This window comes from Homarus americanus, unplaced genomic scaffold (assembly GCF_018991925.1).
Source record: "Homarus americanus isolate GMGI-L3 unplaced genomic scaffold, GMGI_Hamer_2.0 scaffold52512, whole genome shotgun sequence".
NCBI classification, from domain to species: Eukaryota; Metazoa; Arthropoda; class Malacostraca; order Decapoda; family Nephropidae; genus Homarus; species Homarus americanus.
In genome coordinates, this window is record NW_024735442.1 from 6299018 (window position 1) to 6371106 (window position 72089).

General features: G+C 41.1%; 1 long non-coding RNA gene across 1 annotated transcript; it reads right to left on the minus strand.

The window, feature by feature from the left end:
* Window positions 1-36362: 36362 nt before the first annotated feature.
* On the minus strand, window positions 36363-38150 carry LOC121871014. Its single transcript, XR_006089812.1, has 2 exons — window positions 38086-38150; window positions 36363-36997 (listed from the first exon to the last, which is right to left on the minus strand). It is a non-coding gene; the product is annotated as an uncharacterized LOC121871014 (long non-coding RNA).
* Window positions 38151-72089: the final 33939 nt, after the last annotated feature.

Below are 72089 nucleotides of genomic sequence, written 5' to 3' on the forward strand. Positions count from 1 at the left end.
ACACGATGAACGCAATCAGAATGACTTTTTGCTGCATTTCTCAGACCTCAGAAGTATATCCGACAGAGGTTACAGTTACACAGTCGGGATTTCAGAAATAGGTTATCGGTCTTAGATACTGTGCACATCGGTGTATGGAAATTATTGCAACGGGTTTACATTAATTTATTAAAGCAAAAGTTTATAATCTAATCAGTGTGTGAGCTTGCAATGCATCAATTATATTGGTCACAAGTATGTGGAAAGGCAGTCAGGTTCTGTGTAGTCAGCAGATGGGTTTACTTCAGGGATTTTTAGCGATTAACATGTCCCTCTTCCATGATTAATAAAGGTATTAAATACAAATATGACAATTATTTCAATACAATCATCAGATTTGCTGATGTCTATAGACCAAGGAAATATAAGTTCAGTGGTAAACTGACATGTCGTAATTTAAAGAAAGCAGGGCAGCACAATAACCACACCCTAATTTAACGAGTCGCATGACCCAGTGTCAAGTCCGAGAAGACCGGACAACTTGCCAACTGCACTGGCTAACATTATCACGGAACACGATCGCAAATAGAATAATATCCAGGTTCCCAATTAATGCTGGGTAGACAGAGGCAAGTGGCGTAAAGAAACTTGCCCATAGTTTCACCCTGGACAGAGATCAAACACGGAACCACAAACGCACACACACACACACACACACACACACACACACACACACACAACATCCTTGACCACCGGAGGGTCAAGACCTACTAGGCGCTGCTGTGCAGCGGGCCCCCTTGGCCAATGTTCGGCCCATTCCCCAAGTCCCTCTCCCCGACCCATCCTCACCACCGGGATATCAACATAATCAAAAGTGACAATTTCGTTTCGGAAAGAAGTGGGATCAGTGTTTGACGGTGACGAACAGTGTTTAAGCCAATGAATTCAGCACTAGACAGTACCAGCGAGAGCTGCGACCCACCAGTGAGATAAGCACCCCTGGGAATCATCTTCTGACCAGACGGTGTTAATCCGTCCACCCTGGGAACAACAGTGGGTAGGCTTTACACCTGACTACGAGATAACACAACACCACCGAGCAGAGAGAGTGCAGTACTGTGATACCACCCCACACCACCCGGTGTCCCCATGACCACGTGAGGTCCTTCATATCAACACCCGAGGACGAGTCACTATACCACGTGAACACCACACCACCCGGTGTCTCCATCACCTACGGGTGAGTTACGGCACCACGTGAACACCACTCTACCCGGTCTCTCCACGACCCCATGAGGTCATTCATATCAACACCCGAGGACGAGTCACTGAACCACGAGGACCTCACACAGCATGGCAAGAGACCAGCCCAGGCCATCAACTGCAAACTATAATAATTTGTATGTTCAATTCATGTTCCTTCTTCTTTCAGTAATGAAAGCTTTTGTTAAACGACCCACCCACCCATGTCCTTTTAAGTAATAAGTCATTATTGTCTATAATGTATATTTCAGCCTTCGGGCTGCAGAACTTTTTCAGTAAACCGTTACTTATTATTATTATTATTATTATTACACACACACACACACACACACACACACACACACACACACACACACACACATACACACACACACAGGAAGACTACAGTTAATAAATTATGTGATTTTACATAACGATCTAAGATATATTTCTTTATAACATCATTGTAAACTAAAACTAGACATATTTTTTGCAGTTATCTGTAGCATACGGTACTGTAACTACTTTCCACCTGAACATCGTTTCTTGTAGTTCATTCCCCTCCCCTACTCTGCCTTTAGGTGCCGCGAGAAAAGCGTGCTAGCCCCAATGATATGAGTTGCAAATGGGGGGGGGGGATATAGACTTTTTCTATACACATACACACACAGTAAAGATAGCGAGGTAGTGAAGCAAACGTCAGAGTGAAGGTATAATAGCGGCGTTTCTCCTTTTCTTTTCTTTTTAATTTATACCATGGTAGTTAACTTTTAAACTCTTCAACCTGGTTTTCTCTTAATTTCTTACTTCATTTATTTTCTCCATTAGTTTTGTCTAGTCATTTAATTTCATATAGTTACTCCATAACCTCAGACCTTTGGTAGCGTGGCTCGAGGGTTATGACACATGGGTACATTGTAATTCTGGTATCAAGCAATGGGAAAGAATGATGGCAAAATACTGCAGGTAAATGACACTCCTAACATACAAATAAAATGGTTTACTAAATATTATAAAATGGTTTATTAAAATGAAGTTATATTTAATGAATAATCTCAGTAACACTCAACTACAGGGGTCAGCTCTCTGGCTTTACTCATTTTGTACTGCTAAACTTAGGTACATTCTCCACTTACACCATGAATGGGTGTACATGTATAAGAAAACACACAATACTCTTACATAGCACCTTTGAGCACTATTAGATCAAGTGGCAATGATGCCAGTTACAGCACCAACACTAATACTTTAACATCACCAGCATTAGTAGCTTCTCTTCACCACTGTGGTACCTTTGCCCACAAGCAAAGTGATGGTCAACCTACTCTTGCTGACTCCAAACACTCAGACAATTCAGGTGAATACATACAGGTGTACTAGGAGGAATAACACAGCCACCATATAGCCCTATTGGGTAGTGGTCCCATCCATAACAATGATGGGGGCTGGCAGTGTTTGCTCAGCCTGTAATGTCAACAAGCTGGACAGTGAATGCGTCAAGTGAACTGCTGGCCAGTTGACTGGGCCCAAGAGGAGGTGGTTAGTTCCTGACGCTAGTGTTCACAAATTTACCCGAGTTCACTGGCCTTCGTCCATCTCCCAAACTAGTGTGGAGGTCGTCCCAATCTACAGGGCTCTTGGCCGAGAGGAACCTGTCGGTGGAGGAGTGTCAGACGCTGGACAGAGTTTGTTGACGTGAACGTCAACGTTTCAAAAGGACGCTAAGGGCATAAGAAAAGTTCACTTAAAACACATCTGTTATGTTACTGTATCACTTGCATGTTCAAACTATTAACTAAGTCAAAATCACTTAATGTGGCGAGGTATAACATGGAGCTGGACATTACCTGTGGGTGGAGGAGTTTCGGACGCTGGACTGGCGCCAAGGAGCGTCAGTACCCCACACTCCTCCTTAGCTCAGCTTCGAGTTCCACTCACCCAACTATTTCAATGTACTATGTTACTGTACAGTTTGACGTGTGAAACTGAGACTACAAACTCATTTCAATTTCCTAAGATTCGCTTTTCAAACAACGCTCTGACTGAGCTGTCGAAGACAAGACCTAATTGATTTAATGGTCAACAATTACTGGCATCTCTAGGGCCGACGTCAATGATACCTCACTCTCACTGCCGATTCTACCCTGACTTATATTGACATTTACGCTAACAGTAAATACAATTGAAGCCTTCAACATCAGTCACAATGGATCTTGAATGCTTCATCTGCATCAGACATCTCTAAGCTGACGCAAAGCAAGGGTGCTCTCTTACCAATTCAAATGCATGAACACCCTGTGCGGAATTTAGGAATACCCGAGGTCTTCCGGTAATGCGACATAGAAAACGGAGGACTCAGATCTCCTGAAATGGTTAGAGAACGAATGTTTCAACTGGAAGACTCAGAAGGTTTACAGGTTTTGTGGGCGTGGAGCGTAATATGAATTATTAGGTTTTAACAGACTAGCCATGTCATTAAGACCATGACACAGCTCCCTCCTTCCCCAAGATTCATTTTATGCGGTAACGTTCAGAAAACATGTATAGTAGTTTCATAAATTCTTTAAATAACTGATACTTTAGGTTATTGGTTTCACGATATGGTGCACACACTCTAAATCATTAATACAAAATAAAATTTCCCATACACAAATGATTCACATATAAAAATAAACTAGAATATCATTCACTACAGGTGGTCTAAATTTAGGTCATTAAGAAATGGTAATCCGTTATCATACAAATAGAATTTGACACACCTTCATAAAAGTACTAGGATTCATACACCATGACATAATTGAGCAAAACATAATAATAATAAATTGGGTTACAGGCAAATGAACAATTTGACATAAATAAAATGCAGTTCCTACCTTGACACAATAATTCTTCATAGACTACACACGCTGTGATACGTTACAGATACAACATACCATACAATAAATCATGTTACATATTACAGAGTACACCCTAATATTGGTAGATAAAATGCACAACCAAATACATTCAAATACAGAACTCAAATTTCAATGTTCACACGCACCAGGAAAGTTTTTCTTAGGCGATTGATCAAATGCTTACAGGACACCCTGAGATTTAACATAGATTTCTCAAGCTAGGATATAGATGACCGGACCCCATCGAGTCGGAGGAGTGATTTGTTTGACTTTATTCCGAAGAGTCATGTCACACTCACGAGACGCAGCAACATTGAGGGAGCCCGAACGAGCGGGGATAATCCCAAGAATCCTATGCAAAACGTAACGGTCCTTATGGAACTCAACCAAACCAAGGACTGTCTGTTACTTATGGCTTTAGCCATGAAGCGGTATCAGTGCCATGCTTCCATGCCCGGTACTACTTACAAGCCACGAACACTACACTTATACACCAACAACAAGCCTATGTAGGACTTACAAACCAGAACTTGAGAACTCACAATTGGTATCTTTACTCACTCCAGTAACAGATACCCATCAGATGATTGCATATTATGCCAATCCATCGTCCAATCGCTATGTCTTTACTGCAACTTGACAATCCCTCTACAAAATACTTTCCAAAAAATAAAAAATGAAATTCTCAATTCTCTTACTTTTTTTTTTAAATCACTTTTTCATATTACCAAAAGTCACATACACAACAAGATCATGCACTTCACCATGGCACATCAATAACCAAGAAGGTTCAGTTTAAAAGCCCACTGCTTTTTAAAGATCCATTCTAACAACTGGTATTCTCTTCCTTACGGGAAATCTGGGAGCAGGAGCAGCTACTGTACTCTCATCATCCCTTATAGCATCTCTCTCATCAGGTTTTGATTCTGAGGAAGAATCATTAGGGGGAACCTGGATGTCGTTTACATGGACAAACATATCTCTATTGATACATCTTTTCGGCAGCTCGTCGGATTACCTCGGGCTCATCTGAAAGGTTGGTTAATTCATATGCTGCACCATTGCATATAATATCAGTTACTGTATATGGGTCCTTCCATTTAGCATTTAATTTCTTACTGGTACCTGGGATAGGAACTTCATTTCTCACCCAAACAGTTTCCCCTAGTTGTACTGTTTGATTGACTCTATCCCGGTTTGCTATGTTCCGGAATTCTCTGGACATTCTTTCAGAAGTTTCTGTAATTTACCTGTGAGCTTCTCTCAACCCTTTGGTACTTTCATTTTCTATTATTGGCAACTCAATGCCCATGTAATGACCACGGTCATTCACGTCAGTTAACGTAAAATCAGATTATTCATATTACGCTCAATAGCCCACAAAACATGTAGCTATGGCTTCTTTATTGAGTCTCCCATCTGAGGCATCCGATTTCTCATCGCTTCGAGATGCCTGAGTTCTCCGTTATCCCTTTTCTCTGCCTTCCTGAAATCAACCTCTCTATAAAGTGAATTTGAATATGAGAGAGAACACCCTTGTTTTGAGTCAACTTAGATATGTTTGATTACAATTAAAGCATTCAAGATCCTTTGTGAGTGATGTTGAAAGCTTCAACTATCTTTGTTGTTAGTAACACTTGTCAAGTAAATGAGAGCTGAGTCTACCAACCAGGTGTACGACCACTGAATGCTAGTTAAAGTGCCATGTTGTTCATTCCGAACTAACAGTATGTGTTTGATAATAATTTAATTTGGGATATTGCCAAGTGTGGCATATAACCATCTGTATTGACGATGAAATAATAATTAATGATTGTTTAATGATGTAATAAGTAATTGAAGTTGTTTAATGATGTAATAAGTATTTGAAAATCTATTTTATGAATGGTAAAGTAAGACCTAAGTGGTCCAGTCTGGTCTGAGTGTACTTGATTAACATCGTGTTCACTCCTTATGTTAATAAATATTGAATTAGTAAACTACGAGTATCACCGCTTATTTCTTCTACCCATTGGTTCTCAGAAAATAACTTTGTAACTCACGTGCCTAGAAACTCGCTAACATGCTACCTAACAATGCACTAAAACATGTTATATTCTAATAGAAGTCTGGGTGGTGACAGACTACCACTGAAAGTATAATCAGTGTTGTAATAAGAAAGACACGGTTCCCCAGACTAATCCATGGATTATAATATAATTAAAACAGAGTATACTTCAGAAAGGTAAGGACATTAAAATTCAGAAAATATAATATTATATATGAAAACAAATGAGGTAAAGACAAGAATATTGACTTGGAAAGTAGAAACATAGAAATATAAGAGATATATTTATACTGTGGAAATATAGATACAGCATAGAAAATTATTAAATATATACACTAGAAAACATTAATATAAACGATAGACATAAGCAAGAAAATAAGTATATAAGAATTTGAAATATAAATATATATATAAATAAAAGTATAAGAAAGAAAAATATAGAGAATATACATATATGGAAAAATAGAAGAGAATAAATACAAGAAATATTTGAAATAAGAATATAAGTAGATGAGAATTTGAAGTAAGGACAGTCAAGCCATTACACCCACTTGTCTCTGTGCATGTCTGGAAAAGAACTCAAAATGAGGTTGTACCCCGGTGGTGGTATGCACAGCGGTGTTTAAAGCTTACTGAGTAGGACCCAAGAATCGCGGCCAACGTCGAGGATTATGTTCGCACATGATTGATAAAATGTTCCTAAAGGTTCGATGCATTCTCTCAGTGATGCTGCTACCTCTTGGGTGGTAAGGCAAGTCGAAGATGTTGTTTTTAACAGCGAAATTAAGAACAAAGTAAAAAGTATAGTTAGAAATCAATAATAACTATTTCCTCTTACCCGACAGCGCAGCAAAGGCATCATTTACGGACAACACAAATTTATAAGTTTCCCATAACATAAAAAAAAAAGGACGTTTTCTCAAAATAGTTTTCCTTTTCATATGTAGGGAAACAGTCTCAAATGTAACTGACTATACTCTATGCAGGGGTTTTCAAACTATGGGTCCCGACCCTTCAGTGGGTCGCGAAATAAATAAATTGGGCCGCAAAATAAAAATGGGTCGCGAAAATAAATAAGAAAATAAAAATAAATGCACCATAATTTAGGCTTGGTTATTGTAATGTACACTCCACAGTCTAGGAAGCGACTGCAAGGAGAGCATTTCCTGATTCTTTCTTTACCTCTCATGTCATCCGTTTTGCGCAGAAAAACTCGTAATCGTAGTTTTTTCCCCCGTAATCTAACCTAAGCTCATTTCATATCATTACACTTAGGTTTAATGGGTCGCAATTCAAATTGTTGTTCTGGCTGTGGGTCGCAGTAAAAAACGTTTGAAAAACACTGCTCTATGTTATTGTAGTAAAGGAGTATTAACTCTACTTTTTCATCACATTCGACTTTATATAAAATTTACCCTGATACTTAACTTCATTACGCAAAATAATCTTTATAATAATCATTATTATTAATTATATACAGAATATTCAACTCTCACCTGGTTCTTATCTGTAGCTGAACATCAATTTCCCCTAAAGGACTGTGTTTTTGCAAAAGTCGTTTACTGCTTGAGTATAATTTATACAAGTTGGATAATCACGTATATTTTATTTTATTAATTTTTTTCTACGGGCATTAACCCACCCAGGCGCAGGTAATTTTATAATGATGGGGGATAATAATAATAATAATAATAATAATAATAATAATAATAATAATAATAATAATAATAATAATAATAATATATGTATGTTGTGTTGTCAAAGTAAGAGAAACAATTGAGACCCTGCGATTGTGTGTAAATGAGGCAGAAAGTTAGGTCAGCAACTTGGGACTTGGTCACAATTTTTGTGGTACCATATGGCAGCAGTGTCTACCATTGGACAACACATTATGCTTCCATTATCTTCCCAGGCGGTAGTACCTCCCTGTTGATAGCTGCCTACTACCTACTACCTGAAGTAATAGTCAAATGAGAAGTATTAGTTATTTGACAAGACTGATTTGCATTCTCCAGCCGCATGATGTAACAAAAACAGGTATAATTTAAATAATGTTATTGCAGAGAAGTAGGGTTAAAGTAGATCAAGTCAAGAGACAGTTTTCGGGAATTCCACAACCCCAACTAACCCACAGTCACTAAGTTTCATTCCTGTGCCACAGCCTATGAACCACAACACACCCACATGTAGTCATAATGTAGTTCTGGGATTTTCACCCACACTACGTAACCGTAGGAGCACGGACCGCGTATGCCGACCTCAGTTCAACACTAATAAGATGTCGACACTGGAAGATCTGCAGGGCCTAGAGGCAGACAAAACCCTAGAATTATTTTTAGGAAAATTTAGATATGGGTAACTGGATAGAAAGTGCATTAGATTACAGAGTAGATGAAAAAAAGTGTAAATGATGGTTCGAACACTGTCACAGACGGGTTGTGATGAATGGGACAGATTTAAACAGATTGTGTCAGACTTGTAGATCAATTTCTAGAAATACCAGTGTGTTCACCACATCACCTGGCCATACCAGAAAAAGTGAAAAGAGACCTAACAAGTTCCCATTAATTCTTTAACATGAGGAAAAAAGACCTCAGTTCATTGTGTAATTTGTAGAGGCGGTGAGAATTCCCAGTTTAGAAAATGAGTCATGTTAAGGCTGTATTAATTTCTAGGCCTACCAAACTGTGATGAAGTGAAATGTGGAGAGACTAGACTTGGGTTTGCCAGCTAACATTCCATTAGTCAATGAAAATCCAGTGAGAGGACCTCATTATAGATACCCAGAGAATGCCAAAGATATTATTAAGGAAATGATGGGAAACATAGGGGATAGCGAGATAATGGAACCATTAATAGCCGTCTGGCTATCATCCATAGTTTCAGTAACTAAGTCCAATGCCCCAAAAGGTATGCGCCTTGATTTCCGAGCCGTCAACAAACACTTAAAGGTAGATATACAGCCATTGCCAAGGTTGGATGAATTAGTAAAGATGGCTGCCGGAAATAAATATTATGCCACCTTAGATTTGAAAGATGCTTACTATCAAGTAATTCTTGACCATAACAGTAGAGACATTACTACTTTTAGTGATGGATAAATATTTTGGAGGCAAAAACGCCTACCTTTTGGATTGTCAGCCAACCCAGCCATATTTACACTGGAAGAGACAGAGAGAGAGAGAGAGAGAGAGAGGGTGTGTGTGTCTGGTGGAAAGCGTCTGTATTGCTCTTGGCATAAATTTCATGGTGCTCCTGAAAAGTAATGAATGATCGGCATGTGTTGTAGATATTTTCATTTTATCTACGAAATTTATAGGGTATTTTAAGAAAATTTATGTACACTGCCTTACAGATTTTCGTTGTATATCGCGTAAATGCTTGTATTACAACAGCAAAATTTTCCTGACATGTGGGAGATATCGCACCTCAACAAGTGAGGACAATGTTACTGTTATAGTACAAACATTCACGCGATCTCCACGAAAATTTATAAAGCAAAATACATAATATTTTTTCTGAGAGACCAAACATTATATTCAGTTCTTTCCTGTTTTTGTATGGGGTGAGTTTAGCGGGCATAGAAGCCTCTGAGGCGGGAAGGGCGTAATATTGCATAAGAAATAACAAGAAAAGGCTAACTCAACTATTAGAAATACCCATATATACTTACTCATATTTTCAAGTTTCAAATTCAGTTATGCTTTTATTTCTACACAAAATTCTGCATGTAATTTTCTCCTTAAACTCAAAATGAGGTTGTACCCCGGTGGTGGTATGCACAGCGGTGTTTAAAGCTTACTGAGTAGGACCCAAGAATCGTTGCCAACGTCGAGGATTATGTTCGCACATGATTGATAAAATGTTCCTAAAGGTTCGATGCATTCTCTCAGTGATGCTGCTACCTCTTGGGTGGTAAGGCAAGTCGAAGATGTTGTTTTTAACAGCGAAATTAAGAACAAAGTAAAAAGTATAGTTAGAAATCAATAATAACTCTTTCCTCTTACCCGACAGCGCAGCAAAGGCATCATTTACGGACAACGCAAATTTATAAGTTTCCCATAACATAAAAAAAAGGACGTTTTCTCAAAATAGTTTTCCTTTTCATATGTAGGGAAACAGTCTCAAATGTAACTGACTATACTCTATGCAGGGGTTTTCAAACTATGGGTCCCGACCCTTCAGTGGGTCGCGAAATAAATAAATTGGGCCGCAAAATAAAATGGGTCGCGAAAATAAATAAGAAAAAAAAATGGGTCGCGAAAATAAATAAGAAAATAAAAATAAATGCACCATAATTTAGGCTTGGTTATTGTAATGTACACTCCACAGTCTAGGAAGCGACTGCAAGGAGAGCATTTCCTGATTCTTTCTTTACCTCTCATGTCATCCGTTTTGCGCAGAAAAACTCATAATCGTAGTTTTTTCTCCCGTAATCTAACCTAAGCTCATTTCATATCATTACACTTAGGTTTAATGGGTCGCAATTCAAATTGTTGTTCTGGCTGTGGGTCGCAGTAAAAACGTTTGAAAAACACTGCTCTATGTTATTGTAGTAAAGGAGTATTAACTCTACTTTTTCATCACATTCGACTTTATATAAAATTTACCCTGATACTTAACTTCATTACGCAAAATAATCTTTATAATAATCATTATTAGTAATTATATACAGAATATTCAACTCTCACCTGGTTCTTATCTGTAGCTGAACATCAATTTCCCCTAAAGGACTGTGTTTTTGCAAAAGTCGTTTACTGCTTGAGTATAATTTATACAAGTTGGATAATCACGTATATTTTATTTTATTAATTTTTTTCTACGGGCATTAACCCACCCAGGCGCAGGTAATTTTATAATGATGGGGGATAATAATAATAATAATAATAATAATAATAATAATAATAATAATAATAATAATAATAATAATAATAATATATGTATGTTGTGTTGTCAAAGTAAGAGAAACAATTGAGACCCTGCGATTGTGTGTAAATGAGGCAGAAAGTTAGGTCAGCAACTTGGGACTTGGTCACAATTTTTGTGGTACCATATGGCAGCAGTGTCTACCATTGGACAACACATTATGCTTCCATTATCTTCCCAGGCGGTAGTACCTCCCTGTTGATAGCTGCCTACTACCTACTACCTGAAGTAATAGTCAAATGAGAAGTATTAGTTATTTGACAAGACTGATTTGCATTCTCCAGCCGCATGATGTAACAAAAACAGGTATAATTTAAATAATGTTATTGCAGAGAAGTAGGGTTAAAGTAGATCAAGTCAAGAGACAGTTTTCGGGAATTCCACAACCCCAACTAACCCACAGTCACTAAGTTTCATTCCTGTGCCACAGCCTATGAACCACAACACACCCACATGTAGTCATAATGTAGTTCTGGGATTTTCACCCACACTACGTAACCGTAGGAGCACGGACCGCGTATGCCGACCTCAGTTCAACACTAATAAGATGTCGACACTGGAAGATCTGCAGGGCCTAGAGGCAGACAAAACCCTAGAATTATTTTTAGGAAAATTTAGATATGGGTAACTGGATAGAAAGTGCATTAGATTACAGAGTAGATGAAAAAAAGTGTAAATGATGGTTCGAACACTGTCACAGACGGGTTGTGATGAATGGGACAGATTTAAACAGATTGTGTCAGACTTGTAGATCAATTTCTAGAAATACCAGTGTGTTCACCACATCACCTGGCCATACCAGAAAAAGTGAAAAGAGACCTAACAAGTTCCCATTAATTCTTTATCATGAGGAAAAAAGACCTCAGTTCATTGTGTAATTTGTAGAGGCGGTGAGAATTCCCAGTTTAGAAAATGAGTCATGTTAAGGCTGTATTAATTTCTAGGCCTACCAAACTGTGATGAAGTGAAATGTGGAGAGACTAGACTAGGGTTTGCCAGCTAACATTCCATTAGTCAATGAAAATCCAGTGAGAGGACCTCATTATAGATACCCAGAGAATGCCAAAGATATTATTAAGGAAATGATGGGAAACATAGGGGATAGCGAGATAATGGAACCATTAATAGCCGTCTGGCTATCATCCATAGTTTCAGTAACTAAGTCCAATGCCCCAAAAGGTATGCGCCTTGATTTCCGAGCCGTCAACAAACACTTAAAGGTAGATATACAGCCATTGCCAAGGTTGGATGAATTAGTAAAGATGGCTGCCGGAAATAAATATTATGCCACCTTAGATTTGAAAGATGCTTACTATCAAGTAATTCTTGACCATAACAGTAGAGACATTACTACTTTTAGTGATGGATAAATATTTTGGAGGCAAAAACGCCTACCTTTTGGATTGTCAGCCAACCCAGCCATATTTACACTGGAAGAGACAGAGAGAGAGAGAGAGAGAGAGAGGGTGTGTGTGTATGGTGGAAAGCGTCTGTATTGCTCTTGGCATAAATTTCATGGTGCTCCTGAAAAGTAATGAATGATCGGCATGTGTTGTAGATATTTTCATTTTATCTACGAAATTTATAGGGTATTTTAAGAAAATTTATGTACACTGCCTTACAGATTTTCGTTGTATATCGCGTAAATGCTTGTATTACAACAGCAAAATTTTCCTGACATGTGGGAGATATCGCACCTCAACAAGTGAGGACAATGTTACTGTTATAGTACAAACATTCACGCGATCTCCACGAAAATTTATAAAGCAAAATACATGATATTTTTTCTGAGAGACCAAACATTATATTCAGTTCTCTCCTGTTTTTGTATGGGGTGAGTTTAGCGGGCATAGAAGCCTCTGAGGCGGGAAGGGCGTAATATTGCATAAGAAATAACAAGAAAAGGCTAACTCAACTATTAGAAATACCCATATATACTTACTCATATTTTCAAGTTTCAAATTCAGTTATGCTTTTATTTCTACACAAAATTCTGCATGTAATTTTCTCCTTAAACTATTTTGCTTATCATACTTCTCGTCCTCTGTCAGACTGTTTGTTTGTAACTTGTACAATAGGTGAGTTATGGAGCATTGAAGTTGCGATTCAAAAAATATTTGATTTCAGGTATACATAAAAGCATAAGTGTAACTTACATTATAGGTGAGTTCTGAAGCGTTGAAGTTGCGCTTATTATGATTGCTTTTGGCACCATTATTAAGATATATGGAGAGTTATAGTGGGGGAATTGCAAAGTGAGGGAAGTTGGTAGCGTGGCCCAATAGTTATTTAACTGTTTATGTGTTCTTAGGAGGAAATTTCTAAACAACAGCTATCTATTAGTTAAGTGAATGGCATGGACACATTTATAGATCATTATATTGACGTTACCAGATAATGACTCCCGGACTCAAACATGAAATCGATACACTTCCTACCAAGGTAAATAAATTCATCCTATGGATCACCCTGACAATGACTCACGTGTAGCCTGTGGGTGGCTCAGTGCTGGGGACTAACTGTCGGTCTGGTACGGTTGGGGAGACGGGTCCTCCTCTCGACCCTGGACTCGGCCAGAGTGTGGTTCCGACGGGTGTTGGACTCTGTTTTCCGTGGGAGGCTCTGCCAGCTGGGCACTCAGTGCTGAGGAGGGAGGTCCTCCTCCCGACCTCGGGACTTGAGACTGAGTGTAACTCAGTCTGGCTCTAGGTTGTCTGTCTCTTGGAGGGAGCTATGGGCCCCCTTTTATTGGAAGTTTCAGGTCGCAGTTGCCGTGCGCTTATCGTCGTAGGTGTGTCTCGTCAGGTGTTGGTGTAATGGCTGGGATATGTCTCTCAGTGGACATAGGCCTCAGCAGCGCTTCCCTTAAAGTTACTGATATGTATGTTATTCTATGGCTTGGAAGATTTGGTCTGATAAAACTACTATGCGCTTCAAAACAAAATAAAATATTTGATTTAGTATAAAAGCGTTGAAGTGGGGTTTCCTCTGGTGTGAATTAATATTTCCTCTTAGTGTGGTTGTCCTTGGCGCACTTTTCAATGCAGCGGCTAACATTATAAACAGGGCACTAGTAGGAGGTGTAGTGGCGTTTTTGAGGTAGTAGTAATAAAATGGCGGCGAAGGTGTGGCTATTGGGGGAGGCTGGAGGCCACGGTAAAAAAAAAAAAAGTAGTGTTGTATTCTGGTAGACATGGTAAATTTCCCTGGGCTTACATTTTTTCTGTCATTGGTAGCATGAACAAGAGGGGCCTACCGACCAGTCTGCTAGGTTAGTAAGTGGAACTTGGCGTTCACTTGCGCCAGCTAGTGTGGAGATGTACTGTAGAAAGTGTTTCATTTTGGCTCGTGGGGCGCCGGTGGTAGAAGAGGTACCGCTCTTGCCTCGCAAGTGAGATGTTACGGATTCGATTCCCGAGCTGGTGGAAAAGTTGTTTGGACATACTTCCTAGCCCCAATTGGTCCCTGTTCACTTGTCAGTAAAGTAGGTACCTGTTGTAAATCGAAAGTTGCGAATTCGTATTCAGGGAAAGTTGTTGCAGCTTCCAATAACTTGATGACGAAAACAATTTTTATTTATTTATTCATTTTTTTTTTTTTTTTTTATTGGGCACACCCCTACATCCTGTGTAAGGTGAAGTGCAGAAGCGTTTACAGCGCCTAGCAGGGAACGATTGACTCTTCAGGCTTCTACACCCTTGACTCTTCAGGCTTCTACGCCCTTAACTCATGAGACATAAAGGCAAGCATTAACTTAGCATGCTTCCCTGTTGGGCGCTGTAAACGCTTCTGCGCTTCACCTTACACAGGTTGTAGGGGGGTGACCAATAATAAAAAAAAAAAAAGCTCATACCGTACCACAAGAGTCTGTAACGTGGTCGAGCAGGTACAGAAGAGGGAGGGAGAGATATATCATTAGTCTGTGAACAAGATGAACAAGATGTGACCACTGTCCAGGTATGGCGACATGAGTTTCTTGACCACAGCACTGGAGACGCCAAGCTGGAACAATAGGCAGCCACAGAATAAAATTTGGTTCTCGTCGATGAAAAGTTTGTGGAAGGTGTACAAAGACGAGGCTGACTTTCCATAGTTTATAAGTACTTGGTATACCGTTGTCGGCGAAGTGGAGGAACTCAGGAAGCGTAGCAACATGTAGAAACGGTAGTGGGTCATGTGCTCGCCGCACATAGATATGATAAGCACATCGTCGGCAGACCAATAAGCCTCGAGTTATGTTTGTCGACAAACGGCCACTGAGTCATCAGTCCAAGAAGCATGTACATTTTAGTGCTATATGTATCTTTTCAACGGGACGTGTAGGAGGAAAACGATAATAAGGTAGGGTCAGCGTCGACAGCAACAGTATAGCACATATTGTATATTCGTTGACGGGGCGAGATGGTTCATCAAGAAGATGTTAAAAAAAAGTCGATCGAGGCACTGCTGTCTTGAATCCCTGAATTCATTCCACCAAAGTTCAAGGCTCAGGTAGTAAACAAAGAATAACTCTACTCTCACGTGGGAGCCATGTAGGTCGCTGCATGGGTGGGCGCGTGGCTACCTCAGCACCGCCAGCAGATTTATTATCCTCGTTCTTCAAATTCTACCCAGAGTCACTAGCGTCACTAGTCCAATTTTTAGGAAAGTCATTTACATCACTGTTACAGTACATCCTCGTCTCCCGAATCAAATATTATTTCACCAATATCCTTAGCCAGGAAAAGGATATGAAAATTAGGGAACTCTCACACTGACAAGTTTTATCCATACGAGGACTGAAACTCCATTTTACCTTTATGAGACTTAGGAACTTAGAGTTTTCCACTCGTTCACGGAGAGACGAGAGGTAATGAACCAAGAGGGGCCAGAGAGATACATACCCATGCATTTTGGAGATTGGGAGAAGTTAGAGTACCCCGACATGGATGCCCCGAAGGCTAAGAAGTCAGGTATAGTTTGAAGACTGTCTTCGAGACCAGGTTTCAGGTGAAGGAGCGTACCAGGAGTGTTCTGGCGTGATTAGTACACTCTACCTGGAGTGATCTGACGTGATTAAAGCACCCTACCTTGAGTGTTCTGACGCGATTAAAACACTCTACCTGGAGTGATCTGGCGTGATTAAAACACTCTACCTGGAGTGATCTGGCGTGATTAAAACACTCTACCTTGGGTGTTCTGACGTGATTAAAACACTCTACCTGGAGTTTCCTGACGTGATCAAATCACTCTACCTAAAGTGTTCTGATGTGAGTAAAACACTATCTGGAGTGTTCTGACATGATTAAGTTACATGGGCATGGTTAAGTACAAGAACTGTGTACAAGGAAACACCTGAAGTGTTAAGATATGGCTATTGTTTAGACAAAAATTCTTGGACACATGCCTTTTCTGAACTGTAATGGAATGTAAACAGCCTAGACACGTTCTTTGTAGATATAAAATAGTTATGATGGAAGATCATATTCTAGACATGTGGTTGGACATGTGCCTTAAGCATATAGAGTTCCTGGAATGGAAAGATGGTAGCGTGGGCATGGGTTAGACACGCTCTTGAGGATATAGGAGTACCTGAAATGGAAGATGATAACTCGGAAATGGGTTATACGTACACATACCTGGGGGAGAAAGAGTGCCTAGACTGGTCAGACTGGGTGCTGGACTGGCGGGAGACGGCCGCCCTGGACACTGAACCTTCTCTCTCACTGGATGTCTCTCGTCCCTCGCTGTGGGGGATAGACGGGGTATGTTAATTTCTTTTTTAGCGCACTGTCTTTCACTGTCTACATATACTATCTTGTGTACTGTCTCTAAATATCTCTACATTATAATGCTCTGAATTCTTTCACTATCTCTTTACTACGTACTATCTTTCACTGTTTTTGCATTATCTCCTTGTGTACTACTGCATTATCATGTTTCCTATCTCTCACTGCCTCTACGTTTTACTTCAACCGTGTGATGGACTAGGGAATGTGCACATGACCTTGTACTCTGTGAGGGATAATACAATTAACAAGAACCTACTATTTAAGGTAGAATGAAGAAAAGAAATTGCTTAGTTGTATGATAAGAGATTTATATTGACCCTACCTTTAAGCACCTATAAGTTGATGGAATGATATGAGAGGGAAGAGGGTTCGATAACTGGCTAGTACAAAGACTAAAGGTGGTTGACAATAAAGTTCGACTGTGTGGAACTTGTCTACAGTAGTGGCATTATAGAGAATGACACGTTATTGTAACTGGCACTGGGAAGAGAAGGCTCATAGACTAGATTTCATGATCACGCTAAGCAAAGAAAATTTTAATTAGGTATACCATATATATCTAGGGGTTTATAAAGAAGGCAATTAAAAGGAAACAATTCAAAATAAAAAATAAAAACAAGTGCAGGAGACTGGAGGAGGAGGAAAGAGAACGAAGAGCGAGGGAGATAAGTGAGGAGGCATACGAGGAGGATGGACGGAGAAAAAGAGAAAGAAGGATACAGAAGAAGAAAGATTAATAGAGGTAAAAGGGAATAAGAAAGAGGAATAATAAGGGAGAAAAGGAGCGAACTTTGTGAGCCAGTCTTTACCATCCCTTACAGTCTTCCTCATACACATTTGATCTCCCCCGCTCAAAGATCTGCCGCTATTGTCTTCCATCTGAATGCTAATTGCTTATTAGTGAGGCAGTGTCAACACGTGCTACCTTATTAGGCACACTATGACTCGAGGTGAGGGGGTGCTGGAACCCCCTGTTTTGCAACCAGTTGACTAAATGGAACCAGGGGAAGGAGAAAAGGTAAATTATACAACAGAACCCACTTCACTTGAGGGACTGAAAAAAAACAAACATTATGGGGTAACTGTTATGTGACACCGAATATATATTGGATTTAGAGGTAAGTACTTTATGTGTTCAGAAGTAATTTCCCTGCTTGTTCAGTAGGTAGGGCTATAATTTATATTACTGTAACAAGTCAAAACTCGTATACAAGATATAGTTAGAATATTTATAGTTGTAGGAATGAACATAAGAACATAAGAACGTAAGAATGGAGGAAACTGCAGCGGGCCTATTGGCCCATACTAGGCAGTCCCATTTACACCCAACCCCTATTGGTCATATATCCATCCAACCTATGTTTGAAGCTATCCAGCGTATTCGAGTTAATGATGATGTTTGATAACTTGTTCCACTCGTCCACTACTCTATTTCTAAACCAATGTTAACATATTTCGCGCCTAAATCTGTCTAATTTAAAACCATTGTTACGAGTTCGCTCCTGGTTGGATAGTTTGAGTACCTTTGCAATGTCCCCTTGTTTAGCCCTGACTTTCATTTATACACCTCTATCATATCGCCCCTCACTCTACGTCTCTCGAGGGAGTGCAAATTAAGATGCTATAACCTGTCGCTGTAGTCAAGGTTCCTAATGCCATGGATAGTCTTATCATTCTCCTCTTAATTCTTTCCAAGGATTCTATATCCATTCTGTAATACAGTGACCATAATGAACTGCGTAATCCAAGTGAGGTCTCACAAGCGCAAGATATAGTTTTAGGATGACCTCGCTAGTCTTGAAACTAGCACTCCTTTGTATGAACCCAAGTACTTTATTAGCCTTGTTTTGAGCAAATACACTCCGAAATCTTTCTCCCAGTCGGATTTCTCAATAACGTCGTTGTTCATCTGGTATCTGGTTTCCCTGTCTACATCTCCTTTACTGAGTACTTTATATTTGTCCACATTGAATTTCATCTGCCATTTTTCAGACAATTTAAAAAATTTGTTTAGATCTTCCTGTAGTTTTGCAGAGTCCTCGTCAGATTTAATTATACGCCCTATTTTAGTGTCATCAGCAAATTTACGTGTTGCTGTCTACGCCGATATCTATGTCATTTATGTATAAAATAAATGAAAATGGTCTAAGTACTGAGCCTTGGGGACATTGCTCCAATCGGATTTGGGCCGTATTCCTAGTCATTACGAAGCACGATGCCAATTGATTGTGTTCGTGCTGGTATATCACTAGTCATCCCGTTAAACGAGGTATCGGAAGGGAACAGTGTGCATACCCCTGAAATTTTGGAAACAACATCGGGTGCCAATCCCCACCCGATAGCTGCCTTACGACGAATAATAATCATCATTATGGACCGGATTGATAGTCATTACGAAGCACAATGCCAATTGATAGTGCTTGTGCTGGTCTATTAATAATCATCCCGATAAACGAGGTATCGGAAGGGAACCGTACGCATATCCCTGAAATGTTGGAAACAACATCGGGTGGCTACCCCCACCCGATAGCTGCCTTTCGACAAATAATAATCATCATTATATTTTATGAAAGTTCTTCCAGTACTTTATATTACAGATGTCTACGTCGAATTATATTATTTTTTTGATAAGAACAATTAAAAGAAGTGTTAATACGGATAAATGAACTTTCACAACACTGTTATGAACTTGAAACATTATTGGAATGTTGACATCACAGCTCCGACTTCGATGACGACTGCTGTCTGTGCTGTGAGCCTCATCTTCAATTAACAATTACTTCTGTTATCATTTAAGGTATGTTTCTTATCTTTATTCATTCATACAATATTTTTGTCGTAGTAGTAATAAAATTTCAACCATCTGAAACACGAAATACACTTATTTTTTCCAGAATGGGGCAAGCCAAGTGAGCTCACTCTATCTTGAGTTAGCAAGGAAAATATCACAGTTTTTGGCCCAGTAATATAGTTTAGTATAAACGTTAATATTTATTTTCAACAAGATATTAGCTATGGGGTACGATCTACAGTGTCTTGTGTGTCAGGCAGAAATATGCCGACATAAGTAAGTAGAAGATTTCATTTTCATTATTCTTTAACTTAAATATTTACTGTCACTAATAAAATAAAGAATAAGTACAGCTTACTATCAATACAAATAATTGGCTCTAAAATTCTGCAATACTCGGCTACATCACAGTTTTAATAATACACTCAACACTGCACTCTTTGGTTAAAAAAAAATCTATTTACTTTTAATTTTTACAAATGATATTTTCATTCATCTAAATATAACTAAATTTTTTAGCTAGATTCTAAACAATATCAGAAAACCACACAGCACATTAGGCAGTTTGGGAGTGACAATTAACTAAACTTGGTTGTCACAAAAACAGCCCATTGGATGCACAATTGATCAACTTGACGTAGTTTGGCTCTTAAGAAGTTTCTCTGCAATTTGAAGTGTGTGTACAATGCAAGGCAGGGGCCCCCACTGCACTGACATGAGAGATCAGTTTTAACTTTGCCATCTGTATGATGGTATTCAATCGGCAACACTTACAGATTTCTATAAAAAACATTGGTTAATTGAAAAAATTGTGGATCAGTCATATTTAATATTTTGTTAGGTTAGGTTATGTTAAGTTAGGTGAAGTTTAAATTCGATTAGATTAAGTTAAAGTGAGGTTACGTTAAGTTAGGTTATTATTTTTTTTTTAAGTTAAAGATAGGTTAGATCCATATTTTGTGCCAGTTATTCACTGGTAATGTGGGGCAATTTTCAAGGGGGCAGTTGTCCTAGAAACAAATTTTATTAAAAAATTTAAATTAAGAAATTATAAATAAAATGATAATGTTCTGATTTTACAGCATGCAGACCTACAGACAACACCTTGATGACCTTTAAGAAATAAGGATGTTTAGTCAAGTTGATGATATGAGGAAGCGACGATTTAATATAAGACGAGATCCTTTTCAGTATTATAATGAAAAGGAATCTATTCAGTGCTACAGAGCATCTAAGGACAGCACCAGGGAGCTGCTTACAAAAATCAGTCATCATCTCCCGCATATTCACAACGTCAAGACTTTGTGACAGTCTGCAGGCTGGTGGTTATCGAGGCTTTCTCCTTGGTTATAGTGAATATGCGTTGCGTCCATACTTACTCACTCCAATCCATAATCCAGCTAATGAAAGGCAGAGGAAATATAACAGATCTCATATTAAAACAAGAACTACAATTGAAAGGACATTTGGAGTGTGGAAGAGGAGATTTGCTGTCTTGCAACATGTAAGAGCAAAGCTGTCTACTACCAAAAATATTATAATTGCATGTGCAGTTGAACATAATATTACTTTGATTTCTGGACTTCCACTGGACATAGAAGACATACATTAAGAAGTAATACGGCTTTAGTTAGTTAGGTAACTACAATGTTCCATACATTACTTTAAGTGGCGACCGATTCATGTCATTAAATTTTAATAAAACAGTGGTTCTATATTATTTCTTTAATAAAGCCTTTTCATTCATTCTTAAATTATGTTGCCTTAAATTGTCTAATTTTTACTTCATTGAGGTCTTTAATAAGGAAGCTTACCTCAATATGTATGATAATTCACCTGTGAGGTAATATGAAGAAAACCAAAGGAAAGAAATATAGATTTATTTTTTCTAAATGTGCAAAAATTAAGAAAATAAAAATTATTTTTTCTATACAGGACTCTGCATTTCATTAATATCACAGCTTATATTATAGATATACATAAAAAAAAATCTGAACTGTCATACTTTGTACAATATTTGCACAAAATAGAAATGCGGAGACAAATTTTCTCTTAAATTAAATTAAATATGAATGCATAAAAATTAATAAACTAAAAATCTCCTATATCCATTACTTTGCATATGACAACTTGTATTATAAATCTACCCCCCCCCCACCAAAAAAGAACTTTGGTCTATAGCACAGTAAAAAGAATTGCAATTATTTGAAAATCACAGCATACTTGTATATCATAAAAAAAAAAAATCTTAGCTGCCATACTGAAGACAGCAATTGTAAACAATGGCAAAATAAAGAAATGTAGATTTATTTCCTTTAAATAAAATTATTTTAAGGTGTAAGACATAAGAAAATAAATTTATAACCATCATTCATAAGTTTTAGCCATGGCATCATATGCAGTTGATGCTTTCCTTAAACATGTATCTAACAATTCAAAAGATTTATTAATTTTTTCAAGCGTCTTTTCAATCACTCTAATTACAGTTTCACTTTATCTTTCTTTGAGTGTATGTGCTGATATTATGGCCTTCACTTTCAGTTCCTCCTCATGCTCTCTTTTCATTGTGTACAATTTATATTTGTGGAACTCCCCTTGTCTTTTCTCACAGTGACTGGTGAGGCAGGAACAGAGGGTGAAATTAGAAGTCGAAAAACAGAAGTAGATGGTGCAGAAGACACAGTTGATAGCCCTGGTGTTGGAACAGGCAAAAGAAGAGGATCATGGGAGTGAGGAAGTTCAGGTACACTTGCAGAAGTCTTCCGCATGACACGAGCACTGGGTGGCGATTTCTTCTGAAGCTAATGATAGTTTTTCTGGAGGACCACCACCCGCTCCCCTATATCTCTGGTTTTAGTTCTGAAAGAAACAGAAGAATATAAATGCTTTATACAGTACTAGGCTACAGTCATATCTACATTAAAATTTACTATGATATGCTGGTAAAAAGGACTCGTGCTTCTGATAAGTTTTTGGAGGTGACCCTTCAGAAACTGAGCATAGACCTGTTTGAAGCTATCTTGCCAGAATAATTTGGCTTGCTAAGTGTGTATTGCCAGGCAACTAATGGAAAGTACACTAACTCTGCAGAATAATATCTGTTTCATATAGATTTATATGCTGTATAGCTTGGTTCTAGGATAATTGCCCCCAATGCCAGTGAATAACTGGCACAAAACATGGAAATAACCTAACTTTAACTTAAAATAACCTATCCTTACCTAACTTAACCTATTTTAACCTAACCAATTTTTAACTTAACCTAACTTTATTTTAACCTAACCTAACTGTAACTCACATGACTCCTCACATGACCCGTCACTTAAATACTGTAATCCTACTCAATTTAGTAACCTAATGGCAAAAATCCTTATTTTTAAATACTAAACTTAGAAATAAGCATATACTTACTCCTTTTTATGTTGGAGCTCCTCTTGAGGTGCTTGGCTGTAAGAGGGAGTTGATCTTGGTTGCTGGTGTTTAATGAGGCAGTAATTTCATCCTAGGCCTTTCTTTTGCTGTCATTTATTGTGTTTCAGTACTAGTAGACCTGTCCTCGACGACTGGCCTTTGCTCGAGAAGGCGCAAAAGTGCTATGTGCAGGGTTACTGACAGGGCTGCAGAACGTTCTCTCCTCTCCATGTTTGATAACACCAGCGCAAACATTGGTGCCAAGTACACAGATGAAAAAATTGTCTGTAATTTGTTTAGAACTGATACTAAAGTTCAATTTGAAAAAAAAGAAGATATTTTTCAATATATTATTGTGCCGATATAAAATAACAACTAAATATCTCTCTAAACCGTCTTTCTAATTATGTGAAATAATGCATTTGGCAAGCGCGTGGGAAACGTTTGTGCTGCCATACGAAACGAAGTGTTGTGTTTACACACGCTATATTCCTAGTTAAAGGCTCATGTAAGTGACTAGCAATATGGTACTGAGCGTCGGGTGGTTGCATCCCGACACACGATGCATCGTGATGATGATGGTGATCGTCATTATCGTCGTAATGACTAGGAATACGGCCCTAAATTTTATGAAAGTTATTCCAGTACTTTATTACAGATGTCTACGTCGAATGATATTAATTATTTTGATAAGAACAATTAAAAGAAGTGTTAATACGGATAAATCAACTTTCACAATACTGTTATGAACTTAAAACATTATTGGAATGTTGACATCACAGCTCCGACTTCGATGAAGGCAGCTAACTGTGCTGTGAGTCTCATCTTCAATTAACACTTACTTCTGTTATAATTTAAGGTATGTTTCTTATCTTTATTGATTCATACAATATTTTTGTCGTCGTAGTAATAAAATTTCAACCATCTTAGCCACGAAATTCACTTATTTTTTCCGGAATGAGGCAAGCCAAGTGAGCTCACTATCTTGAGTTAGCAAGGAAAATATCATAGTTTTTGGCCCAGTAATATGGTTTATTAAGGTTAATATTTATTTTCAACAAGATATAAGCTATGGTTTACGATGTACACTGTCTTGTGTGTGTTAGGCAGAAATATGCTGACATAAGTAAGCAGAAGATTTCATTTTCCATATTCTTTAACTGAAATATTTACTGTCAATAATAAAATAAAGAAAAAGTACAGCTTACTATCAATACAAATAATTTGCTCTAAAATTCTGCAATGCTAGGCTACATCACAGTTTTAATGATACACGCAAAACTGATGTCTTTAGTTAAAAAAAATCAATTTACTTTTAAGTTTTACAAACGATATTTTCATTCATCTAAGTATAACTACATTTTTTAGCTATATTCTAAACAATATCAGAAAAGCACACAGCACAGTAGACAGTAAGGGAGTGACAATTAACCAAACTTGCTTGTCACAAAAATAACACATGGGATGAACATTTGTCAACTTGACTTAGTTTGGCTCTTAAGAAGTTTCTATGTACAATAACTTGAAGTGTGTACAATGCAAGGCAGGGGCCCCCACTGCACTGGCATGAGAGATTAGTTTAACTTTGCCATCTGTATGATGGTATTCCATCAGTAACACTTACAGATTTCTATAAAAACATTGGTTAATTGAAAAAATTGTGGATCAGTCATATTTAATATTTTGTTAGGTTAAGTTAGGTTATGTTAAGTTAGGTTAAGTTAGGTTATGTTAAGTTAGGTTAAGTTAGGTTATGTTAAGTTAGTTAAGTTAAAATTGGGTAAGGTTAAGTTAGGTTAAAGTTAGGTTAGGTAAGGTTTTTTTTTAAGTTAAAGTTAGGTTAGATCCATGTTTTGTGCCAGTTATTTACAGGTAAGGTGGGGCAATTTTCAAGGGGGCAGTTGTCCAATGGGGGCATTTGTCGGGGAGCAATTGTCAAGGGGGCAGTTGTCCTAGAAACAAATTTTAATACAAAATTTCAATTAAGAAAAAATAAATAAAATGATAATGTTATGATTTTGCAGCATGTAGACCTATAGACAACACCTTGATGACATCGAAGAAATAAGGATGTTAAGTCAGGTTGATGATATGAGGAAGCGACGATTTAATGTAAGACGAGATCCTTTTCAGTATTATAATGAAAAGGAATTTATTCAGTGCTACAGAGCATCTAAGGACAGCACCAGAGAGCTGCTTACAAAAATCAGACATCATCTCCCGCATATTCACAACGTCAAGACTTTGTGAAAGTCTGCAGGCCGGTGTATATCGAGGCTTTATCCTTGGTGATAGTGGATATGCATTGCATCCATACTTACTCACTCCAATCCATAATCCAGCTAATGAAAAGCAGAGGAAATATAACAGATCTCATATTAAAACAAGAACTACAATTGAAAGGACATTTGGAGTGTGGAAGAGGAGATTTGCTATCTTGCAACATTTAAGAGCAAAGCTGTTTACTATACTGAAATTGCATGTGCAGTTCTCCATAATATTGCTTTGATTTCTGGACTTCCACTGGACATGGAAGACATGCATTTCGAAGAACCTGAAGAAATGGTCAGATATGGAAATCATGAAGGTCAAGTTTGGATGGAGCATTAAGTGGAGCATTTTTTTTAGTTAATACAGTACAGTAAGGTTTATTTCATTACTTTGTTAATTGTTACGACCCTTGGGCCTCTTAAGGGTGTAACAATATCACAAATTCACAAATTACACTTTGTACTATAGGTCCAGGAATAGATCCCACCAAATTATCACCTCATTACTATGGGGTATATTGAAATACATGCAGTAGTTTTAATAACAATATATTAACAAATAATCAATAAAATAAATATATCAGTATGTACAAAAATAAACAAATACAAGTTAAATCTGATCAAATAAATGACTCAACCGAGTGACAAAATAATGAACACAAAAGTAAAGACTTATTTCGTCTAGAAACTACAATGAACAACGTGGTCTATCCACCACACGAAACCTCATAAATAAGTAAGTTATTTTCCGTGGAACTCCAAAATATGATTAACAATAATCTTTCACAAATAATACTTTACTTGGTGTTATAAAAGTCGAGCAAGGTTTACACGTTATACCACTAGAAACATACTGTACAATAAGAAAGGAGATACTCTGTACTTAACTAAACACTGCCGGGCCCATACTAAAGTAAACAAAGCGACCGGACGCGGCAGAAATGACGTCACAAACAAAAGACGTTCACGTTGCGGATCCACAACCAACGATGGAACGCTCACTGGTAACATCTCCCCCCTGAATTTAAATGTTTAAGAAGCTCTGAATAAAAGTTTTACTCAACACGAGATAGAGTGTCGGCAATAATATTATCACAGCCCTTTATGTGTTTGATTTCTATATTATAGGGTTGAAGAGCTAATGACCACCGTAACAGCCTTTGATTCTTATTTCTCATATTATGAACAAACTGAAGTGTTTTATGATCTGTATAAACTATCACTGGGTAAGGTGATCCACTTACATACACCTCAAACTTTTCCAAAGCTAACAAAATGGCCAATGCGTCTTTTTCTATTGTGGCATATCCACGTTGATGCTTTTTCAGTTTGGCCGAGAAATAACAGTTCGGGTGCAATATTCCATCTTTTCCTTTTTGCATTAACACAGCACCAACTCCTGTGTCACACGCATCCGATTGTATCATAAATTGTTTAAAATCTGGGAGTTGTAGTACAGGTGCCGTTGCCAACAACCTACAAACCATTTCGAATGCTGTCTGGCATTCATCAGTCCACACAAACTTTCTTTTTGGACTGACCAAATCTGTCATGGGAGTGACCACCATGCCAAAATTTTGACAAAACCTCCTGTAGAATCCAACCATCCCAAGAAATCTTCTGAGAGCCTTTCGATTGTGAGGTGCGGGTAGACTGAGAATATCGACAACCTTGGCATCAATTGGAGCAATTTTCCTTTGTCCAATGACATGACCAAGGAAGATTAAGGTGGCATGTCCGAATTCACTCTTGGGTAGGTTTACGGTGAAGTTGAACTCTGCCAGACGATTGAAGAGTTCACGGAGTCGGCCAATGTGTTGTACCCATGTGTCACCGATGACGACCAGATCATCTAGATAGGCGTACACTCCAGGCAGGCCTGACGTCACTATATACATTGCTCGCTGAAATGTTGCTGGTGCTCCTTTGAGGCCGAAGGGCATAACTTTGTATTGCCACAGCCCCTCCGCAGTAACAAAAGCTGAAATCTGCTTTGCTTTTTCCGAGAGTTTGATTTGGTAGTAGCCTTTGAGAAGATCCAGGTTGGTGACAAATGATGCTTGACCCACACTATCGATGATATCGTCGATGCACGGCAATGGATATGCATCAGCACGTGTCACCAGGTTGACCTTCCTGTAGTCAGTACACATGCGGACACTTCCGTCGGGTTTAGGCACCAGCACACAGGGTGACGCCCATGCACTACTGCTCCTCTCCACTAGGTCATGTTCCAGTAGATACTCCACCTCCTGCTTCAGCTTCTCCTGCTTATCAGGGCTCATTCGGTAGGGTGCTTGCTTGATGGGAGATGTGCCAGGCAGCAGTACCAGGTCGTGCTCCAGCAGAGAACACTGGCGTGGCACATCGTCGAAGAGTGGTTTGAACTCCTGCAGCAGTTGCACCACATCCTGAGATTGCTGTTGTGAAAGATGAGATACTTTAGAGGTAGGGGTCACACAATATACTGGAATTACAGATTTTTATGGGGACATCCACTTGGAAATCAGTGTCTGGGATCACCTCCTCACCTGTTACCGAACAAACCACTTCACTCCTACCAAAATACGGTTTCAACCTGTTGATATAAATCAACCTCTCCAATTTTCTCTTGTTTGGAGTCGCTATGACATAGTTGGTCATTTAATTTCTTAACTATAGTGAATGGACCCTCATATTTAGCTTGAAGGGGATTTCTATACAGGGGTATAAGTGCTAAAACCCTATCTCCAGGCTTAAATTCTCTAGCTTGACAATGCTCATCATATTGCTTTTTCATTTTCTCCTGTACTTCTGACAGATTTTCACGAGCAATCTCACCTACTCTCTTCAGTTTCTCTTTAAACTTCTCTACATACACTGACAAAGGGACTTTTATCTGATTACTTATCCAACTTTCCTTCAACACAGTCATAGGACCTCTTACAACAGGACCAAAAATCATTTCAAAGGGACTGAATCCTAGGGAGTCTTGGGGACTCTCTCTTATGGCAAACAACATAAGTGGTACTCCTTCATCCCAATCCTTATCAGACTCCATACAGTATTTCATAAGCATTGATTTAAAAGTCTGGTGGAACCTCTCTAGGGCACCTTGGGTTTGAGGGTGGTACGCAGAAGCTAAGTATTGTTTAATACCCAATTCATTCATCACCTGCTGGAAAAGGAAAGAAGTGAAGTTAGTACCCTGATCCGACTGTACAATTCTAGGAATGCCACATTTAGTGAAGAAGTTAGTCAGAGCCTTTACCACACTCTTTGCTTTGATGTTTCGCAATGGTATAGCCTCTGGGTACCTGGTGGTAGTACACATGATTGTTAACAAATATTGGTGGCCACATCGAGTTTTTGGGAGAGGACCTACACAATCAATTAAAACCCTGCTAAATGGCTCATCTACCACAGGAATGGGTTTTAGGGGAGCAGGCTTTATGACCTGATTCGGTTTACCAGCCATCTGACATTCATGGCAAGTTCTACAGAATCTGGCAACATCACCTTTCATTCCAGGTTAGTAAAAATGCGACAACATTTTTTGTATGTTTTCCTAACTCCTAAATGTCCTCCCAAAAAGTCGTGTGCTAATTTCAAGATTTCTCCCCTGTGACAACTGGGAATCACAACCTGATGCACAACATTCCACTCATCAGCAGGATCAGATACAGATCTGAACTTCCTCATAAGTAACCCTGAATCCATGTAGTAACAAACAGGCAAGCGAACGGCTTCTTCAATATCCACAGCCTTCCTACATAGTTCAGCTAATTCGGAGTCACTCTGCTGATCATCTATTAGTTTTTCCCTAGTGACAGGTACTTTCTGAATGGTAATGTTGTCACCAGAAGAGAGATCAGCTTCAGATTTTGGGGAATGAATGTTAACTGAATCTTTAGCTTCACTCACATCTCTCCCACCAATGTCACTATCAAATGAATCCTCCTGACTGTCAAACAGATTGTCAATACCTAAATCATTTTCATCATTGCCAGGTGCACTGCTATCAGCAATACAGAGCTTAGGGTCAACTGAAGGAACGGACTGTACTTTATTCCGAAGAGTCTGGCTCCTTGTAACTGCACATAAAGGAAATAAATCAGGGTATTTTTCTTCAATTAATCCAGTATTATTCTCCTCTGTAGGAGTCGAAGATACCACAGGATTTGGCACCACGCTGGCTCCTGCAATATCATTACCCAGCAAAAAAGTAGCCCCTGTCACAGGAAGAGAATCTTGAACACCAATAGTCACCCAACCAGTCACAAGTGGAGTTCTTAAAAACACCCTACACAAAGGAACAGTGATCACTCCACCGACACCCTTAAGCACCAAATGCTCTCCAGTATAGGAATCTTCCACGCAGGGAACAGATCCTTTCAACAGAATACTGTGAGAAGCACCACTGTCACGCCGCAAAATCTTCGCAGGATACTGATCACCTGATTCCTCAACTGCAACTGTACCATCAAACATGAAGGGTTCAAAAGAATCCTCCTTTGGGCGATTTCTCACTAAAGTTTTGTCAAACTTCTCCAGAGGTTCGAATGAGAGCACTGGCTCTTCCTTCTTTGCTTCCAATTTTAGGCAATTCGCAATCACATGACGTGGTTTCTTACAGTAAAAACAGACAAATGCTTTAGTCTTGGGATAGGTCTTGGAAAGCTCACCTGAGTTTCCACAAAAATTTACTTTACTAGAAGAAGCAGTACTACTATCCTGCCTACCACCCTTTTCCTTGGCTACAAAACCCTTTCCACCTGAATGATTTTGAGATTTAACAGGATGCATTTTGTGAGTAAGGGCATAGCTATCAGCTAATGCAGCAGCTTTATGAACATTACTAATATCTCTCTCTCCTAAGTACAATTGTATATCTCTTGGAGTGGCTCTTTTGAACTGTTCTAAAATCATCAATTCAACAAGTTCCTCAGAAGTTTCTACCTTGCTAGACTTTATCCACCTTCCACACATTTTACTCAATGAATAAACAAATTCTATATACGACTGTGCATCAGTCTTTCTCTTAGTCCTAAATTTTACTCTATATGTTTCAGGAATGAGTTCATATGCCTTAAGAATTTCTTCTTTCACTAACTTATAACTACGACAAACTTCACTTGACAAAGACAGAAATGCTGAACGAGCTGACCCAGTGAACACACTTTGAATCATAGCAATCCACGACTCTTCAGGCCACTGAAAAGACTTTGCAATCTTCTCAAACTGCATGAAAAACTCTTCTGGATCCTCCTCGTCAAAAGCAGGCATAAGTCTCAAATGTTTTGTCACATCAAACAATTTTGTCTCAGATTCTAAAGACAATGCCTGTAAGTCTTGTCTTCTACTGCTAATCTGTGCTAATGCTAATTCATGCTGCCTTTCACGCTCTCTTTCCCTTTCTTCTCTTTCCTTCAAAGTCAACTCATATTCCATTTCTAACTTTCTGATCTCTACAGCTTCCCTGGGGTCAAATGAACGCAAAGTCAGTGCCCCCTTCGGTAGCACCTCTTCATTTACAAGTTCAGTTAGAACTGCACTTTGAATTTCAGACTTTCTTTGACTACGTCGATACTCAATTTCATATGTATCAGCAAGTTTCATCCAATCATCCTTTCTTAACACACAGTCTTTCAACATTTCTACGGATGGATTTTCAACAAACTCCTCCACATCAAACGTAGCCATGATTAAACAATAAAGATTCCCTATATTTAAATATTCCCAATAGATAATGAGTGAAAAGGGATCAATCCTGGCAAGGTCGCCAATTTTGTTACGACCCTTGGGCCTCTTAAGGGTGTAACAATATCACAAATTCACAAATTACACTTTGTACTATAGGTCCAGGAATAGATCCCACCAAATTATCACCTCATTACTATGGGGTATATTGAAATACATGCAGTAGTTTTAATAACAATATATTTATAAATAATCAATAAAATAAATATATCAGTATGTACAAAAATAAACAAATACAAGTTAAATCTGATCAAATAAATGACTCAACCGAGTGACAAATAATGAACACAAAAGTAAAGACTTATTTAGTCCAGAAACTACGATGAACGTTGTCCCAGTTGGGCCTTTAAAGTCAGGGAGGGGAGAATTGATAAATGGCAGTGAAGAAATAAGCAAAGCATTGAACAGCAGCTACTTATCAGTTTTCACAGAAGAAATTTGCGATGAAATTCCGGAGGTGGAACTGATATTTAAGGGAAAGGAAGAAGAGAAATAAAAGAATATCACTATCAGAAAAGAGGATGTTCTTAAGAAGATAAATAAACTAAAAAATACAAAATCCCCAGGGCCGGATGAAATTTTTCCTCGAGTCTTAAAAGAGTGTAGGGAACAGACTAGCGGACCCCTCGTAAACTTATTTACAAAATCATTAGACACTGGAGTTGTGCCAGAGTTGTGGAAACAGGCAAATGTAGTACCCATATTCAAAAAGGGAGACAGAGCATCAGCGTCAAATTACCGGCCGATCAGTTTGACGTCAGTAGTGGGAAAATTTCTTGAATAAATTATAGCAGATAGCATCCGATCGCATCTAGAGAAAAGCAAATTAATCTACGACTCTCAACATGGGTTTACAAAGGGAAAATCTTGTCTAACAAATCTGCTAACGTTTTTTAGGAAAGTCTTCGAGGTAGTAGATAATGACGAAAATTACGATGTTATTTACTTAGACTTTAGCAAAGCATTTGACAGAGTACCGCATCAGAGGCTTCTGAGAAAAATTAAGGCTCATGGTATCGAGGGAAAGTTTTAAATTGGATAAAATCATGGCTCACCGATAGAACGAGAGGGTCAGCGTAGATGGTGTTAAATCTGAGTGGGGCCGTGTAACCAGGGTTCCCCAGGGTCAGTACTAGGCCCATTCTTGTTCATAATCTACATAAACGATTTAGATACTGGGATCAGCAGTGACATAAGCAAGTTTGCGGATGACACCAAAATAGGGCGGCAATTAATTCAGGGCAGGATGCAAATGCATTACAGGAGGATCTAAATAAACTGCAGGGGTGGTCTGAAAAATGGCAAATGAAATTCAACACCAGCAAGTGCAGCGTACTTAATATTGGAAGAACAAATACTTATAATGTATACAGCCTTAACAACATCAACCTAGAGAAGTCGACTTGTGAAAGAGACCTAGGGGTACTTGTAAGCCCGGACCTACGGCCTAGAAAACAGTGCGTTAATGTTCGAAATAAGGCAAACAGAGTATTGGGTTTTATATCTAGAAGTAACAAGAGTGCAGAGGTCTTATTGCAACTATATCTTGCGCTAGTCAGGCCGCACCTCGATTATGCGGTTCAGTTCTGGTGCCCCTATTATAGAATGGATATAAATTCACTGGAGTCGGTGCAGCGAAGAATGACAAAAATGATTCCGGGACTTAGAAACCTTCCATATCAGGATAGGTTAAAGAAACTTAACTTGCATTCCCTAGAAAGACGAAGAGTGCGGGGAGATATGATAGAAGTATTTAAGTGGGTGAAAGGAATCAATAAAGGGGATATAGATAAAGTTCTTATAATATCCGAGCAGGATAGGACTCGGAGCAACGGATTCAAGTTGGATAAGTTTAGGTTCAGGAGGGAGATAGGAAGAAACTGGTTCACAAATAGGGTGGTGGACGAGTGGAACAAGCTTCGCAACTTTGTAGTAAGTGCGGGAACTCTGGAAAGTTCAAAAGGAGGCTAGATAGATTCATGGATGATAGAGAGTGGTAGTAACTCTCGACAGGAGCTGCCATGCACAGGCCAACCGGTCTATTGCAGACTCCTTATTTTCTTATGTTCTTATGTTCTTATGGACAACGTGGTCTATCCACCACACGAAACCTCATAAATAAGTAAGTTATTTTCCGTGGAACTCCAAAATATGATTAACAATAATCTTTCACAAATAATACTTTACTTGGTGTTGTAGTGGATTTTTCCCCCACAAACACTGTTTGTCGCTGAGTAGGCGACCCCACCAATTCCCCAGTGTATGCCTCGTGGTCTAGGTCAACCAGCGCCGCCATACATCACGGAGCGGGGGTCAATTACTAAGCCACGCCAATCCCCGCTATTTAAGACCTGACCTCGTGGTGATCTCTCTCTTTCTACCTACACCAACCAGCCAGCAACACCCCCTCTTCCTCCGCCGCTGCCTGGCTGCCCTCGCTCCTCCTCCGCCTGCCTGGCGGTCCTCTCTCCCGCCGGCGAGCATGGCGACCCACAAGCTGTCCTTCTCTGAGCGTCCTCACCAACCAGCTCTCTCTACATCACGCTTGTAACCATGCTGCCTTCCCAGCACCAAGCTGCATTGTACATCCAATACAACATGTATATAGAGAGCACATTGTGAGTTTCCTTTCTCCAACCCATCCTGAGTGAACACCAAACAACCTCATACCCCACAGTGTTATAAAAGTCGAGCAAGGTTTACACGTTATACCACTAGAAACATAATGTACAATAAGAAAGGAGATACTCTGTACTTAACTAAACACTGCCGGGCCCATACTAAAGTAAACAAAGCGAGCGGACGCGGCAGAAATGACGTCACAAACAAAAGACGTTCACGTTGCGAATCCACAACCAACGATGGAACGCTCATTCGTAACATAATCATTAAGGGCCGTATTCCTAGTCATTACGACGATAATGACGATCACCATCATCATCACGATGCATCGTGTGTTGGGATGCAACCACCCGACGCTCAGTACCATATTGCTAGTCACTTACATGAGCCTTTAACTAGGAATATAGCGTGTGTAAACACAACACTTCGTTTCGTATGGCAGCACAAACGTTTCCCACGCGCGGCTGCCAAATGCATTATTTCACATAATTAGAAAGACGGTTTAGAGAGATATTTAGTCGTTATTTTATACCGGCACAATAATATATTGAAAAATATCTTCTTTTTTTTCAAATTGAACTTTAGTATCTGTTCTTAACAAATTACAGACAATTTTTTCATCTGTGTACTTGGCACCAATGTTTGCGCAGGTGTTATCAAACATGGAGAGGAGAGAACGTTCTGCAGCCCTGTCAGTAACCCTGCACATAGCACTTTTGCGCCTTATCGAGCAAAGGCCAGTCGTCGAGGACAGGTCTACTAGTACTGTAACACAATAAATGACAGCAAAAGAAAGGCCTAGGATGAAATTACTGCCACATTAAACGCCAGCAACCAAGATCAACTCCCTCTTACAGCCAAGCACCTCAAGAGGAGCTCCAACATAAAAAGGAGTAGGTATATGCTTATTTCTAAGTTTAGTATTTAAAAATAAGGATTTTTGCCATTAGGTTACTAAATTGAGTAAGATTACAGTATTTAAGTGATGGGTCATGTGAGGAGTCATGTGAGTTAAAGTTAGGTTAGGTTAAAATAAAGTTAGGTTAAATTAAAAATTGGTTAGGTTAAAATAGGTTAAGTTAGGTAAGGATAGGTTATTTTAAGTTAAAGTTAGGCTATTTCCATGTTTTGTGCCAGTTATTCACTGGCATTGGGGTGCAATTATCCTAGAACCAAGCTATACAGCATATAAATCTATATGAAACAGATATTATTCTGCAGAGTTAGTGTACTTTCCATTAGTTGCCTGGCAATACACACTTAGCAAGCCAAATTATTCTGGCAAGATAGCTTCAAACAGGTCTATTCTCAGTTTCTGAAGGGTCACCTCCAAATACTTATCAGAAGCACGAGTCCTTTTTACCAGCATATCATAGTAAATTTTAATGTAGATATGACTGTAGCCTAGTACTGTATAAAGCATTTATATTCTTCTGTTTCTTTCAGAACTAAAACCAGAGATATTGGAGAGCGGGTGGTGGTCCTCCAGAAAAACTATCATTAGCTTCAGAAGAAATCGCCACCCAGTGCTCGTGTCATGAGGAAGACTTCTGCAAGTGTACCTGAACTTCCTCACTCCTATGATCCTCTTGTTTTGCCTGTTCCAACACCAGGGCTATCAACTGTGTCTTCTGCACCATCTACTTCTGTTTTTCGACTTCTAATTTCACCCTCTGTTCCTGCCTCACCAGTCATTGTGAGAAAAGACAAGGGGAGTTCCACAAATATAAATTGTACACAATGAAAAGAGAGCATGAGGAGGAACTGAAAGTGAAGGCCATAATATCAGCACATACACTCAAAGAAAGATAAAGTGAAACTGTAATTAGAGTGATTGAAAAGACGCTTGAAAAAATTAATAAATCTTTTGAATTGTTAGATACATGTTTAAGGAAAGCATCAACTGCATATGATGCCATGGCTAAAACTTATGAATGATGGTTGAGTAATAACATACAGTCATATGCAATGTTTATGATTTTACTATATACAGGGGTACTGTGATATATCGTAAAGTGGCATCTAGATTATAAATTTATTTTCTTATGTCTTACACCTTAAAATAATTTTATTTAAAGGAAATAAATCTACATTTCTTTATTTTGCCATTGTTTACAATTGCTGTCTTAAGTATGGCAGCTAAGATTTTTTTTTTTATGATATACAGGTATGCTGTGATTTTCAATAATTGCAATTCTTTTTACTGTGCTATAGATTAAAGTTCTTTTTTTTGGGGGGTAGATTTATAATACAAGTTGTTATATGCAAAGTAATGGATATAGGAGATTTTTAGTTTATTAATTTTTATGCATTCATATATAATTTAATTTAAGAGAAAATTTGTCTCCGCATTTCTATTTTGTGCAAATATTGTACAAAGTATGGCAGTTCAGATTTTTTTTTTATGTATATCTATAATATAAGCTGTGATATTAATGAAATGCAGAGTCCTGTATAGAAAAAATAATTTTTATTTTCTTAATATTTGCACATTTAGAAAAAATAAATCTATATTTCTTTCCTTTGGTTTTCTTCATATTACCTCACAGGTGAATTATCATACATATTGAGGTAAGCTTCCTTATTAAAGACCTCAATGAAGTAAAAATTAGACAATTTAAGGCAACATAATTTAAGAATGAATGAAAAGGCTTTAATAAAGAAATATATAGAACCACTGTTTTATTAAAATTTAATGACATGAATCGTTCACCACTTAAAGTAATGTATGGAACATAGTAGTTACCTAACTAACTAAAGCCGTATTACTTCTTAATGCATGTCTTCTATGTCCAGTGGAAGTCCAGAAATCAAAGTAATATTATGTTGAACTGCACATGCAATTATAATATTTTTGGTAGTAGACAGCTTTGCTCTTACATGTTGCAAGACAGCAAATCTCCTCTTCCACACTCCAAATGTCCTTTCAATTGTAGTTCTTGTTTTAATATGAGATCTGTTATATTTCCTCTGCCTTTCATTAGCTGGATTATGGATTGGAGTGAGTAAGTATGGATGCAACGCATATTCACTATAACCAAGGAGAAAGCCTACATAATCACCGGCCTGCAGACTGTCACAAAGTCTTGACGTTGTGAATATGCGGGAGATGATGTCTGATTTTTGTAAGCAGCTCCCTGGTGCTGTCCTTAGATGCTCTGTAGCACTGAATAAATTCCTTTTCATTATAATACTGAAAAGGATCTCGTCTTATATTAAATCGTCGCTTCCTCATATCATCAACTTGACTAAACATCCTTATTTCTTCGATGTCATCAAGGTGTTGTCTGTAGGTCTGCATGCTTTAAAATCAGAACATTATCATTTTATTTATAATTTCTTAATTTAAATTTTTTAATAAAATTTGTTTCTAGGACAACTGCCCCCTTGAAAATTGCCCCACATTACCAGTGAATAACTGGCACAAAATATGGATCTAACCTATCTTTAACTTAAAAAAAAAATAACCTAACTTAACTTAACCTAACTTAACGTAACCTCACTTTAACTTAATCTAATCGAATTTAAACTTCACCTAACTTAACATAACCTAACCTAACAAAATATTAAATATGACTGATCCACAATTTTTTCAATTAACCAATGTTTTTTATAGAAATCTGTAAGTGTTGCCGATTGAATACCATCATACAGATGGCAAAGTTAAAACTGATCTCTCATGTCAGTGCAGTGGGGGCCCCTGCCTTGCATTGTACACACACTTCAAATTGCATAGAAACTTCTTAAGAGCCAAACTACGTCAAGTTGATCAATTGTGCATCCAATGGGCTTTTTTTGTGACAACCAAGTTTAGTTAATTGTCACTCCCAAACTGCCTACTGTGCTGTGTGGTTTTCTGATATTGTTTAGAATCTAGCTAAAAAATTTAGTTATATTTAGATGAATGAAAATATCATTTGTAAAAATTAAAAGTAAATAGATTTTTTTTTAACCAAAGAGTGCAGTGTTGAGTGTATTATTAAAACTGTGATGTAGCCGAGTATTGCAGAATTTTAGAACAAATTATTTGTATTGATAGTAAGCTGTACTTATTCTTTATTTTATTAGTGACAGTAAATATTTAAGTTAAAGAATAAAGAAAATGAAATCTTCTACTTACTTATGTCGGCATATTTCTGCCTGACACACAAGACACTGTAGATCGTACCCCATAGCTAATATCTTGTTGAAAATAAATATTAACGTTTATACTAAACTATATTACTGGGCCAAAAACTGTGATATTTTCCTTGCTAACTCAAGATAGAGTGAGCTCACTTGGCTTGCCCCATTCTGGAAAAAATAAGTGTATTTCGTGTTTCAGATGGTTGAAATTTTATTACTACTACGACAAAAATATTGTATGAATGAATAAAGATAAGAAACATACCTTAAATGATAACAGAAGTAATTGTTAATTGAAGATGAGGCTCACAGCACAGACAGCAGTCGTCATCGAAGTCGGAGCTGTGATGTCAACATTCCAATAATGTTTCAAGTTATAACAGTGTTGTGAAAGTTCATTTATCCGTATTAACATTTCGTTTAATTGTTCTTATCAAAAAAAAATAATATAATTCGACGTAGACATCTGTAATATAAAGTACTGGAAGAACTTTCATAAAATATAATGATGATTATTATTTGTCGTAAGGCAGCTATAGGGTGGGGGTAGCCACCCGATGTTGTTTCCAACATTTCAGGGATATGCGTACGGTTCCCTTCCGATACCTCGTTTATCGGGATGACTATTAATAGACCAGCACGAACACTATCAATTGGCATTGTGCTTCGTAATGACTATCAATCCGGCCCTATGTTCCATACCTTACTTTAAGTGGTGAACGGTTCATGTCATTAAATTTTAATAAAACAGTGGTTCTATATTATTTCTTTTTAAAGCCTTTTCATTCATTCATTAATATCACAGCTTATATTATAAATAATAAAAAATCATCTTAAATGCCATACTTTGGACAATATTTGCACAAAATAGAAATGCGGACTTATTTTCTCTAAATTAAATTATATATGAATGCCTAAAAATTTATAAACTAAAAATCTCCTTTACCCATTACTTTGCACATAACAACCTGTATTATAAATCTACCCCCCAAAAAATGAACTTTAATCGTTGGCACAGTAAAAAGAATTGCAATTATTGAAAATCACAGCATATCTGTATATTAAAAAAAAAAATCTTAGCTGCCATCCTTAAGACAGCTATTGTAACCAATGAAACTCTTTGGCAAAATAAAGAAATGTAGATTTATTTCCTTTAAATCAAATTATTTGCAGGTGTAAGACATAAGAAAATAAATTTGTAATCTAGATGCCACTTTATGAAATATCACAGTACCCCTGTATAAAGTAAAATCATAAACATTGCATATGACTATGTTATTACTCAACCATCATTCATAAGTTTTAGCCATGGCATCATATGCAGCCGATGCTTTCCTTAAACATGTATCTAACAATTCAAAAGATTTATTAACTTTTTCAAGTGTCTTTAACTCTAATTACAGTTTCACTTTATTTTTCTTTGAGTGTATGTGCTGATATTATGGCCTTCACTTTCAGTTCCTCCTCATGCTCCCTTTTCATTCTGTACAATTTATATTTGTGGAACTCCCCTTGTCTTTTCTCACAATGACTGGTGAGGCAGGAACAGAGGGTGAAATTAGAAGTCGAAAAACAGAATTAGATTGTGCAGACGACACAGTTGATGGCCCTGGGGTTGGAACAGGCAAAACAAGTGGATCATGGGAGTGAGAAGTTCAGGTACATTTGCAGAAGTCTTCCGCATGACACGAGCACTGGGTGGCGATTTCTTCTGAAGCTAATGATAGTTTTTCTGGAGGACCACCACCCGCTCTCCTATATCTCTGGTTTTAGTTCTGAAAGAAACAGAAGAATATAAATGCTTTATACAGTGCTAGGCTAGTCATATCTGCATTAAAATTTATTATATGCTGGTAATGAGGGCTCGTGCTTCTGACAAGTTTTTGGAGGTGACCCTTCAGAAACTGAGCATAGACCTGTTTGAAGCTATCTTGCCAGAATAATTTGGCTTGCCAAGTGTGTATTGCCAGGCAACTAATGGAAAGTACACCAAATCTGCAGAATAATATCTGTTTCATATAGTTATATGCTGTATAGCTTGGTTCTAGGATAATTGCCCCCCAATGCCAGTGAATAACTGGCACAAAACATGGAAATAACCTAACTTTAGCTTAAAACAACCTATCCTTACCTATCTTAACTTAGCTTAATCTAACCTATTTTTTAACTTAACCTAACTTATTTTAACCTAACCTATTTTTAACTTAACCTAACTTTATTTTAACCTAACCTAACTTTAACTAAATCTAAGTTAATCGAACCTAATTGTAACCTCACCTAACCTAACTTTAACTTAACCTAACTGTGGTGTGGTGGATGTAATCCTAGACAAGGTTCTTGAAACTCCAGGGCACGAGCAGTAGGTATATTCAATAAGTGGTACAAGGCTGGGCGTGATAGCCAACCGATACAGGAGCGGCTACTAGGGACCCCGGACCGTAGGTAGGCCGAGGCCGATCTGAGGGAAATTAGCTAGCTAGGCAAGGAGAGTTGCTAGACATTACTAGGACAATAAATGAGGTCTTCTAATTACTCGACTAGCGCGGTACAGACATAGCACATCGGGACATAGTAAATGGACATAGGCATTAGACATAAGCATAGACATCAGACATGCTATAATAATATGTAGTAATACAGACATGTGAATAAATGGTACAATGAATGGTAACAAGAGTCCTGGCGTCAGGCGTTCACATATCTTGGTATGTACATATCTATACACCTCCCTCCCCCTTTACGCTCGTAGTGCAATCTCGAGCGGCTACGGACTCTTTTTCCATGAGTCGGGGGGAGCGGCGAGGGACAATGGGAGGATCAACTGACGACCTTCGTTCCTGGTCTGGGCAAGGGGACACAGGGGACGGGGAGGAAGGTTCGTCACTAGAGGATGGCACTGGGCGGAGGTGGCGTCTGTTTCGCCACCACACACGACCACTGGGGAGGCGGACTTGGTACGAACGAGACTCGCCACGGCCCATGACGACCCCGACCTTGTCCCAGCGGTGTGACGTCGGGTCCTGGATTCGTACTTGCTGGCCGACGGCCAACCTGGGAAGGGGGCGGGCTTGGGCGTCATAGTGGCTTGTCACTTGGGCCATCCGGGCAGCCTCACGGCGGTCACACTCGTCCGCCTTGATCTGCCATTCATCTAAGAAGGACTGGGGGTGGGCAGGCACACAAGTACGAAGGGGGCGGCCATACAACACCTGGGCAGGAGAGCGTCCGGCAGGGGTAGGGGTGTTACGGAGTTCCAGTAGGCCCCTGTCGAACTCCTCGCAGTCCAGGTTCCCCGTCGGTGCTGTCTTGAGGATGAGGTATTTTACGGACTTTACCGCTGCCTCGGCGTGGCCATTCGCCTGCGGGTAATGAGGGGAGGTGACGATGTGGTGGACGCCCCAGCGTTCGGCGAAGCTCTTGAACTCGTGGCTATTGAACGGGGGCCCACCGTCGGTTCGGAGGCGGAGAGGCACTCCGACTTCCCGGAAGAAGCAACAAAACATCCGGATGACCCTGGAAGAGGTGGTGTCCCGACCACAGGGAACTACCACGGGCCATCCAGAGAGCCTGTCGGCGACCACCAGGAAAGACTTTCCGGCCACATTAAAGAAGTCGGCGGACACGGACTCAAAGGGCCGCTTTGGGAGGTCATTGCACAGGTACGGCTCTTGTTGCTGGCTGGGTTGGAGTTGCTGGCAAGGCTCACAGGCCTCAACCGTGCTCTTAATATCGGCGTCAATACCAGGCCAGAAGACGGTCTGACGGGCTCTGCGCCTGGTGGCTTCAACGCCGCGGTGGCTGTCATGGAGGCGGGATAAGGTGCGCCGGCGGAGGGCAGCGGGAACGACGATCCTGGGGCCGTACAACACCAGCTCTCCGTCCGCATAGAGGCTATCCCTTAGCTTCCAGAAGGGGAGGGCGGAGGCGTGAATGTCGTAGCGGTTGGTGGGGAATCCAGCGGAGACGTAGTCGAGGAGTTGGACGTATGCCGGGTCTTGAGCGGCGGCGATGCGAAGCTCCTGGAGAGTCCTATCGTCTTCGATGGAGGGCGTCGTCGTCGTCTTGTCAGCAAGAGAAGTGGCTGTGTGTGTCACTAAAGACCGAACGTGAGCAGCGGCCATGGTACAGTCGACTTCATCTTCGGGTGTGGGGCGACTAACAGGGGCTCGGGAGAGGGCGTCTGGTATGCACAGAAGCTTCCCGGCGCGCCACACAGCTGTAAAGACGTAAGGGGCGGTCTTCTCTTTGAGACGTTGGAGGCGAGGATTTTCGATGGCGTCCAACGTGTAGTGATTAAGAATGGGTATGAGCGGGCGATGGTCCGTCATGAGGGTGAAATGCCCAAGGCCGAACAGGTAAAGGCGGCACTTGGCCATAGCCCAGGCGACTGCCAGCATCTCTAGTTCAATGGTGGCGTATCTGGTCTCCGTGTCCGTCAAAAACCTGGAGCCACACTGAACTAAGCACAGTCTACCCTGGCCGTGGTCTTGAAGGAGGGCATATCCGAGGCCGTATAGACGGGAGGCGTCGGTCTGGAGGACCACTGGTAAGGACGGGTCGAAGGGTGCCAGGACTGGTGGTGACAGCAACGCCTTCTTAACATTCCTGAACGCTAGGTCGTGGTCAGGAGTCCAGAGGAAGGAGCGCTTGGGGCTCATGAGGGGGCGTAGAGGTTGGGCTGATGTGGCGATTTTAGGGGAGAAGTCGGCCAGCTGATTTACCAGGCCCATAAATGAGCGAAGGTCGGTCAGGTTCGCTGGAGTAGGGAAGTCCCTGATGGCCTTGACCTTCTCCTCATCAGCTGAGATCCCCTCTGGCGAGATGTTGTAGCCGCAGTAGTTAACTTGGGGGGCGGCGACCACAAATTTATCTTTGTTCAGGGTGATACCATGGGCACGACATCTTGTGAGCATCAGATGGACTCGGTTCAAGTGGGCCGGGAGATCATCGTCGAAGAGCAGGATGTCATCTACCACCTTCACGCAGTTGGTGACACCCTGCAGAGCCATATCCCCACGGAGGCAGTACGCATCCCCCGTTGCTGCGAAGCCCATGGGTCCGCGGCAGTGTTGGAAGCGGCCGTAGGGCGTGATGAATGTAGTGAGGTGGCGATCTTCTTCCGCCAGGTCGACTTGCCAGTACCCATGTAGTGCATCCGCCGTGGTAAAGAACTTTGCAGACGGGGTGACGCTGCGGACTGCTTGGATGGGCGTAGGCGATGGATGGGCGGGACGGGAGACCTGCGAGTTGAGATGGGTGAGGTCCACTGTGATGCGAACACCTACAGGCTTGGGTGCCAAGACCATAGGGTGGCACCACTCGGAGGGCTCCTCACCGGCGTGTCTGATGATCCCCTGCTGCACCAGAGAATCGAGCTCCGCCTTCACCTTGTCCCGTATGGCAAAGGGGATAGGCCTGGGTGTGTGGATGGCGAAAGGCGTCGCGCCAGGCTTGAGGTGGATTCTCATCGGGGGGCCTGTCATCTTCTTGAGCGGCGTCTTCTGGAGGTCGGGCTTGGAGACAAGGACGTCGCTGAACTGACGAAAAAAGAACTCCCGGGCGGCAGCAGGTGTGGTCATGGCTGAAACAGGTATCTCTGCACACCTGTTGAGGTGTGTCACAGCGAGGATGGGCTTTGGGAACTCGGATGAGACGATGGCCAAGTCCTGACAATGGCCACATGACAAGAGAGGGGTTTGGATGCCCTCATGGACGTGGACTGTGGCAAGGCAAGACTTGGGACCGAGCTGTAGTGTTGCCTTGAAGCAACCCAAAGGTGGAGACATCGGGGACCCGTCCGCTGTGAGCACGTCGTTCATGGCTGTGGGTGACAGGCTACTCCTGGGAATGTTGAGGGCGTCCAGGTGTGTTGGTCCAATCACCGTGATGTCCGCGCCCGTGTCAGGTATCATCAGGAGGTTGGAAGAGTTGGTACCGTAGGACAGACGAACATTGACGGGCTTGGGGGACCTGTCACTCGAGGTATCATCCACGCGTCGGCATCCTTTGTCGTTCTTGGGAGACGGTGGTGTGGACGTTCTGTCGGGCTGTGAAGAGACGTTTTGACCTGGAGATGGAGGCTTCTTGGTGGACCTGCAACACTTGGCGAAGTGTCCTTGCTTGTTGCAAGCGTTGCATGAGGCCTTGTTGGCAGGACATCGAGGTGTGCGGGGCCAATGGCCTTGAAACCCGCAGTTTCGACATGTACTATCAGCCGCAGGGCACTTTCCTGGACCATGCTGGTGCTGACAGTTTCTGCAGGATTCGGGAGAAGAAACTGGTGACTGTGACGGGGGCTGTGGAGAGGACGTCGTCTGCATCTGGCGTTGATTCCTCTTGTAGGTGGAGACGGCGTGGACTTGAGATGGCGATGAGTGTATAGCTGAGGCAGCCTCTCTTGTGGCCTCATACGACCTGCAACAGGTGACGAAGTCGGTGAGGGAAGAGGCGGCGTCGAGGGTGAGGAGTTTCTGAAGCAGGTCCTCGTCACGTACACCCATCAGCAAGATCATCTTGAGCTGGATCTCAGCACAGGTTACAGGATCGCCTGTACATAGGTCCACCTCGGTTGCTAGGTCCTTAAGTCGTGCATAGAAGTCTGAGAATGATTCCCCAGAAGCTTGTTTGCAGGATAGCAGTTCCCTACGACGCAAAGCTTCATTGCGGAGGCCACGGAAATGACTCTGCAAGGCGTTTAAAACCTCTGTCACTGACCTGGGGGAGTCAGGGGGGATGGCTAGCGTGTGCTCTAGGAGGCGTTGAACATCGAGGGAAATGCACGATCTTAATTGGATGAGTTGTTTATGAGGGGGCATTCGGTAGAGGTCAGACATAACAGCAAAGTCTTCGAAACGACGTCGCCATTGACGGTATACTTGATATGTTGCATCAGATTGAAGAGGTGGGGGACTGGGAACTGAAGACTTGCTGTGCAGGGGTGTACTCGAGACGGCAGGCGGTGGAGGAGGCACGGAGAGGTCGACGAGAGTTGAGACTGGAACGGGTGGTTGAGAAGACACTGAGGCATACCTAGGGGAGATAGGTGACGTGTGAGGAGGCGTTGTCTGAAGGATAGATGAAGAGGCTGAAGCTGGCGAATTGGTTGTGGCAGCTGGTGAAGTCGTCCTCGTTGCCAGCAATTCCAATAGGTCCAGGAATTTGCGGTTATCAGCTTGGTGTTGTTGTTGAAGTTGAAGGCGGTAAGCTGATTCCTCTGACTGTCTTGACAATTCCTCTTGACGTCGTTTTTCCTCCTCTAATTGACGTCTTTGGGCTTCCTTCTCTTGAGAAACTTGTAGGAAGTGGATTAACTGACGTATATCCTGGCTCCCATCCTTTGAATTTGGCGCGCCCGGCGTGTGAGGCGTGAGGGGGGGTGGGAGGGTCTGTGAGGCGTCGTCTTCCTCATAATCCTCATATAAATTTCCCAGCAAATCGTCGTGGTCAGACATCTCGTGCTTGGTATTGTTGCGATGGGAAAGACAAGGAGAATAAGGTGAAGTGCTATATTTTCGCCAATGGATTTGCTTAAGTGCAGGAACTGGCTGGCAAGTAAAAGAGTACTGACTGTAATATTTGTGAAGTGAGAGGAGGCGGCTAGCGGCGGTGTATTCCTCCGCGCGCCCGGGCGAGCTGGCTCAGTGGGAGGGGACGCGGGCAGTGGCTTGCGAGCCTCCGTGGATGGGGGGTGTATGCCGGAAGTGCTGTCTTGGAAACTGGGCTGAAGGCGTGTCTGCTACCTGTAGGGCCGCAGAAACATAGCAAAGAGACATGAAAGGCACTGCACTTCACTTAGGGCACTTCACAAGGTCACAAAGCACTTTAAATCCAGGGGCACTGTGGAGTATATCTTCTGGGCGGGAAACAGACGGGGCCGGCTCTTGAGGCTTGTAAACTGTCGTGTTGGAGCTACTCAAACTGCGCCATGTGGTGTGGTGGATGTAATCCTAGACAAGGTTCTTGAAACTCCAGGGCACGAGCAGTAGGTATATTCAATAAGTGGTACAAGGCTGGGCGTGATAGCCAACCGATACAGGAGCGGTTACTAGGGACCCCGGACCGTAGGTAGGCCGAGGCCGATCTGAGGGAAATTAGCTAGCTAGGCAAGGAGAGTTGCTAGACATTACTAGGACAATAAATGAGGTCTTCTAATTACTCGACTAGCGCGGTACAGACATAGCACATCGGGACATAGTAAATGGACATAGGCATTAGACATAAGCATAGACATCAGACATGCTATAATAATATGTAGTAATACAGACATGTGAATAAATGGTACAATGAATGGTAACAAGAGTCCTGGCGTCAGGCGTTCACATATCTTGGTATGTACATATCTATACACTAACCTCACCTTAACTGAACTTACCTAACCAAATATTAAATATGACTGATCCACAATATTGTTTTACACTTAACCATAATTTCTTATCAATGGTTTTTATTTACCGATTTGTAGTGTTAAAAAACTGTAGTAATTGTCATTTTTGGTATATAATTATTACTAGAAATAAAACAAGAAAATAAAGCATTAATTTTTAGTGTTTCATGTTTCGTTCAAGTTATTCACTGGCAATTAAAGATTTCAAACAAGAGGACCTAACCTGCCTACCAGTTCTTTCATTATGAATTCATATTTTTTTCAGATATCGTACACAATTTTAACCTAGCACTCTGAGGAGTAAAAATAAATCAATAGCTACACTTTCACATATTAAACTATACGGTTAATCTTACTCAGGGAGGGAAAATGGGGAGATGAGATGGGAGCTTTCCTTCTGTCTACTTCGGTAGGGGGTAGAACTCCTCACATGACCAGTCACTTAAATACTGTAATCCTACTCAATTTAGTAACCTAATGGCAAAAAGCCTTATTTTTAAATACTAAACTTAGAAATAAGCATATACTTACTCCTTGTTATGTTGGAGCTCCTCTTGAGCTGCTTGGCTGTGGGAGGCAGTAATTTCATCCTAGGCCTTTCTTTTGCTATCATTTATTGCGTTACAGTACTAGTACACCTGTGCTCGACGACTAGCCCTTCCTCAATAAAGCGCAAAAGTGCTATGTGTAGGGTTACTGACAGGGCTGCAGAACGTTCTCTCCTCTCCATGTTTGATAACAAACGCGCAAACATTGTTGCCAAGTACACAGATGAAAAAATTATCTGTAATTTGTTTAGAACAGATACTAAAGTTCAATTTGAAAAAAAAAGATATTTAACAATAATATTATTGTGCCGGTATAAAATAACAACTAAATATCTCTCTAAACCGTCTTTCTAATTATGTGAAATAATGCATATGGCACCCGCGCTTGGTAAACGTTTGTGCGGCCATACGAAACGAAGTGTAGTGTTTACACACGCTATATTCCTAGTTAATGGCTCATGCAAGCGACTAGAAATATGGCGCCCCGCGCTAAGCGTCGGGTGGTTGCATCCCGACACACGATGCATCGTGATGATGACTGATCGTCATTATCGTCGTAATGACTAGGAATATTAGTGCCGTTAATGCTCACTCGCTGTTTCCTGTCCTGTAACCACGCACTAATCCATTTTAGAACATCTCCTTTAATGCCATGAGCCTCCACTTTTCTTATTAGTCTTTTGTGGGGAACTCTGTCGAAGGGTTTGCTAAAGTTGAGATATACCACATCATAATTGTACCCCTCGTCCACTAATTCGAAAACAGATGAAAATAATGTTAATAGATTAGTTAGACATGAACGCTCGCTTGTGAAGCCATGTTGGGAATCATTGATCAACTTGTGCTTCTCCAGGTGATTTCGAATAGCTTTTGAAATGATTGCTTCCAGTAATTTGCCTACAATTGATGTTAGACTGATTGGACGGTAGTTAGAGGATAAGGATCTATCTCCCTTCTTGAAATTCGGTATTACATTCGCTATCCTTCAGGATTCTGGTACTACTCCCGTTTTTAAGGACACGTAAACAACTTTGCTAAGGGCATACTAAGCTCTTCCTTACATTCCTTTAATACTCTGGGAAATATCCCATGGGACCTGGTGACTTATTAGCTGCCATGCATTGACAGGAGCTGCCATGCATTGACAGGAGCTGCCATGCATTGACAGGAGCTGCCATGCATTGACAGGAGCTGCCATGCACAGGCCAACCGGCCTATTGCAGACTCCTTATTTTCTTATGTTCTTTTCTATTTGCTTACTAACATCGTTACTAGTCACTACTCTCTTGCTTAATTTATTTTCATCACTATATCTGTATAGGGTTGGTGGTGAAAATTGTTGAAAAATATTTATTCAGATTAAAGCTCATTTCTCTGTCGTTATCAGTTAGCTCGCCGGTATCTGACTGTATTGGTCCAACTTTTTCTCGTGTTTTAGTTTGATACATTTGAAAGAATCCCTTGGGGTTTGATTTCGCCTCCCTTGACACCTTCAGTTCATTATTCCTCTTTGTTTTTCTTATCTCGGCCTTAATCCTACTGGCCAATACCTTATAATATTCTCGGAGTTAAACTTCACCACGATTTATTCTCCTACCTATAGCCTTCCTTTGTCCAATAATTTTCTTAAAATAATTATTTATCCATTTAGGGTCCTTGTTGTCTGATCTGAGTTTTCTGTATGGTATGTTCGGCCTTTGTGCATTAAGCAACTCATTATTTAAATTGTTGTGGAACTCATCAACCTCAGATCTCGTGATCAGGTCATCCTCAACCGTCAGGTCTCCAGTTAAGGTGATCTCGCCCTCTGCGGGTACATTGCATGAGATCACCTCATGTGAGGTCATGTAATTCACCACCAAGCATATACCACTTCTCTTAGCTGCCTCTTCAAACTATCAAGGTTTTCCCTTCTGAAATCTGGGACTTTAGTGGAATTTTCCTTGCTGCTGCCCTGTAATTCTAATTGGAATCATATTTCTTTGTAATCGCTGTTAGCAAGTTAGTTCCCTACCTCTACATTACTAATGAGGTTTTCTCTGTTTGACAAAACTAAATGAAGTATATTATTACCCTGGGTGGGTTCGGTTATATGTTGGCTTAGGAAACAGTCATGGATTGTTTGAAGAAAAGCCTTTGATTCTGATTTACCCGTGAGGTTAATCCAATCTATTTGGCTAAAGTTAAAGTCGCCTATTATACAGACTTTGCTATGTATGGAAGCCCTGAACATTTCATCTCAAATAAGATACTCATTAACTCCATCATGATTAGGAGGTCTATATATTACTCCTGTGATTAATTTTTCCCTACCATCGATTAATTCTATCCAAATTATTTCTGCAGTGTTGACAACGGCGAACGCGCAGGCGTGCGTAGTGTCAACAAAGGCTGTAAGAGACTGCTCCTTAAAATTCGTATTTCTGACGAATTCAGCGAGTCTACCAATCCCAGCCTGTGCAGACAACTATAGTAAGACCCAGTTATCAGCACAGTGGCATATATTTTTTTGTTACTTTTGGACTTTGTCATTTTTTGGGGATAAAACATCTGGTCATACCACCCGATCCCTCTGAGCAAAGTTTTTCAAGTTTGCGCATGCGCAATGTGATAGTGTGACGTAGCAGTGACGTCATTACCACTCCACCTGACTGCAGTGTTGCCAACGTGCCCTATGCCCGCCGTTAAACGCTCCCGTTCGTTGGAAACGGCGGCAGTAGGTGACAGTGATGCTGACGACTTTCTTCTTGAAGACACGTCAAAGAAGAAGCAGAAACCTCAGAAGTCAGGGTCTCCAGCAGGGGCCACGGCTCCCCCTTGCACCCCTTCTGGGGCTGTAGAGGGTGGACTCCTGTCATCGGGGTCCCCAAGTGAGCCTACATGTGGCTCAATGACCGACCCTCCGCCGACGATGGACATAGGGGATTCCCTTTGTCTCCCTGCCCCGTCGCGCCTTCGTCGTCTCGCCTTCCCTCGGGACTTGCCTCTGAGCACACGGACGACCTGGTTCTTCCGTCACTGCTCTCCACTTCAGGACTCAACACTTCGCCTCCGCCGAGGTCCCACAGCCGTGATAGTCACCACACAAATGGACGAGACGGTACGCCTGCTCACTCAGGTGGGCTTTCCTGCTCCCCAGGGGGAGGTGATGCTGAAGTTCACCATCATCACCCCAGAAACTCGTCGTACCAAGGTAATGGTTCGCCACGTACCCTGGGAGATCCCTATCGACGATCTTCGCCCTCTTCTCCCACAACTACTGGACATGGAACGCCGCATCAACCCGGTCTCCAAACGTCCATCCAACGAACTCATCGGCTGGTGGGTGGGCCCCCTCCCCCCGAAGGTGAATGTAGGACCAATTCACAACTGTCCTCTCGACCGATTTATCGGAACCCCGAAAATCTGTGGTCGTTGCCAATCGTGGAAACACCGCACCTGGGAGTGCACGAGGATGGTCGCCTGCGGTTTCTGTGCAGGTCCTCACGACACAGTGGAATGCAAATCGAAAATTCAGAACAAAATCCCAGTTATTCCACGGTGCGTCAATTGCCATGGCAGTCACCACGCCTGGAATGCCAATTGCCCACAGCGTCCTGGCACTCGCCCGGGGAAAACTTACCTTGTACCACCGCCCTCGTCTCTGATGAAGCCCCTGTCAACCAAACCTCAATCCTATCCACCACCGCCTCTTCCATCCGCCAAGGATTTCCCATTGATCTCCTCTCCTCTACCACCCCCTCAATCATCCCTACCACCCCCTCTATCACCCCTACCACCCATCCTTTCTCCCCTCCCTCCCTCTCCCTACCGTTCTTGGAACAAGGTCGTTGCCGGCCCTGCCACACAGTCACCACCATCTCCTGCCCACCCGGACCCCCGCTGTCTCTCACCAGCACCACCACCTCTTGCTCAACTGAACCCTCACCGTCCCTCTCCGTCGCTACCACCACCACATGCCCAGTCGGGCCCTCGGCAATCCTCGCTGCCACCTCCAGCTCCTGCACAGGTACACCAAGTTGGTTCTATGGAAACAATCACTCTCTGTCTGGATCGCCACTCCAAGCAAATCAACCTTCTCTCAGCCCAACTCGACTTGTTTGTGAAAACAATTGCGACATTGTAGAAGCAACAACAACTCATTCTGGACACCCTGACCCAACAGGGGCGTACTTTGCAAGCCCTGATGACCCGCCTCCTTCCATCTCCCGAGATGGAGGATCCATCCCTCGCTCTCCCACTCCTCCCTCTCTATTTCTCTCAACAGAATTTGGTACCTCCTCTGGAGCCCTGTCTAGCCCCTCCGACTCATCTCACACCGGAAGCCGTTCCCTCCTCTTCTTACAATGGAACATCCAGGGACTTAGACCTCGCCGGACAGACCTCGCCCAGTTTGTGCTCTCCCATCAAGTAGATGTTGCTCTACTTCAGGAAACCATCACAGACGATGTTACTCCACTCCGCCTCTCTGGCTATTCTGTTTACACCCTGCCTCGGTACCGTGGGCAGGCTCGTGGCCTCCTCACCCTTGTGCGTAACACCTTTCCATCTGTTCGTCTCCCTTCACCTGACTCACATGGACCCCCGTCTGAATTACTTTCTGTCTCCCTTACTCTTGGTGACCGGACCCTTCGTGTAGTCAATGTTCATTTCAAGAGTGATTCTCTGGACCCCCAGGTTCTTCACAACCTCCATGATGGGGTTCCCACTATTGTTCTTGGCGACTTTAATGCCCGCCATCCCACTCTTACTCCGGATCATCCCACTCCTTGTACCCTTAACGGATCACATCTCTCACAGTTTCTTAATGGGGATGATGATGTTCGCTTTCTTTGTCCTGACGATCCTACTCGCCTCCCCCATAGTTTCCTTGATGTTGGCTTACTATTGAACGGTCATACTTCCTTTCATCCTACCGTCTGCAACGAGCCTGCTCTGTATAGTGACCATCTTGCCGTTACTACCCATCTCAGGCTCTCCTTCTCTGCCCCGACATCAACTCCTTATCGATCCCCTCGCCTTCGCCTCACACAAGATGCTGTTCCTTCCTTTACCCAATACCTTTCTACCTGGGCGGATTCCTATGTTGTCCCTCAGTCCCTTGACTCTTACAGCGCTGATTTTGTTGATGCCGTGTATGACTCTGTCAATCGCGCTACCCCTCCACGCCCTCCCCGTCACCCCAGAAGTGCCACCAACTACTGGTATCGTATCCCTGCCATGAGACATCACCGGCAGGTAACCCGTGATCTCCACTCTGCCATACGGAGGTCTCGGTCTCCAGAGGACTGGGAAGACTTCAAAATTGGTGCTCCTTTGCAACTCAGGAGCGCCGTCGGATACGTGAGGCGGACTGGCTATCCTTCACGGGGTCTCTATCGTTCCAGTCGTCACCCTTTTATGTATGGAATCGGATTAATGCTATACGGGGTACTCGACGGAGGCCTCCTCCCCACCCTGACCCCGCCTCCCTTGCCTGCTCTTTAATGGAGGACTGGGCACGAGCTTCCTCCCCTGAGGCACTTCCAGATCCAATGCAGGAGGCAGTGCAGGCCCGCATCGATGCGTCTGAGCCTGTTGTTCGTGCTGCTCTTACCTCCCCTGCCCCCACTGATCATCCCATCACACAGTTCGAGCTTGACAGTGCTCGTCGCTCTAGAAAAGACACCTCTCCTGGGGATGATCAGATAACCTACTCCGTCCTCAACGCCTGTACTAATATTCCTAACGGCCCCTTGCTTGCTCTCTACAATATGTCTTATGAACATGGGGTTCTCCCGTCCAACTGGAAAAATGCCACTATTATCCCCATCCCTAAGCCGGGAGATCCTGGGAAATATCGACCCATTAGTCTTACCTCCTGTGTTTGCAAGATGATGGAGAGGATACTCCATCGTCGCCTTCTTCACACCATAGGCGGCTTCCACAACTCCCTCAATGGTTTCATTCAACATCGCAGCACAGCACACTCCATTGCTTCCTTTTATTGCAATCAGACTGCCCGCGTCTCCGTCTTCCTTGATATCAAGGGAGCCTTTGATACGGCTCAGCCTGCCCTCATTTTAGCTGAACTTGCACGGTTAGGGGTTAAAGGGAGACTTCTACAATGGATCGCCTCTTACCTCACTGGACGTCAGGCCCGGGTTCGCGTTGAAGGCTCTATGTCTCCTGTTCAAGAAATGAACCTCGGCACCCCTCAAGGTGGAGTCCTGAGTCCCACCTTGTTTAACACTCTCATGCACTCCATTGCATCACTCCCGTGGCCGACAGAAGTTGTCCACTCAGGATATGCCGACGATGTCCTCCTCCAAGCCCCTGACTACCTCAGCATGCAGGAAGCCCTTGATCTGGTCTCCAGAGAGTGTGATTCACTTGGTTTCCTTCTTTCAACTGCGAAAACAAAAGCCATGTGGCACGGTCGTGTTGTACCTCCACCCCTTTTCTTATCAGGAACGCCCTTGGACTGGGTTAATGAGACAAAATACCTGGGTGTGTATGTAACTCGCACACGTTGTCAGATCCCTGAAGTCCGCTATCTTCGAGACATATGTTTTCGGCGTCTCGCTCCCCTCTCTACCATGTGCAGGGGTTCCCTTGGTGCCAGCATCCCTGTACTTCTCACCATGTACAAGTCTTTTGTCCGTTCCTGTGTCGACTACGCCGCCCCTGCCCTCGTCAACATTAGTCGGACTGCTGTCAACCGTCTCGAAGTTATCCAGAGGAAAGCTGCTCGTATCATCCTTGGGGCTCCTCAGTGGACACGCTCTACTTCTCTATATAACGAACTTGGTCTTTCCCCCTTACAGGATCGTGTCCAGGAGTTTTACCTAAAAACTGCCGTTTCCATTCTACGGGATCCTAGGGGCAACTATGTCCAAACCAACTTGACTACTGCTGTTCGAGACCGACCTCCATCTAGAAGACAGTGGCGAGGGTCACTCATCCGAGCCCTTCAGGAACACGACCTCCTGCCTGATATTGTTGTCACCCCTGCTGTTGGTTGGTCTCCTTCTCCCTGGCTGGATTTTCAACCTGAAGTGATTGCCCTCGGTGGACCGCTCCCGAAATCCCAGGTGAACCCTGTTATTCTCTGCAAATACCACCTCTCCAGGATCGCTCACTGGTCCCCAGGTAGGGTCGTCCTCTACACTGATGGTTCTGTTGACCCCGCTACAGGTAGGGCCGGGGCTGGTGTCTACATCTCCCGTCCTCATGCCCCTGAGCCTATCAAACTGTCTCTCAGAGTTTCTGACGGGGCATCCTCCACTCAGGCTGAACTAATAGCCCTCCTTGCTGCCCTTCTCGCTGAGGAAGAAGCAGATGGTTTCTGCCCCTTGCTTGTCTGCTGCGATTCCAGGTCTGCTCTCGACGGGATCGCATTTGGATCTGGGGAAAATAAGGACCTCATCCTCCGAATAAGAGGGTTAACATCCACACTTCAGGATGCAGGCCGCCCTGTGACATTCCTATGGATACCCAGTCATGTCGGTATCTTGGGGAATGAGGCAGCAGATGACCTTGCCAAGACTGGCTGCAACAAGGCCACACCTGACTACGTTGTTCCTCGAACACTCTTACAGATTAGGACCCAAATCCGCCGCAAACAGAGAGAAGCTCGGGAAGCAGCCATCCCCCTGGACTCCCCGCCCACATGGTACGATGTCCTCCGTAAACTTCCTGACCTCTCGTACGTCTACGGGAAAGGGTCGCGGAAGGGGGACGTGATTGCTGCCCGTATCATCATTGGGTATGACTTTGCTTGGGAGATTGGTATCCCCACATCCCCTGAGCAACGCTCTTGTGCGTTATGCAGAAGACCCGACAGCCGCACCCTTATTCACTACCTCCTAAGATGTCCCCACACACAACGCTTCCGTGACGCCTGCTGGACCACCACTCCACGACCCCCTGACGGAGACACGATGATCCTCCCAATACTGGCCAGATATTTTGTAAATAATATTGATTATGTGTTAAAGGAACATCCTTCCTTCCTTAGGCTTTAGTAAGCCCCTTTATAATATTTATACTGTATATACTTTTCACACTTGCCAGATGATTCTGGTGTCATTGTACAGGGGTACCTAGTGACAGCACTAGGATCCCGCTTCCTCTATCAAGGAATAAACAATTGAAATTGAAAATTGAATTGAATTATTTCTGTATTCCGCTCAGTTTTTATTTCCTTCTTTATTTCACACTTCAGATTATTCTTGACATAGATTGCTACTCCGCCTCCTTTCCTAATCTGCCTATCGGTATGGAATAATTTGTAACCTGCAATTTGGTATTCGACAGATAACTCATGTGAGTCTAGGTTTATCCATGTTTCAGTGAATGCTATTATATCGGTTTTTTAGGTACACTCGCACCAAAAAGTATCGGTGCAGGGTGTGATCTCCGACTTCCGAAACGATACGTATACACTGTGATATGTCGGGAAGGTTGGTAAGTGTATCCTCATAACCCCCCCCCCCCACCCACTTGGTGTTTCCATATGGCTGACAATCAGTGTGTTTGTTTCCTCTTTTCGGATTGTTGCTCTGTGTCGACTGAATGATGAGCGAGGGTTCGGTCTCGGTGAATGTGGGTATAAAACAGAGGCAACATGAAGCAGTAGAGATCTACACATGGCAGACGACATGGAAACCTCAGAGGGAACACGAGGAGCTATTATTGCCGTTCATAACGAAGGGTTCGGCGTCACAAATATTAGCCGGCGGGTTGGTGTCCACAGGAACACCGCTGCACGATGGATTTGGCGATTCCTCGAAACTGGTGCTACAGACGACAGGTCTCGGAGCAGCCGTCCACGTTGCACCACCCCTCAGGACGACCAGGTTGAGTGGTTTATTTGGTTGCATAAATTAATGTGGTACTATTCACAAGTATCACAAATAATTTTGTTAACAGGGAGCTCCTCATATTTCATACTGTCTAATTATCACTTCCCGACCTTATTTATAAATTTTTGTTTCACTTGACCATCCCATAGTAGCTGCTCAGCAGGATTACAGGGCTGCCAACATACGACTGGAACAACTCGCCTTTCCCAATACCTATCGTCACTGGTCTCAAATTGTTCACACTACAGTATGCACCGATACTTTTTGTTGCGAGTGTACATATCAACGCCCTGATTTCATCTATTTTGTTTCTCATACTTCTACTGTTTGCGTAGTAGACATTTAGGTTAGTCGTGTTCTGAGTCCTCTCTTTGTCGCGATTAGGTTTTAACTCCTTACCTAATTTAGTTTTGTCATCATTCCTAGCACTATTTTCCTGTAGCCTTTCACTTTGTTTACCCGCTCCCACTGCAGTCTCCTCTACCCAATGTTCATATGTTTCCATTGCAGTTTAAGGACTTCGACATCTTTTGAACTGCCCTCTCGAGAGAGCCACCCCATCCCTAGACAGATGCACCCCATCCCTTCTGCCGTAAAAGTTCTCCCAGTTGTCAATGAATGGGACTGATATTAATTTGCAATATCTGTCAAGATGGCCGTTGACACTAACTGCCCTTGACAACCATTCATTGCCAACTCTCCTTCTAGGCAGGACACCATATATGGTAAGGATCCCTCCCTTCGACCTAATACGTTCTATAATTCAAGAAGCTCCTCAATCCTACACCGGCCAATATCATTGCCTCATGCAATGAGGCAGATAATGGGTTTGTTCCCATTACCAGACAAGATATTGTCCATCCTGTCAACTATATCCCCCACCCCAGCTCACGGCAAACACACCCTCATCTTATTTTTATTTTTACCACAAAAAACTCTGTCCAGGTACCTTACCTGGGAATCGCCAACAATTAAGGTTTTCCTACCTTCCGTGTCAGCCTTGTCCCTGACTATGCAAAAGTCCAATTCGTCTATCAAAGGACTGGAAGAATTGGGACACTTAGCTGTTGTTCTCGTATCCTTGGTGTGTTTTTTCACCACCAGTTTGGTCGTCCCTCTCCAAACAACCTTCTATTTGCCCGAGTCTTCATCAGACACAGGCGCTCCTTGTTTCGTTTCTTCCTTCATCCTCGCTATCACTTCCTTTAAATTCAAGATTTCTTCCTTGTCCCTCTCTAACTCGGCCCTCAGAAGGGCACAGCCCTGTTCACATGTAGCACTAGCCTGTTAGTTATTTAGCTGTATATTATGTTCGTTGGGGGAATCTTCTAAACACCACTTTCAATACAACTATTTATTCATTAGCTGAATGGCATGGACACATTAATAGATAATATATCGAAGTTACTAGACACTGACTCTCGACAAAAAAATGAAATGGATACACTTCCCACCGTAAGTAACTCACCCCTGGATCACTCTGACAAAGACTCAAGTGTGACCTGAGGGAGGCCCAGCAGGTGCTGTTGAAGGGAGTGCTGGACTATGTCTCCTGTTGGAGACTCTGCTAGCTGGAGATGCGGTGCTGGGGAGGGAAGTCTCCCTCTGGGGATGAGCTGTCGTCTCCTTCCCTATTACAAAGATGATCCGAATGTGAATGTTCTTGAAGGGAACTGACGGGTCTATATATTCACGATCTACAGTCGGAAGGTGTTGTCTCCTAATTATCACTAAAATAGTTAGATCTGGTCAGCTGTGTTTGTCCAGGTGCGTGAACAAGTCACCGGTCTCTAATGCTTCCTAATTATTACCACCCGGGTGTGTCTTTGCTAGGTGTGGTTTCTTTAACACGGTCATAACGCGGGGACCAGCTCAGCCGGTGAATGCAGAGAGGCAGACGAGCATGGCAGGTGAGAGGGTTTGGTCCAAGTGTAGTACAGTTGGTCTGGACTCAGGATATATTTATATGGAGATAAGTGGTTTATACTTTTGTACTGTTCAAGTGTATGGTACGGCTGAGGTTAGGGTTTAGATTAATTTAGGCTGTGGTTTTCTGTATTTCATTTGTTCTTTTACTTGTCCATTGTACTGTATATATGTTCTCTAATTTTATTATATTTAGAAATTATACAGTTTATGATTCCTCCTTAATATGATACATATGTTTTGAGTTAATCCGAGGCTTATTAAGAACCTGGTGGATATAATATAAGAGTCATTATAATGTTTACACTGCTTGATGTTGTGACCACGAGTGTCAGGGGTTTGTTTATGCTTTCACGGTCAAGCCTCACATTCTATTTGATTCGTGACAAATTCTTGATAAAGAGAGTGATGGTATAACAGTAATCCTCTTTGAAACTTGATGTAAAAGAGTACACTGTATACCAACCCAACTGTCCTCCTTCAGCGTGGTGAGTTGAGGGTTTGTACAAGAGGGGATTTGTTTCATAGTAGTCAAAGGTGAGCTGTGGTCGAGAGCATACAACGCTCGCCTGCTGTTCTTGTCTACCGAAAAAAAAGACAGGCTTCATTTACAAAGGCAAATACTCAAGGGGGTTAAGTTAGTATAACTTCAGGGGTTAAGTCAGTGTACTTAAGGAGTTAAGTCAGTATGCTCCAGGGGTTAAATACCAATCAGTGCTGGTACCGTATCCAGACGCTCCCAGATTCTCCAACGATTGCGTGCGTGTTGGGAATGACGACTGTCCTCTTTATGTTAACCGTCAACGGATATCTTGCTCACATAGGCCGGTTTGTGCGGTGAAGATTACGGTAGTTGTAAACCTTGGACTAAGGCTAATTAGGAACAGATGCTGCGTGCGATGCTTTTAGAGCATGCATCCCAGCATAAAGACTTGCTTTCTATCTTTACTAATGGCCCCAAGTCTGATGTTGGCATCAGATATATAGTAGTCTTAACAACTTTTACCCGGAGTCATGTGTTACCTACTGCCGCGTCAATTTTTAACACTGAGTTGTCAGTGATTCTCTTGTCCTTGAAGGTAATTAATCCTCCTGAGAACAGGGGTTTTACCATTTTATTAACTCAAGAAGCGCCCTTACTCTTGAGAGTCTTTTAACCCTCTCCACCCTTGAGACACTGGAGTAGAACCTCCTCAAAGGCTAACGTTACAACTAAATGTTTATATTTTATCTTTACCGTTATATTATACTTTTCTTAAATAGGAAAGCCTTTATACATGAATTTAGAGTCACTTGTTGCGACTCCAAATGTATTATAACAAACCAGTCAGTCACTCAGTATATACTCCAAGGGCTAAGTCATACCCAATATTCTCGAGATTGTAAGTCAGGAATGTTAAAGGATTATCAGCATAATATGTTAAGACAGAATTCTCAAGGGATTAAGTAAGTATACTCACGAGCCATTAGTTAAATCTGTATAGTCAAACGGTTAAGTCATAACTTCACTACCTGCATGCTGGCACAACTTTACTACCTGGATGGTGTCACAACTTTAATAATAATAATAATAATAATAATAATTAACGGTTTATTGAAAGAGCTTGGCAGCCAGAAGGCTGAAAATATACAGTTACATATTTGGGGAATGGGTTTCGAATTACAAATAATATACAAGTAACATAAGTGACACAAATAAGATATAATAACTAGATGGGGAAAAGCTCAAACTACAGTTCATTTCAACATAGTGACAGTGCAAGGAGTAGTGTTTACTGGGAGTGAATACACTGGTTTATTACAAGTTATTGATAATTTTTACAATGGTTGGGACTGGGCTGTTCTTATAGCGATCAGTTCGTGCACGTATGGGCTGGATGCGGTTGTGGTGTCGAACAGCAATTCTCGGACTAGGGATCTCAGGTGGTAGTAGGAGCCGGTGTCGAGGATGGTGTAGAAGCTTCTTACCAAATTTGCAGATGAGGTCGTGGTGATGGTCAGTGAGAGTCGAAAGGGTCAGTGTGTTGAGCGCTTCTTGATATGTGGAGTAGGAAGGGGAGAGAATAATCTTGCATGCCCTCTTTTGCACTTTTTCTAGGTGTTTACGTTGTGTGGCATTTAGGGAGGAAGACCAGGTACGGGAGGCATAGGTGAGCTTGGCAAGTTTGAAAGTTGAGTAAACACTGAGAGGCTTAGGCGCAGGAACTCCGAGGGACTTGACTTGGCGGAGGAGTTAGAGACGGAAACTGGAGGATTTGACAACTTCACTGACGTGTGGTTTCCAATTAAGTTTGTTGTCTATGGTGACGCCGAGTAGCTTCGTGGAATCTACAACCTGGAGTGTGTTCGGACCTAGAGTAATGGAAGGAGGTGGGACAATGTCGGAGGAGAGGTTGATGTGCATAACCATGGTCTTGGTATGGTTGATGGTGACATGGTTGTTGGTGGCCCAGTTTTGGAGACTGTTCAATAAATCCTGAAGGGCGGTATAGTTGGGAGCAGAATTGTTGACGCTGATCCCAATGATGGAGTCGTCGACATATTTCCAGCGAGCAGGGGTTTCTCTTAGGGCATCATTGATGAGCATAAGGAAGCAGAGTGGCCCCATCTTGGTGCCTTGGGGGACGCCACAGGTGAGTGACTGAAAGGTGGAGACAGCCCCTCGGAAGCGTACAGCTTGGCGTCGGTCACTGAGGAAGTCTGTAAGCCATGGTATAAGACTTCTCCGAAGCCCAAGGTCAATAGCTTTGTTGATGATTATATTGTGGTCGACTAGGTCGAATGCTTTAGTGAAATCAATGAAGGCGACAGCTACAGACGTTTTTCGTTTCTCGAGATGCATGGTGTCACAACTTCACTACCTGCATGGTGTCACAACTTCACTATCTGCATGATGTCACAATCACTACCTGCATGGTGTCACAACTTCACTACCTGGATGGTGTCACAACTTCACAGAAGAAAGAGGATGTGTGGATCAATTACTTACATTAAAGAAAAAGAGTTAAAAGATTTTGGTTAAGAAAAAAAAAATCTTTTGCAAAATATTCATGTGGGTAGAAATAGTATGAGAGGCGACATATGCTGAAAGCACAGGGATAAGCAGACTAAATATTCAAGTCTCCTGCACACACATATATATACACTATTAACGTCTTCTGTGCACACACATGTCTACACACTATTAACGTCTCCTGTGTACACACATATCTATACACTATTAATGTCTCCTGTGCACACACATGTCTACACACTATTAACGTCTCCTGTGCACACACATGTCTACACACTATTAACGTCTCCTGTGCACACACATGTCTACACACTATTAACGTCTCCTGTGCACACACATGTCTACGCAATATTAACGTCTCCTGTGCACACACATGTCTACACACTATTAACATCTCCTGTGCACACATATGTCTATACACTATTAATGTCTCCTGTGTACACACATATCTACACACTATTAACGTCTCCTGTGCACACACATATCTACACACTATTAACGTCTCCTGTGCACACATATGTCTACACACTATTAGCGTCTCCTGTACACACACATGTGTTCGAACTAAAAGTCTCCTGTAGACACACAAATGGCTACAAACTTAACGGCTCCTGTATGTACACATGTCTACACACGTAAATTATTCTGTACACATGTGTCTACATACGAACACATTATTACTGTCTCTTGTACACACATGTCTGCACACAATTAGCGTTTCCTCTACACACATGTCTACACATTTAACATCTCATGTACATACATGTCTAGACACGAACACATTATTAACGTCTCTAGTACACCCATGTCTACACACTATTAACGTCTCTTGTACACCCATGTCTACACTTTATTAACGTAATCTGTGCACACAAATGGACACCCATGTCTACACACTATGCAACTGGTTTTTTTTCAGCCTTCCGGCTGCCATGCTCTTTTAATAAACCGTCAATAATAATAATAATAATAATTATTATTATTATTATTATTATTATTATTATTATTATTATTATTATTATTATTATTATTATTATTATTATTATTATTATTATTATTATTATTATTATTATTATTATTATTATTATTATTATTATTATTATTATTATTATTATTAGTAGTATTATTATCTCTTATGCACACATGTCTGCACACTATTAACGTAATCTGTACACAAACCCACGTTTACACACTATAAACGTTTCCTATGCACACATGTCTACATACTATTAACGTTTCTTGTACACACTTGTCAACATACTTAACGTCTATTGTACACACACCCATGTCTACACACTATCAACATCTCCTGTACATCCATGTCTACAAGCAATTAACATCTGTACAAAGGCATGTCTACAAACAATGAGCGTCTTCTGTACACACATGTCTACACATTATTAACGTTTCCTGTACACATATGTCTATGCACTGTTAACGTCTCCTGTACACACATGTCTATGCACTGTTAACGTCTCCTGTACACATATGTCTGTGCACTGTTAACGTCTCCTGTACACATATGTTTATGCACTGTTAACGTCTCCTGTACACATATGTCTGTGCACTGTTAACGTCTGCTGTACACATATGTCTATGCACCGTTAACGTCTCCTGTACACATATGTCTATGCACTGTTAACGTCTGCTGTACACATATGTCTACATATTATTCACGTTTCCTGTACACATATGTCAACACACTGTGAACGTCTCCTGTACACACGTCAACACACACGTAACGTTTCCTTTACACACACGCATCTACACACTATGAACGTCTCTTGTTTATACATGCCTTCACACAATAAATGACTGCTGTAGACACACAAATGTCTACACACTTTAGTCTCCTGTATACACGTGTCTATATACTATTAACGTATCATGTACACACACATGCTAAACACGACTAACGTCTATAACAGATTTTGGAGCTGTAATATTTGTAACAGTAACAGGAGACAGATTATCTCAAACGTTACCACCTTTGTAACAGCTATGTGGAGGAATAACAGCCTTGAAGCTGTGCCTGTATGTCAGGCGAGAGTCCCACTACTGAACACCTTAGATAACAGCTTTGGGAGCTGTTATAAAACAACCTTGGAGCTGTCTAGATTGTTGGGTTAAGTTGTCAAAACCCATATGGTCCTTTCTCCATTTAATTATAAAAATAATGTTTGTACGCTTCAATAAGGAGACAACTTTAATTAACACTGTTAGAAGAATAGACTGCAAGTTTATCTGGAAGCTTGGAAATCAACGTCTGTCATGAAGGTCAAGTGATAACTGAGGACAGAGAACCGGCTTCTAATGGCTTACCTAATCATCCTTAAGATACTACTTGATAGAGGAAAATAACCATCACGTGATCTGACATGATACTTCACAGCTCATGGAAAATTACGAGAGGTGATATAATTATATAACACAAATGTATTAACCCGTATTTATATAAGTACTGCTGTCTATGAGACAGTGGCTAATACATCGCTCGGTCACCACCTTCCAAGCTTCTACGAGGAATTAACTAGTCTCACAGAAAAAACCCTATACATATACCTACCCATGTTTCAAACATATGAGTGTAGACACTAAACTGGCAAATTTGGAAGATACTAACTTATAATAACAAAACAGGAATATCACTGACAATATTAACACAATAGTGGGAATAGTTAAGCTGGGTATAGCAAATCCTCATGAAAAAATAAAATGGCAGAAATAATCCTCGCCTACTTCGTGTTTAAGAATTCGCCTTCTTATCAATGTCATCTTAAGATGATATGGAACGTATAACTTTTGCTACTAAAATCATGCTGGGTGAATGAGTCTGTGGGATCTGGAACACTCTTTGACTCGGTATCCATCTTCCTCGTAGTAGGAGCGGTGGACAAAACATTCACCTTTGCGGAGAGCAATGGTACAGACGTGTGAAGGGTTCTAAGATGAAGTAGCTGAAGATTTACAGTTTGTGATAATATCAGTGTAGAAATGTTAGGATTTTTACGTAGATCATCAATGACGCCTATAGCTGTCTGGAGTTGAGCATCACTAGACTCCATCTGGCACGGAAGTTTGTGCAGACCGTGCAGCTCATGCATTATGTTCACGACGTCTTCTACGATGAGAACTATTCCCAGAGATGCAGCAAGTGCACCTGGTTTGAGAACTTTCCGTGAACGTATCCGTCAACACGGTGGTGCCATAAAGGAGCAGGAGAAGGAGCTATTCTTAATATTGTTTCGCAGAGCGTAGTTTTAAACAATAAGTATTAGGTCCACTGGGTGTACTCGACGTGTTTACTGTATGAACAGTTGTGTCTTGGAAATCGATGTCTGGGATAATCATTAACATTCCTGGGGAATAAATCTGTGTGGCCCCTTTTAAGTTTGCCTGCATGTACAACATCTGAAGTTTGTGAATTTGGCTCCAAAATTTTTAATTTGTTGCCCGCCTTTTTGGCGATAATGTGGAATAGACCTTCAAACTTGGGTGAAAGTTTGGACTTTCGTTCAGGCTCTTGCACCATAACAGCGTCGCCTATTTCTAGCATGACAGGCTTAGCTTGTTAATGTTGCTTGTGAATCATTTCAGCGTGTGACACTGCTAAATGTTTCCGTACTTGCCCATGAATATCCGCAAAAACATTGATTTGTTTGGTAGTGAAATCGTCCACATTAGAGACAGGGCATGGTTTGTCTGCAAGTACGTCATACGGCAGACGTTTGTTTATGCCATAAACAATATAATAGAGTGATGTGCCTATAGAGCTGTTGATTGACAACTTGCAGGAACCAATCTCCCCACGCATAGTGCATTTGATTCACTATTCGACGAAGAATCTCTAGAATTTTGCGATTGGATCTCTCAACAAGGCCATTAGCCTGGGGATGGTAGGCTGCCGTATTGTCGACATATTTGTGCTACAAGCTGATTCTTGAACTCTAATCCGTTGTCAGAGAGAAGAACCTTGGGGGTAGTAAAAGTCCATATGAGGTTCATCACTAGTGCATAAGCCACAGATTCGGCTGTTTTATCCTTCAGTGGGACTAAAATCACAAATCCAGAAAAAATGATCCACACACACTAGGAAGTACGAGGATCCTTGATGACTCCTTGGAAGTTGTAACAAGTCGATGGTGACTGTGTCAAACGGATGTTCTGGTGTAGGATATAGTAGAATTGGAGCCGGTGACATTGTAGTACCCTTATGCTGAGCACACGCCAAACATTTAACTGGTTTATGTCTTTTTTCTTTGTAGTCCAGAAATATTTCTTTCTGACCTCCGCCAGACATTTGTTACGTCCAGGGTGACCTGCTTGGGGAGCATCGTGATACAACGCTTGAATCGTTGCACGAAGTGTATCAGGTACGATAATTTGCATAACAATACCCTCAGTTGTCTGCTTGTAGCGATGGAGTATATGTTGTCGTAGTTCAAATTGACTGAACGGAAGTGGTAGCTTTGGAAGATTAGCCTCCTCTCCCGACTCTAGAGCGAAAATAACAGTAGACCACAGTAGATCCACTAATTGTCCCTCTTTTAAACGCAAGTGTGAGAACGATGAGACAGGCATCATTACAACCACATTCGCACGTCCTAGTAAGTACTCGAAGACGGGTTCGAAGTCGTGAATGGTCAAATACCAACGTGCTAGTCTGCCTGAAAGATCTTCCCCGTGGAACAGCGTCATCACTGCCACGTGATCCGTGTGGACGGTTAATTTGTAACGAAAAATTAAGTCTTTAAAATTCTTCAGTGCCCAAACAACAGCTAACGCCTGTAGAGGCGTTACTGAATAACGTGTTTCGGCATCATTAAGTTTACGACTGGCAAAAGCAATCACTCGATGTTTTCCTCGTGTGTCCCGCTGCATTAGTACAACACCAAGTCCTTGTCCTGAGGCGTCGGTTCACAAAGTAAATGGTTGAGTGTAGTCAGGAAATGCTAAAATGGGTGCATTGGTAAGTGCGTTCTTCAATGCAATAAAATTATCCTCTTCTTCAGCATTCCATATAAAAATTGCGTCCTTCCTAAGTAGCATAGTCAAGGGTGAAGATATCTTTGCATAACCCTTAATAAAAGAACGATAATTAATATTCAGACAAACCTAGAAAACTACGTACCTTATCAATATTTTTAGGACGAGAGAACTGTGCTATAGCTGCGACTTTGGCATCAACTGTATGTATTTCATCTCCGTCAACTACATGACCAAGGAATTGTATTCTGGACTTTAAAAATTCGCATTTAGAAATTTTGACTTTGAGTCCTGCCATAGAAAGTAACTATTAATCCAGCAAACAATTTGTTGATCATCCTTTGAAAAGTCATTGGGGAGTTTCTGAGACCAAATGGCATCCACAGAAATTCAAAATGGCCCAAAGGAGTACTGAAAGCAGTAATCTCTCGAGACTTCTCGTCAAGAGGAATTTGCTAATATCCAGTAAGCAGATCAAGGTTGCTAAACAGAGCATTATCCTTTCCTAAAGGATACCTATCTAGGATAGTATTTTCGTTGTCACGCCTAAAATCAATATCTGAGCGCCAACCTCCATCCTTCTTGGGGACTAAAAACAAAGGACTATTGAAAGGAGATTTTGAATATGTGATAACTTCTTGATCTCACATATCCTGAACCTTGTTCTGAACTACAGCGCGCTGGCTATGTGGTAGTCGGTAAACTGGTATGTAAATTGGGTTTGTTCCCGGTTTTAGAGATATGAGATGTGAGGTTAAATTTGTGTTACCTAGCTGGTCCCCTGATAAAGCTGCAATTTCTTATAGGCGGCAAGCAACTCTAGGAGTCTAGTCTTGCTTTGAGGGTGATCAGTCACCTTAACATGTGGTGATATTTGATCTATTCTCTCCTATCCGGTTTGTTTAATTGAAGATGAAACACTACTAATTGGGAATTGCGCAGGCTGTTGTTCAACAAAATTATGGCAAGCTAGGAAATCACAACAATTACATCCCTTTTTCAATATTCTGAGAGCGCCTGTTCTGTTGAGAACTAGGACATCTGTTAAACCACCAGGACGAATCGTACTCAATGTAGACTCGTGTGCTAGACCTTTAATCTTGCACGTTTCCGTAAGACAGACTACGTCATTCTCCGAGTACACGTCAGGTAGGCTAACAGTGGCTCTGGTAATTTCCTCATTCTGAAAATGCAAAGTGCCTGTTAAATTTGCAAGCACGATCGTCCTAATTATGCTGTTATAATCACGCTGGGGAAGTGATTCTGTGGGGTATTGTACTTGCTTTGACTCGGGATCCAACTTTCTCATAGTAGAAGCAGAAGACAATACATTCACCCCTGCGGAGAGCAATGGTACAGACTTGTGCAAGGCACTGTAGGAAATACCCTAAACAGTGATAGTATTTTTGCTTGGCTGAACATCTATCAAGATAGTTTTAAGAGTTGGAAGACCTAATAATCCATCAGCTGGTAAATTAATGTCTTGGACTATATAGAAATCTGCAGAAAATTATTTACCGCCTCTAGAAAATGTAATGGCAATGTTACCATTCCTGTAATTTCCAGCTGAGCATCGGAAACACTTAAGAGATCAGTGTCAGAAGGTCAAATTAAAAATTCTCGGTGAGGGGACCTTCGTTATAGCTCTTGATAGGATCTTAATGAGACGACATTTGCTCATGCACCCGTATCAATGTCCAGGGCCAGCTTGAATGACCCAACTCTCGCCGGAACAGATAACACTTCCACTTTGTTCAACACCGCTATTAATGAGGCTGCAACAGAAGTGTTTGTGTGTGGTGGTACTGGCGTACCTAACCTACGTCGGTCTGGGATTTGTAAAATTAGTTAGATACTAAAAAAAAATGGATTTTGTTCTAGAGTTCTTGATAACTCGTTATTGAACCGGGACCACAGGTGTGATCATCATCTAGCCAGGTCGAACCCTTAAAATCAGCTTTGATGCCTTGATAGAGTTCCCCTGCACTTTTCATTTCTGTAGGATTCTGGAAATACACCTGTGTTTCTTGCAAGTTCACTTGTGGGTCATTAATAACACCACTGCCAGTTGCTAGCCCTGTGTCAGATTGATCTGAGTCACTAATAAATCCCATAAATGCTAAATAGAAATGAAAATTAGACTATACAATAAGAATTACTGGTAATATAATACATCAGTGTATATATATATATATATATATATATATATATATATATATATATATATATATATATATATATATATATATATATATATATATATATATATATATATATATATATATATATATATATATATATATATATATATATATATCATGTAGATCCCTAGCAGAAAACGTGGATGAATACAATAAATCTTGATAGAATCACACAGTGAAAGGGAAAAAGGCAAGCTAGGTGCTCCAATGTTTCCTTTTACCTTATTATGATTTTTATCTATATATATATATATATATATATATATATATATATATATATATATGAATATATATATATATTATATATATATATATATATATATATATATATATATATAATATATATATATATATATATATATATATATATATATATATATATACTTCATTTTTAGACCATATAACACGCAGACTTTGAACATATAATCAGCGACCTCACCAGCCAGGAATCGAACCCTCTACCTACTGAGTGGGACTAGGGAACGCTACCGACCAACCCACAAGGACACTAAAAGCAGTCCTAGACTCTGTTATATTTCACACAAAGCCTGTTCATCGAGCTGAAGGCGCCGTGAACCTCATTGGGAACTGCCCGTGCCGCGTATGTGGTGTCAGTAGCATTTTACCGAATCCAGCTGGTATGAATCACGAGGTACCATATATATACTTCATTTTTAGTCCATATAACACGTGGACTTCAGCTCGATGAACAGGCTTTGTGTGAAATATAACAGAGTCTAGGACTGCTTTGTGGGCCGATTCAAAATATGGAGTAAAAATGAAGTGTATATATGGTACCTCGTGTTTCATACTAGCTGGATTCGGTAAAATGCTACCGACACCACATACGCAGCATGGGCAGTTCCCAATGAGGTTCACGGCGCCTTCAGCTCGATGAACAGGCTCTGTGTGAAATATAACAGATTCTAGGACTGCTTTTAGTGTCCTTGTGGGTTGGTCGGTAGCATTCCCTAGTCCCACTCAGTAGGTCGAGGGTTCGATTCCTGGCTGGTGATGTCGTTGATTATATATACATATATATATAACAGCCTTGAAGCTGTGCTTATATGGCAGGCGAGAATCCCACTACTGAACACCTCATATAACAGCTTTCCGAGCTATTATATAACAGCCTTGGAGATATTTAGGTTGTTGGGCTAAGTTGTCAGAACCAAAATGGTCTTTCCTCCATTTATTTATAAAATGTAATGATTGTACTCTTAAGTAAGGATAATACCGTGGTTATCAGCATATACTTGGATCCTTGGCACCTACAGTGATTTACTTGCATATATATATATATATATATATATATATATATATATATATATATATATATATATATATATATATATATATATATATATATATATATATATATATATATATATATATATATATATATATATATTTTTTTTTTTTTTTTTTTTTCAATGTAGATCTACACAGAAAACGTGGATAAGATAAATCTTGATAAGAATAACTTGGAAAAGGGAAACAACGGAGCACCTTAGCTTTGGTCTTTATTCAATACATCTTCAGAGACAACTGGATTACATGGACAGAGAGGCTTAAATATACAGGGTGACCTTATTAAACATGAGGTCAGGTCATAATGATGTCATCCACTAATCCCCACACCAACACACAAGTAGAGGAGCTTAAGAGAAGGGGGCGACATGACTGGTCAATAATAAGGAACCTACTAAATCACTATCTTACATCTAGATCCAAGGTTTTCAAAGCATTTTTAACCTTGGGCCACTGCCAAATAAATTTATGTAACATCAGTTTTGAACTGACTATCACTAAGGTTTATTGATCTTAATCAAACTAGCTTCAACCAATATGAACGAACAGGGCACTGCTTTCAGATGCTGTTCTGATATTGTACTTATGTTGTCTGATTCTGAGCTGCAGTGTTTTTCCTGTCTGTCCTACATAATTACCATTACATTTGCTACATGGAATACAATTAACACTTCCATTTACCTTCAAACTTGGGCTATTTCTTATTAACATATTGGTAATGGTTGAGTCTTACTTGAAAACAACATTAATATTTAGTAGTTTGAGGGACCGAACTAACGGGACAAATGTCTTGAATAAAGACGAAAGCTAAGGTGCTTCGTTGTTTCTTTTCCCTGTGTGATTTTATCAAGATTTATCTTATCCACTTTTTCATTGTGGATCTACATGAACCAAAAAAAAAAAAAAATATATATATATATATATATATAAATAAATATATATATATATATATATATATATATATATATATATATATATATATATATATATATATATATATATATATATATATATATATATATATATATATATATTCATATTTATATATATATATATATATTTATTTATTAGGGGGCAGGGAAAAAACACTTTTATTTGAGTTGCAGGCTGCACTTTTCAGGCATCGTTTGTATGGCTGTAACAAACACCTGTGCAAAATTTCATGTCAATTCATGCATACTTACCCTTCCGCATCACGAACGACTTTTTGTCAACTTTTAGTGTATACCAAAAATTAGGTGTCATTTAATGTTTTCCAGGATAATGATAAATTTTACATGGGTGACATCGATTTAATTCACATGTTATTTTACAGGTACACCGTATAGAAAATCATTACAAGTTCATATTGAAATTCTTTTTTGTGCGGAACCTTGGCATCATTTTCCTAGACAATAATCTTTGCCTAATATATCCATCTCTCGATTCGTATCCCGTCACTTCAGTGCAAGCTTCAGTCATCACTTTTATGCCTCTCTCGACCGCCTGTGTGCTGTTTGGCCACTTGGGCACCACTAATGGTGTCTCAAGAATGTCATTAACCTGTAGATTTGACAGAGAAGCAATGTAAGGAGGCTCAGTCTTGAGTTCATTCCTCCAGTTAATCATGGAATGATAGTTTTTTGCTTGCCACTTTAGTTTCGGAGTCACCACCTTTCTCATGTTGACTACAGGAGGCACATTCTCATTCCCATCTCCATCTTTACTCTCCTCATGAGTATAGTTTAACAAATTCTCGTCAACAGCAGCACCAGAATCTTCCTCCTCCTCTTCAGATCTTTCAGTGCGTTCTTCCTTTTGCTGATTCTCCTCTCTAATTTTTCTTATCATTGAGACAGCTTTTTCTCTAACAGTCATGTCCTCATCTGCACACATACCAAGAAGAAGTTGATCTGTGTGGGCGAAGTATGCATTTCTCTGGACAGCCTTCTTCACTATCGTCTCCTCCTTACTATTCAGGTGTTTCATATATAGCAGGGACTGGAATACGTTCCTTGAGCCGTGTGTTACGTAAGGGTGTATCTTGATGTAAAACCACATTGGAGCACTGAACTTTATTATTGTAATGACAATTCTTTTCAACTCATGGCTGGGTCTTGATGTTGCTACATACAGCCTGAGGATTCTACTCCATAAGGTGTTCCACCTTGACACACAGGGAGGACCTGGCTCAATAGCAGCCAAGTCATCTTCAACAACACCTGTGATAACTCCTTTACAAATCCTATACAGGTATTTCTGATCCCAGGACAGATCTTTCTCCACTTCATCATTAAACACAGGGAAATCAGGGAAACTGACTGGCTGGAAGGCGACAACTGGAAGCTCAGACAAAGACTCCTTGATCTGCTTTCCAATGGGACCACGCCAATGCTCAGGACCACTTGGTTTACCATCATAGTGATAAAAAACTGCGCGGAAAGGCAGCTCATTTCCGTGAAGCTGACATATGAAATAATGGAGCGGGTGACCAAGTAACATTTCAAGATGATGAATGACTCCATTTTCTGATCCTACATTTACATTGGTTCCATCACAACCAACACACACAATGGGCTGCTGGGTTAGATTTTTCTCCACCAGAAACTCGTGAATAGTTTTGGCAATCTGCTTTCCGTGTCCAGTCTTGGGAGTCACATGTGTGAGATATTCATTGCCAGGCTCAACCATGATGACACAATGATCTTTCACCATCATCCTCGAACTCCATTTCTCGGTCTTCTCATTCTTTATCATCACACGAGTGGCGGTCTTCTTACCATCATAATAGAGTGACGTCAAATTATCTAAACTAGCCATCTCAATTTCTTGCCTCTTAAATCGGTATTTTTGTCTCGCATCCCGCAACTTATGTGGTCCAATAACCTGACTCTTGTCATCCTTTGTGATAATGCCATAGTCAGTTAAGGTGGCAGTAGCAATGGCAGCTCCAGCATAATCACTAATCAAGTGCGCCAACTTACCCAGGTCTCCCCTACATTACAGTACAGTAACACAACATTGAGAAATGAAATGAGAAAAGGCTGATAATCAATATAGACATAGCACCATACTC